At 41.6% G+C, this 56376-nt stretch overlaps 2 protein-coding genes and 1 long non-coding RNA gene across 3 annotated transcripts in view; 2 read left to right on the top strand and 1 right to left on the bottom strand.

The window, feature by feature from the left end:
- Positions 1 to 4498: 4498 nt before the first annotated feature.
- Positions 4499 to 9504, bottom strand: si:dkey-190g6.2 (coenzyme Q-binding protein COQ10 homolog A, mitochondrial). The gene is made up of 5 exons (XM_037771752.1): positions 8725 to 9504; positions 7148 to 7297; positions 6873 to 7065; positions 6522 to 6623; positions 4499 to 4979 (listed from the first exon to the last, which is right to left on the bottom strand). Exons 1-5 carry the CDS (start codon positions 8859 to 8861, stop codon positions 4812 to 4814), a joined length of 750 nt encoding a protein of 249 aa, XP_037627680.1. The 5' UTR covers positions 8862 to 9504; the 3' UTR covers positions 4499 to 4811.
- Positions 9505 to 10290: 786 nt separating this feature from the next.
- LOC119489406 (serine/threonine-protein phosphatase 6 regulatory ankyrin repeat subunit C-like) lies at positions 10291 to 34739 on the top strand. Its single transcript, XM_037771751.1, is given in 29 exon segments — positions 10291 to 10725; positions 11294 to 11377; positions 11505 to 11583; positions 11781 to 11851; positions 12066 to 12266; positions 12357 to 12444; positions 12722 to 12864; positions 13688 to 13741; positions 13743 to 13901; positions 14351 to 14429; positions 14536 to 14650; positions 16564 to 16646; positions 16760 to 16877; positions 16989 to 17057; positions 17173 to 17313; positions 17739 to 17801; positions 17979 to 18090; positions 18695 to 18766; positions 21335 to 21536; positions 21669 to 21756; positions 21887 to 22004; positions 23659 to 23878; positions 24160 to 24247; positions 24368 to 24451; positions 26301 to 26446; positions 26605 to 26687; positions 27040 to 27122; positions 27443 to 27534; positions 28900 to 34739. Coding segments are annotated over 29 exon segments (3234 nt in total). The 5' UTR covers positions 10291 to 10698; the 3' UTR covers positions 29172 to 34739.
- A 21602-nt stretch (positions 34740 to 56341) lies between these two features.
- LOC119489269 overlaps positions 56342 to 56376 on the top strand; it is a 1018-nt gene continuing 983 nt past the window's right edge. The window contains exon 1 of the long non-coding RNA XR_005207141.1: positions 56342 to 56376. This exon is cut by the window's right edge and continues 571 nt beyond it. This is a non-coding gene — a long non-coding RNA (uncharacterized LOC119489269).

Raw genomic sequence — 56376 nt, 5'->3', positions numbered from 1 at the left:
CAGCTAAAAACACCCAAGAATGGCTAAGAACAAAACATTGGACTATTCTGAAGTGGCCTTCTATGAGCCCTGATCTAAATCCTATTGAACATCTGTGGAAGGAGCTGAAACATGCATTCGGAGAAGGCACCCTTCAAACCTGAGACAGCTGGAGCAGTTTGCTCACGAGGAGTGGGCCAAAATACCTGTCGACAGGTGCAGAAGTCTCATTGAGAGTTACAGAAATCGCTTGACTGCAGTGATTGCCTCAAAAGGTTGTGCAACAAAATATTAAGTTAAGGGTACCATCATTTTTGTCCAGGCCAGTTTCATTAGTTTGTTTTTTAAAATGATTCTGTTGAACCATAATTCAAAAGCAATATCTGATTTTCATTAGTTCATTTTCAGTGAATTTTGATTTATTATTACTTTTGTCAGTTTCAAGTTATTTCAGTGACCATTGTGGGTTTTTCTTTCTTTAACGGAAGGGTACCAACAATTTTGCCTACGTGTGTATATTGTGGGTCTCAGAGGGTTAAGGAGACAATTCCAATTTCCATCTAAATGATGATTTGCATACACAACCACTTGAGAGCGAGGTCGGTGTCGTGCCCACCCGATTGAGGATTTCTTCCTCTTTTTTTTGATAGTCCCTGTCATGTCAGTAATATGAGGATGTCATTGCATTTACTCTATAAACCTTGAGCCACTCTTGTTGAGACATGTAACAACTGAATTTTGGAAACTGCTTTTGAATGCAATACCCAGAGACAAAATCAGTATTTCTGCTTCTCTCATTTATTCAGTTATGTATCTTCCTCTGTGACGAGATACGCTTGGTGAAGCCTGAGATTTATGTAATAAATACAATTTACATGATCAAGAAAGAAGATAGGTCCAGATACCCACCTCTTCTATGTGCTGTTATTAATAACTGGCCCACATACCATCACCCTGCTCTGGTTTCTTGTGCCGGTCAGCTGCCTTGTGGCAAGCTGTGTCCTCCCCCTCTGTCACTGTACCCATACTGGCGTCAATTTAAGCAATGCTAAGGAACCAGTCCAACAAGTCACTAAGCTTCATCTGAATGTCGACTCCAACCTTAAAGGGGAACACCACCTAAATTAAGAATTCCAATTTGTTATTTCCATGGCGGAGTAAAGTTCGATCAATATTTGGGAACATGAGCTGCTCTCTTTCAAAGCCAGAAACCAGAGAAGTAAGTCTCAAGCTTGTGATAACATCACAAGTTTGAGTTTTAGAACCCTAGTTTTTGGATTTGGGAGAAAGTTTTTCATGTTGACTAATATATTTTGGACTGTCTTTGAAAATAGGAATAACATGTATGAATTCTGAAAATGGGCGTAGTTCCCCTTTAAAGGTTGGTATTGTGTGTATTGACTGTTTAATTATTCTGAGAAATTTCCAACGGTTTAAAAACAGCATACAACGAAAACTTCCACCTGGTTTTTATTTAAATAACAATCTCTGAAATACACACTGTCTTTACAAAGATATATTTTTAGCTTACAACAGGAAAAAGTGATTGGACTGCAAAATGATGGTGATATATTGTAATGTAGCAACTCTTCAGCCAGTGATAGTAATGGGTCTGCGTCCTTAAATATACATACAAGACTACCACTGTAGGACCAAAGCTCTTCCATACACCTGCAGTTACTGTGGGGATCACATAACACTCCAAATATTTCTTCTGTTTATATTTAGCTATTTTAGTATTGGCACCTACATTGATCAAATTTGGCAAAAAAATCAATCTGTGCACAACACACTGAAAATAAAACATATCTAGCAAAAAAAAAACAACAACCTTGGAGTGAAGATCCATTCTAATGCATTGTAACATTACTGACAATATGAACGCCATTCCTGAATAGAATTTGCTATAATGGTTCATTACACGGCTTTGTTGAATTCTCAATTCTGATTGGTCAATCAAAGCATTCTGTTATTTCTTTATAGCAGACCGTTGCTATGGCCGCAGCTCTGATGTCAGACACTGGCGGACTGTTTTTGTGTCAAATTATTGATTAGTAAGTAGCCGTGTAATAAGCGAGATAATGTACAGCTAGCGAGTCATTGCTGTACATTATCCCTTACATAAAGTAGGCTTAATCTATATTAATCCATAAAGATATAACACTCCAAAATGGCATTTAACAGTCTTTTAATATGTTAGACTGACTTTTTTTAATTATTTTTTTATACACAACACTGATTCAGACGGATTTCAATTTAATAAACATTCTTCATGCATTGATGTTTAACTATCCCTCCATTCCCAATCAACTTAACAACAGAGAAAATAAATCCCATGAATTTAGAAGCCAAAATCCAGCTTTAAAAATACTCTGTTTTATTGGAGTATGAGACTTGGAGCATGTGGACATAATGAACTGCCTGTTATGAGGAAGGTCGAGCACTTTGACTTTTTCCACTGACCTTTTGCAACTTGAACACAGTCGTTTCTAAAAACGGCAAATACAATCAATGAACTTCAGGAGCCATTTATCATGGAATAGATACTTCTACAAATCCCAACTAAATGTAGTCATGCGCAAACAATGCAACATGTAAACTATATTTGCCACTTTGTTAGTTACATCCACGCATCATAATGTCTGTAAGTAAAAGCTAATCCTCCCCACCCCCCAAAAAATAAGCATGAAACCCACAGACAATGATAAATGATTGATAATGTTTTATTCTACAGCCCACTTGTAGAATGTATACCAACAATGTACATAACAGAGGATTACCACCCTCCTGATGATCTTCAGAAGATGGACTGTAAAAAGTAGAGTAGGGAAACTTTGACAGCATGCATTACAAACTGCTTGTTATCCCGGCAGTAATCAATTAGATCTATAACTTAGATTATCAATAAAATGTCCAGGATTTAAAGCAGATAATTCAATGATCATCTGAAAACTATATAAACTATATATTTATCAAATATAAAGATGCAGTTATCCTATATGACCTGTGACATTTTTGTTGTAATCCCATTTACAGTGTTTCACAGGACTCTCCGGCCTGTCAGGTCTTCTTGTTGCTGCAGTTAGATCAATCACCTAATAGTTACCTGTGCAGGGCTGTAAAATAAGACATTATTCAAATAGGCGGCCAAATCCCGATATCTGAAAACACAATTCTCACAGCACAACAGCCAAGTTAAAGCAAAATTTCCCAAACCTCAAAGTGAATTGAGCACACAGCTAACTAATGAACAAATGACCTGTTTTCCCTTTGCAAAATGTTGCATTGCAATGATATTGTCACAACACAGTGACAACACTCAACATCCCACACATGGCACATTTCATTTGAACCCCACTGATGAATGAATTAAAAAGGATGAAATGAATTATCATTTTGCACCAAGTTACCTACTATATTTTCAAACATGATATTAAAACTTAAATTTATAATAAATGTAAATAGTAAAAATAAGGGCAATTAATATGCTTTCATACAGTACAAGCAACTGAGGTTAACTAAAAACTGGACACACCTGACTTGATAGCGTGTCAGTTGCGTGGCGGCTGCGTGGCTTGGTGGCTGATTGATACACGCGTGTCGGCTGTGTGTCTGCTGCTGCTGTCAGCCCTTTCTTTCTACACAGAGTTTGCCTTTTAATGGTCATTTAACTTCATGATAAATGTAATTTATATTTATTTTAGACAGAGAAAGATTCAGAAACGTGTGGTAATTAGTAATAATAGTAATAATCCACAATTAAAACTCCATACTGTATTCATTCATGATGCTCTCCAAGTCACTCAATGTTCTAGAACACTGTCCAACACATATTTCAGAATAAAAGCCTTGTGTTAACAAATTAAGGAATTCTGTCCACAGAAAAAAACGCCTGAGGGCTTTTATTTGAAATGAAAGCAGGAAGTGTTGATTTAAAAATAAGTCTTTACTTTTTTTCCACTCCGTAACATATTCTACAGATAGACATCGAAACTGTGGTAAAGTCTTGCTGATATGATGTTAATATACAGTCAATTGATCACCTTCACTGTCTGTGACAGATTACTACAATGTCCATGTCTACACATCTGTAGAATTACAGATGTGTAGACATGGACATTGTAGTAATCTTGCTGGTATTATGATAATATACAGTCACTAGATCACTTTCCATGTCTTTTGCTGCTGTGAGACGCAGCTGAGACGTGCGCGGCTCGCGTCAAAAATAGGCGAGCCCTCTATTCTATAAAAGAGACGTGAGTTTGAGGCGCGTCTCATTTGCGTGAGACGTGCGTCTCATGAAGGCAGTGTGGCTGCTCTAACCTGTAAACATGCGCGCCGAAATAAAAAACAACACGCCACACAGCCGCCACGCGCTCCTGACGTTGGATGTGTGTCCACCACGTTAGACTTGATCCCTGTTGAGAGCAGAAGTCTGTGCCTTTTGTAATAAAATGAAAAAGAGTATTTTGTTCAGTGTCACTGTAGATTGTTTAAAATAATAGTCAACTCTCTACCATCGGTAACATGTTGTAATGATTTACTGTTGTGTTTCTATAAATACAGCTTGTAACTGGCATGGAGCGAGAGCAGTGGAGGGTTCCTTCTGCTAAACAGAGATACTTTAAGTGGAGGTAGACAGAAAGTGGACAGACTTAACACAAGGAGGAGGAAATGAATGCTTACAAGAGTCTGGATGTCTAACATCTTCAGGAGTTGTGATGGACACTTGATGTGATGGGCAAGTAAACAGCATCATGCAGGTTGGTGTGGATAAAGGGAATAAAGGTCGGTATGGTTTAAGGCCAGATGAGGACATACAGCTGCTGAGATCACGTCTGATGCACCTCGTGAAACATCAGCTCTCGTGGGATACGAGTCTCTGGGCCGTAGAGCTTGGCGGCTCGTCGCTCAAACGCAGCGACGTTCTGCTTTACAACCTCATCGAAGAACATGGTGGCTAACTGGGAGTGCAGCAAGGAGCGGAACTCAAAGGATATCTGTTTAAGATACAGTAAGTCATGAAATATGGCAACTACAGAAGGTGAACACAATAGTTTGATTAAAAATATTTCAACATTTTGGAAAATATGCTCATTTGCTTTCTTATTAAGGGTTAGATGAGAAGATCAATATCACTCATGTGAAGCTTCGACTAGCAGACAGTTAGCTTACCTTAGCATAGAGAGTGGAAACAGGGAGAAAACAGCTAGCCTGGCTCTGTCCGAAGTTAATAACAGTTAAGTATTTCTTGGTTAGGCGTAGGTGACTTCCTGGTGTCATGCAAGGCTTATTCAAAGATGCTGGTACCAGGTCTTGAGCTATGGGGTATGACTAGGGATGTTCATAATTAACCGTTCAACTATTAACCGACATTAAGCATTTTAACCGACTAACGCTATCGGTTAAAACGGTTAAAAGAAATATTTATAATTCATGAAAAAGCTGAGTGGCTTTTCACTTTAAGGAGAAAAGCTGGTCCACCTTAACAGCCCACCTTAAGAGGCGGAGCCGGAGTTGCAGGATACAGGAAGTCGGCTCCGGTTTCTCCGGCTCGCTTTAGCGGAGCGGAGGAGTTGTAGTTTCGTAGCATTTATTCAGCGACAGATAAACTGTACACACACTGCTACACCTACGTTCACAGCTAGAACGCCACCAACAACCTCACACTCACCACCAACACACACACATGGACACTCGTTAAAGTTACGTTGCGCTGACAGACCGCCGCCACACACATACCCCCGCCCACACACATGCCCCCTCCGGCAATGCTAGAGCTGCTAACGTAGTACAAATACACACACTGTTTATGTGCGGTGGAGACTTTTACTGGGAAAGTGGCTGCATGTCCGCGACACTACACGCAGCATCGTAGCTGCTAAGTTAACGCTCCCGGACGGTGAACTGGAGACTCAGTTGTCTGTTGTGATCAAACACTGCAGCTGGCGCGAGGCACAAATCTTGTCTGTTAACAGTTAATAATCGTTTAACGAGGGTCGGTTATCGGTTAAGAACATCTTTCAAACTGAGCATCCCTAGGTGTGACACGTGCAGTGTAACTGGAGCTGCGGTCGTGCGTTGCTATTGGCTCAATTTTGGCGAGTGCAGACCAGATTTTACTGCACGTGTTGTATCCCAATGATATGACGCGATGATGACCTGTGACATCTCCTCTTTTCAACCTCCTTGGTGTAACAGAGCAGAGACTCCAGGAAGTCATAGCTACAGGCAAAGAAATACTCCCACACATAACCACTCATAAAATCAAAACTTGTTTTTTTTACATTTGTTTTTTTTTTTGGTATGGATTAAACAAGATATAATGTGTTATTAGGCGAATTTTGTAAAATTAGAACAGAGGCAGGCTAGCTGTTTCCCCCCTTCATCCAGTCTTTATGCTAAGCTAGGCTAACTGTCTGAGGCTTCATATTTACCATACAGACATGAGAGTGGTATCGAGCTCCTCATCTTTCCATCAACTTTCGGCAAGAAAGCAAATTGGCATGTTCACCATAAGAATGAAGCTGCAGGCTACTTACAGAAAAGTCTACCGTGCAGGTGCGAGGGTAACCAGGAATGCCAGGACTAAAACGCCATATCGTCTCCAGGTGATTGAAGAGCTTTCCATCTGTACACACTGCCTAAAGCCACCCAAAAGAGAACAAATATGTGATTATAAATGAGACTTGTGAGCAATGGGTGCTTGTCGTTGGAATCACAAACATTATTAGCTTCAACTAAAAATTGTGTCTCTGTCGGCTTTGCTTTCAGGTAGCAATATTAGCAATATCAAATACAATTGCCAATGCCATCCATAGCTATCACATTAAACATCAGATATAGCGTCATTCACAAGGACTGGCAGACTCAGTGAAGCTACTGGCTCTTACTTTGACTAGATGAGGCCGGACACAAGTGATCATAGACGTGTATCTCTCCACCATTGGAGGGAATCCCACTTCCAGTTGGGCTTTGGAGTGGCCTGCTCTTTTCATGATGGTCTGGGACTTCTTACACCACGGCACAAAGTGCTTGTATTCGTCAACATTGGCTACCACATCATACATTTCGAGCATAGAAAACCTATGACAGAAAGAGTGCAAGATTAAGGAATTAAAAAAAAAACACTTAAGAGAATTATTACTAGCTCATACTGGATAATTACCCAAGTATCCTACGCTCGGAGTACTCCTTCCTTTTGTTGGTGAGACTGATGAAGTTTCTGCTTGGGGGAACAGTTGTCATTGTGTCCCAGTCGTGAAGGCAAAGCACTCTGGGAGTTCTAGTCATCAAAATGCCACATGACGACAAGTGTCTGAAAGGTAAGAGGAAATGTCCTGTAAGCCATATTCTGGAAAGACTGCAATTTGCCAGAGGCACAGTCCACAACAAAGAAGACCTACTACATTCCAGATACTAAAGTCAATGAGTACTCATAATACGCTGGACCTAATGGAAGGTCTCTGTGTTGTGTCTGTGCTGGTATTTTCTGAGTTGGGCCTCTTATGTGAATAGCAAAAAGCTATGTAATGTTTCACCCACTCGGGTTTGTTATACCACCCGCTGCTGTATATACAGACTCTGTGAGCGGTAATCAAATAACTATACCAATATGATCGTGAATGATATGATATAATGGCACACCCCTAAGTGGAGATGCACTCAATACACCAATATACTGTCCATATACTGTATTGGTCCAAAATGAATATGTTATTTCTTATGACTGGCTGACTCTGAACTTTTTGTGGGCTTTTAGTAGAAACAAGTAAGTATTACATCTGTCAAATTATAATGAAATTGTTGTGGTCTATTTATTGAGGGAAAAAGAATAAACCATCTTGTAGCAGTTATGTCCGGGTAGCATCTGTAACATTACTTTTACTTTTTAAATGTTTCAAAATGCATTATCAATATTGGCCAATAATGGTGAAACAGTACCGGATAGTGGTAATTGGATTTAGTAACATATTGGTCCATCCCATAGACTGTATTAGGGATGCACCGATACTGATACCGGATCGTATATCAGACTGATACTGACTCAAATCGCTGGATCGGGTGTCAGTGACAATGGGGCCAATCTATTCAATTCAATTCTATGTTTATATACTATATACATTATAGACTGTAATTTTACTTCCTGTTTAAGTTATGACCAATTTATTGCTACACTAAAAGGTTTACACCGTTAATTTTGAAGATTTTTTACGCAGTTGCCGGCGTATGATTTATTATTTGAATAATAAATAACACTTCAATAAGTTACATTTTGTTTTACAAAGTTAGGAAAGCCTTGTTCAAGTCAAGCCTGATGTTGCCTTACACACAAAAGGACCATCACAGTCACTTCCACGCAGTGAGGCATATAGCTGATTATTAAACACTGGTATCTGATAGATACTCAGTATCGGCCGACGCCCAAAGCCCAGGTATCGGGACTGAAAAAGTCAGATCGGTGCATCCCTAGTTTAGTTGTCTGCTACTTGAATACATATTGATTATGAATGATCAAGTGTAGACTGTGACATTAGCTGCCAGGGGATCAAAGTTGTTGCCCTGATGGAGAATCGTCACACTTTAGAGATAAGAAGAACATCAATAGAACTACTCTGATAAAGTGAGTTTGTCACCTTCCCACTCTGGAAGTTACCCTTCGACCCAAAGGAGACACAGTCTCGTGACTGTGGATTGAAGGACTCATTACAATAATAGACTCAAGTGTTTCCATGACAGGCTCACCTGATGTTCTGTCGCATGCATCCTCTTGGCACCGCTGTACGACACGAGCGAGTTGTGCCCACAGCGGCAATCTGGAGAAAGTCACTAAATGTCCGCACCCCCATGGGGAACCTCCGGGCACTGGCCGAGGCTGCCATCACACCAGCACCACACCGTCAGGTCAAGGAAGGAGATCCTGGGTGAGAGAAGCTGATCCCCCCCCCCCCCCCCCCCGGGGTCTGGTCAGTTCAAGGAAGGGGGATCCTCCACAGGGGTCTAGTCCAACAAGTAAGACTGGCCAGTGGGATTCAAGGTTCCCTGCTACAGTGCGACTATATTCATTCACACGTAGCGTTGAATGAATAACGAATAACGAGCATTCTCTGGCTAGTTGACTAGCGTCACTTCAACAACTTCTCCTGCCGCTGGAGCTAGCGGCGAAGCTAACGTTAGCTTAACGTTAGCTTAACGTTAGCTAACACGGTTTCCCGACCAGACGCGACGTACAGCGGGTTCCTTTGTTGTTTTCAGCAATACTCACAACACTCCACGTTTAGAGACACAAACTCGCTGTAAAGTGAAATGATTTAGATTCGTTTTGGTTTGAAGTCTCGTCAAATAGCGGCCAGCTGCGAACGACCTTCTGGGTCTAGAAGCTAAAAGCCGGTGGAACCAGGGAGGGGAGGAACCAGGGAGGGGAGGAATCATGGAGGGGAGGAACAAGCTGTTCCTTTCTTCTGTCGGTTGGTCGGTTGCTCTTCGGTGTAGCTGAACGTCCTGCGGTGCAGTGCTGCCCCCTACTGTGTTGGAGGTTAATAGCTGTAAAAACAAAAGAAAAAAAGTTTTTTATTTGTATTTTATCATTTTAGTATTGAAACATATACGCTCACAAAAGCATCATTTTATTTATTTGTATATTGAAATATATTCTGTTAAAATAACTTAGGCCTATATAACAAGAAGATGGTTCATATTTATTTTTCTAGAATTTAAAAAATAAGCATTAAAAAAAAAAGAAAAAAGTTTAGTCAGTCAGTCAGTTTATTCTTCATTTTACATGATGTAGCAACCTATTTCCTAAATGTAGGAACATTTAGAAACAATTTAACAAATAGAAAAGTTCTATTATTTAGTTTTATTATAATTGTATTATTATAGTATATTATTATATATTTTTATTATTATTATTAGTAGTAGTAGTAGTAGAATCATTATTATTATTATTATTATTATTCATGACAACAGAGCAAAGTCCATCTGCATTGTTCACAAAATAATGTCCTATTTTTTGTGGTACACAAAACAAACTTCATACACCTAAAGCTCTGTATTATCTTTTATTATTATTATTTTTATTTGTATTATTATTATTATTATTATTATTATTATTATTATTATTGTTGGTGATGACAGCAAAAAAAATATATATATTAGTGATGACGATTGGTCCATCTCCATGACAACAGAGCAAAGTCCATCTGCTGATGAAAACCGTGAGATGCAGTTGGAAATGTAACCATAAACAGCTAGTAAGTACAATTATTCTCTCAAGCTACAACACACTCTGCTCAATAACAACTAGGCCACGTTCTATCACTTTATTAACAGTTAAACGTTTCTCTTGACCTCGCAGACAGTAACTAACGGTAGAGCAGTGTCGTCACCTCCAGCCAGCGGAAATGCGTTACCGGCTTTTTCCACACGATGGCGCCACTTCACCCACGCAGGCGAGACCAGCCCGCCCCGCCTGTAGGCGAAGCAGCACCGTCGTAGCCTGGATCAACAGCCCGCCCCTCCTGTAGGCGGAGCAGCACCGTCGTAGCCTGGATCGTCAGAGCAGACGTTGATACAGACAACAACAGTGACAGATCAAGAGCGCATTTGTGTTTGCAACCTCCTCTGGGTGTAGTCTGAACAGTGGATCCAGTCACGCACCGCAATATACCTCGCAGTTGTATCCTGATGAAGGAGCTCCGTCCTGGCTGAGTTCGGGAGATGGGAGTCCTCAACATCGCAGACCAGGTACGCGGACAGACAGCGCTCCGTGGTGGTGCTGTGGCGCAGTCTATTTGCTGGGGAAGCCCTGCTCTTGTGCGCAACATACTACGTCTTCGTCGCGGAGCTAGTTGTCTCATTTAGAGCTCATTGGTGGTGCATGTTTAATTAAGTGCATATCTGAAACATAATAATACGATTCCATGTGAAAAGCGCTGTGGCATTCCTACATGAACAAATCGGTTGTTGGATGCTGCTCTAGTCTAGTCTAGTCTAGGCCCGGCTAGCACAATGAGCTAGCTAGAGCCGTGTGGCTAGCTGACGTCAGTAGTGAGACCAGGGCCTGTAGGCCTCAGTAATGGCTCAGTGTATTTGCTGGTAGGAAACAAGACTCTTACTGGGTACCTAACGCTACAGTAAACGCACCAAATCTAACATTTTAAAGCATGATAGCATATTTAACCATTTCACTTAATAAAGAATTGCTATAACCAGAATGTGAGCTGCTCTAATGTGATGGACGGATAGGAACCGTCGCTCCGGGTTCACGTCATTGGATACAACGTTAACTAACGCAGGGATCTCTGTGTTGCAGCCTCCTCTGGTCCAGGCCATCTTCAACCGTAATGCTGAAGAAGTTCAACTATTATTGCACAAAAAGGAGGATGTCAATGCACTGGTATGTACGATGTCATTTCAGTTACAACGGGTTCTATCATGAAGGACTTAGGCCCCGTCATTTGATCCGTTAAACATGAAGATGAAACGTCATATACTCGTTCATTGATAATTCGTTTATCCTATAGGACCAAGAGCGCCGTACGCCACTTCATGCTGCTGCCTGTGTTGGTGACGTCCATATAATGGACCTCCTCATTGAATCGGGTGAGTGAGCTGCTGGATGCATTGCTTATACTTGGCTTTGTGTTAATTTGGAGTCCTCTGTATTGGAGAAATGTGGTGCATCCTTTGTCACCAGTCCAACAAACATCATTGTCCCTACAGTGTGCAGTTGTTTTGTTTTTTTCTCTCTACAGCATCCGTGCTACCCCTTAAAATCTTTTTTATTGTTTCTCTGCCAGGTGCCACTGTAAATGCTAAAGACCATGTATGGTTGACCCCGTTGCACAGGGCGGCTGCTTCCAGGAACGAAGTAAGCAATAAACTCATATCCCTTTGCCATTTCGAGGAGTCTCATCATCTCTGTCGGATGACTTCATCCTCTAATTCCATTATGTATTCACCCACAGTTATTGTGGAACTCATTTAGATTCATGCACCGAAATATTGTGCTGACTGAAGGGAATGCGGCAAACTGCAGATATGATATATGCTTTAAACTCTCGTGATCACTTCCTTCTCCCCAGAGGGCAGTAGGTCTGCTGCTGAGGCGCGGAGCAGAGGCGAACGCACGAGACAAGTTCTGGCAGACGCCGCTGCATGTGGCCACTGCCAACCGAGCCACGCGCTGCGCAGAGGCCCTGCTGACCCAGCTGAGCAACCTGAACATGGCAGATCGCACTGGCAGAACTGCCCTGCACCATGCAGCTCAGAGTGGGTTCCAGGAAGTGAGTTATAGGCTTCCCTTTTTGAAATTTATTTTTTAAATAATGAGAACCTGAGTGTTTTTTCTACAATTGTATTTATTTGTCTCACAGATGGTGAAGCTGCTGCTGAACAAAGGGGCCAACCTGAGTGCCATCGATAAGAAGGAAAGACAGCCTATCCATTGTGCTGCTTACTTGGGTAAGCAAGTTTCACTCTCTTGCCAATGCTGCAGAGCACACATTTCCATTGTCAAATAGCAGTAAAAGCTCCTATTGTTCATGACAAGCTTCACTCAAATGATGAGCAATAACATTGCCAAGTACTCACGTCATAATCTGGGGGTAAAAGACACTACAATCACTGATTGTTGTGTCCCATTTACTTAAACCTCTCTTTTTGTGGCCATTGTTGCTCTGAATCCGTATTAGAGTTTATACTGAAATGTAACTTTTCTCCCTTTTTGTGATTTTTGTAGGGCATTCAGAGGTTGTGAAGTTGCTGGTGTCTCGCAGTGCAGACAAGAGCTGCAAGGATAAGCAAGGATACACACCTCTCCATGCTGCAGCTGCAAGTGGCCACCTCGAAATTGTAAAGTACCTACTGAGGATGGGGACAGAGGTGAGTGATTTTATTTGCTGTCTCTTTCAGCAGCTGAGCGGCTCTCGTTCTTCAGAGACAGACCATTAAATTAGCAAGATAAAATGACAAACATCAAAAACCATAAAACAACCAGTGATGTACTCAGCCAATTGCAGATGGCCTGTTTCATTAATGTTGTGCTCGACTCACTTTTGGTACCAGGTCCCTTTCTCTATGCCATGTTTCCACCGCAGATAGTACCCCCCTCAGTGTAGGTGGGATTCCCAGCTGATTGCCGTAGCGACGGCTTGTGAAACTGCCGTGATATCATCTTCAACAGGACACTCGCTGAATCCTCTCACAAACTGAGGAACGTCTTCATTTCGGCAGTTGTACGGCATAGTGTGTACAGCGTAGTATTGCGAGGTACCATTTTTTAAAATCTGGGTCGAGTGAATAAAAAATTGCGACCGCTATTGACGGTAGCTTGGCTATTTAAAAACAGTGGGTTTTTACAGGATGTCCCGTGTCGTGTTAGTGGACCAATCAGTGATCTGCAGTGTTTTAACTCCACCTTATAATATCGACTCAGCTCGCTTGGAATTTCGACCTCGAGTGGTTCTATTGGTACCATCCACAACTTTTGCTAATGGAAACGCAAAAATAACAGTTCTAATATGTAACAAACTGAGCTGAACTGGACTGCTTGGTGAAAACGTTCCATAAATGTCACAGCATATAATAACCAATAGTCTTTTATCAACTGCTGAAATCTAACACTTATTTTAAGATCTCCAGGTCTCCTTCCTTTCAGGCTTGAGGCACTGTCTGATCTTGTGTCACATTTGTGTTTTGCTGTCAGATTGATGAGCCCAATGGCTTTGGAAACACTGCGCTCCATGTGGCTTGCTACATGGGGGCAGGAGGCAGTGGCTACCGAGCTGGTGAACCATGGAGCTAATGTCAACCAGCCCAACAAGTGCGGCTACACCCCTCTGCACCTGGCCGCCGTCTCCACCAACGGTGCCCTCTGTCTGGAGTTGCTGGTCAACAATGGGGCAGATGTCAACCAGCAGGTAGGAAGTGCGCAGAAGAGTTTCAAATGACAATGATCAATAACGCAATAATAACGTGATAATAACGCGGTAATGCAAATCCGTTTCAACAGCACTAATTTCTTTAACGCATTAACGCAATCTCTCTTTAAGGTACATGTAGAACAGATAAAAATGTGCGATTGAGCCCGATTAAATATTTGAATCGATTAACAGCCCTTGTTATTAATCATCTTTTTATAGCTTACAAGACCGTATAAATTATGACGTTGCCTAATTTCAGTTACATTGTCACAGAAAAAACTAACATTGGTCAAGTTGGTGATAAGTTGTCAATCCAGCCTTGTTCACTGAGGTTGTAGCAGCTTTCTGAAGCTTCCTATAATACAAACTCACTAATCAGTGAATTGTAATGATCTCTGAACTACACTCGAGATGAAATGATATGATTTTATATTCTGTTTATTTAGAGCAAAGAAGGGAAGAGCCCCTTGCACATGGCAGCCATTCATGGACGCTTCACACGCTCTCAGATCCTCATCCAAAACGGTAACGATGACCGTGCTGTCTGACTGATCCGAGAAAATGTTTGTCCTGGCTTTTCTCTTCTTCAAATGGTTCTTTTATTCACTCCCTCCTCCCTACTTTCCATCAGGTGGGGAAATTGATTGCGTGGATAAATATGGCAATACTCCTCTCCACGTTGCTGCTAAGTACGGCCATGAACTGCTGATCAGCACTCTGATGACCAACGGAGCAGACACGGCCAGGTATCGGAAAAGCCTTAAGTGGTATTACTGATGTGTTTAATCGTGCCCTGAGGTTTTAAAAACACCGTAAAGCACAGCCCTTAATACAAGTAATGCCTAGTTCACACTACATAACCGTAGCCCCGATTTTCCACACGCCGATACTTTTTGGAGCTCCCGGACGAAAGCCCCACATCAGAGGCAAATCCGCCTTACAGCCACAGCCAATGAGAGCGCGAGACAAAGGGGTCGCCTGTAACAATAGGAACTCACTGTATGTGTTGCGTTTGCAACAGGGACCAAAGTTGTTGTTGCAACTACGGTGTTGGATGTTTGTATGAATTATGCTTCGGCGGTATCAAGGTATTGCGGTATACCAGGGTATTTAGAAATCTTGACCGTATGATTTTCAATACCGTGATAAATACAGACACTCCGCTTTCTATGATGCTGTATTAATGTGATGTATTGTAGTGCACAGGACGCGCCACCAGAGGTCGCTGTCCATGGTGTAATAGGCAGCTGAGCTCAGAAAGATGGCGATTGTTTTAGGTTTAGTCTTCTTCAAACTACAAAAGCCATTTATAGCCACATGGTTATATTCAACTGCCAGTCTGCCACCACCACCCGCATACCATCTCTGTTCAGCCCACTGTATTGTTACTGTCTGTACCCGCTGTGTGCCGCGTAACATTAGCAGGTGTGCGGTCGAGAGACAGAGAGAGGGAGCGATAGACTATGAAGTTATCAGTAACGTTATAACTACGGTGACCAGATGTCACGTTTTTTCCGGGACAGTGCCGGTTTCAAGCTGACGTGTCCCGAGTCCCGAGATATATCTGTAAAACACTCAAATGTCCCGGTTTTCATCATTCACTAACAAAATGTCCCGGTTTTCACCACAATTAAAATAATACTATTATACTTACATAGACGTTTATCATGTTCCTCTCATTAATTAATTATTGTGCACGAGATAAGTATACAGAGAGCCAGCACAGTGCACCGCTGCAGTCTTTATAGAGAGTGATGTTGCGCGCGGTCAAGCCACAATTATGCACGGACACAACAGATGGTAACCGCTGGTTACATTTAGTGCAGTTTTGATCCACAGAACCCTCCGTGCTTATGTGCACATCAAACGTGTCGTTTTGATTAATTATTCTACACAGTTCCTTCTGCACATCAACAGGCATTTCGCTCCTCTTATAACTCCCTCAGAACCGGCCGTTCCGTCTTTCACCCGGACGGTGTCTCCATCCTGGACAAAATGTCCTCTGAGCTCAACAATTTTAATTATAATAGGCTGAGATGAAACAAGTTGAAAAATAATGTACGTAGTCCCAGACAACAATACGTTTCCTCTGAGGGAAACTCTCTACAGGACTCCCAAACTGTCAGTGTGTCATGATGGGGACAGCCCTGTGATTAAAGGGGGAGAAAGAAGTGATTGTAATTCTAATGCCCCCCCCCCCCCCTCCCAATAATAATGCCTTCTTTGTGATCCCACTCCGTGCTCAACGTGCGCCAAGGTAGCGATCCTGATGAAAACGCCTATGGTGCGTGCCCATGCGTGTGTGGACGTGCGCGTGCATGAACGTGCGGTACACTTAGGTGTCCCGGTTTGGGGTTTGAAAATATGGTCACCCTAGTTATAACATTAGCTGTGAACATAGCAGTGCAGTGTAGGGTTGTTCAAATATCGCAATATTATGTTTTGTGATACTTGCTGTTGTAAATAAAATATTCCGATTTGTTTGTTGCCAGCGCATTAATTTAAAATGGTGGACAGACAGTTTCACTGTAACTACGTCGGTGTCCATTATCAGGAAATAATGGACATCCTGCAGCCAATCAGAATGGAGTATTCACTCAGACCATGATATAAATGCCTTAATGTGTATGTCTCATGTTGGTTGTTTTGTCATTTCCAGACGTGGGATCCATGGAATGTTCCCCTTGCACTTAGCTGTGCTGTACGGGTTTTCAGACTGTTGTCGCAAGTTACTCTCCTCAGGTTTGTCTTTGTTCCATAAAAGCGTGCACTCTGATTAACTAAATCTTCTACATCTATGTTTATATCTGTACACTTGGACATGGCCGTCAGCTTGTTTCTTCATTCCCTTACAGGTCAGCTCTATAGTATAGTTTCATCCATGAGTAAGGAGCATGTACTTTCGGCTGGGTTTGACATAAACACCCCTGACAACTTTGGGAGGACCTGTCTACACGCTGCTGCCTCTGGAGGGTAAGATACAGAATTGGTTTGTCACTGGCGTATTAAAATGACCCAAAAGGTTCTGGTATCACATGTCATCCGTAACTTAATTTCCTTACCATGATCATCTTCCTTTTACAGAAATGTTGAATGTCTGAACTTGCTCTTAAGTAGCGGTACCGATTTGAATAAGAGGGACATAATGGGAAGGTGAGTTTCCTCCTCATCTGTGTTGAATCTTTTAATTTGCTGTTACAGTGATTGAAGTGCCACCTAATACATAACTACATACATAAATACATAAATCCTTGCATCCTCCCTATAGGACACCGTTGCACTATGCGGCTGCTAATGGGAGGTACCAGTGCACTGTGACCCTGGTGAGCGCTGGCGCTGAGGTCAACGAGCCTGACCAGACGGGCTGTACTCCCCTGCACTACTCTGCCGCCTCCCAAGCCTTCAGCAGGTTGGGAAACTTGTCTCTCTCTCTCCTTCTATGTTCTCACTGAAACGCCAGAAGCAACACAGGCCACCAAATTCTGTCCAAGCCTGGCAGAAAGTCAAGGCTTGTTCCGGAACACTGATTGACTGCTGAAACTGTCAAATTGGCAGGTGGATTATGAAATTCAAACAGTGAACAAAAAAAACGTAGTTTCTTGACCTTATCTCTCTCAGCTTTTTGTGTTTTCTCTCTTACTCATTCAGTTCAAGAAATTGACTGAATATTTGGTTTCATAGTCAGATTGCATTCACCTTTTGAGCAACAGCAAGCTTTATTAGAGCAGTGTAACCATCTAAGCAACAAACAGAGGAATATGCATTTGCAATGATGTGTATGTTATCCCGACCTCAAGAAAGTTAATTTAATCGAAGCATTTCTTGTTCTTTCAGAGTTGATCGTCATTTTTCTGGAAACCATCAGAATGATGAGGATGAGGCGAAGGAGTCGTATTTGTGAGTCGTTTTTTCTTTTTGTCTTTCCTCTCATGCATCGAACCGTGACTAATGTGATCACGGCATCAAATTCAACAAACTGACACACAAGTTTGTTTTGTGGAAAATGTTTGTGCCTAAAGGCCCCTGAATGAAATGCATTCTATTCTTAATTCCCTCCCTACGTTTTAATAACAGCTGCTTGGAGCATCTATTGGACAATGGTGCTGATCCATCCATGGTCAACTCAAAGGGTTACAGTGCTGTTCACTATGCAGCTTACCATGGCAACAAACAGAACCTGGAGCTGGTGAGTTTTTCTGTTTTTAATCTGAAATCACAACTCAACTTGCCACAGGCATTAATCATATCAGTTGTATGTTACACACTCTCTTACACACATTCCACTCAACCTGATCTCCCAGATCTAGTTCATGGTAGACGCAAGAGTTTCTTAGGTCAACATGTAAGGGATAATGTACAGAGAGCTGATCATTGTTGTGAAATAGACCCAGACAGGGCGATGCAGCGTCGCGGAGGGGTCTTGCATCCCGCTAACTATACATTATGTTGATTATTATACGGCTACTTAAGAAATCAATAATTTGACACAAAAATGCCACCAGAGTCTGACATCAGAACCGCATCCATAGCAACGGTCTGCTACAAAGAAATGACAGACCATAGAACGCCGTGATTGACCAATCAGTATCGAGTATTCAACAAAGCTGTGTAATAAATGTATTTATTCTGTGCTCCCATTTAGCCAAAAGGATTAGTTAATAGGATTATTTCTGCAGGCTGTTCATAATGAAACATGTTCAGGTATAGCTTTTAATCGATATTAATATGTGTAGCATGTTATGTTTTACTTATATCCTCAGCAAATTAAATCCTTGTGGTTTATTTTTCAGCTCCTGGAGATGTCCTTTAATGCACTAGGAGACATAGAGAGCAGTATTCCAGTCAGTCCGCTGCATCTTGCTGTAAGTGTTTCACATTTAACCAACTCTCTGGGTCGTAACTAGAGCTGGGCAATATGACCATACATATCGTCAAAACAATATAAAAATGTCTATTGTATATATTTTTCTATATCATTTCTATTGCAATATATATATATATAATTTCACTTACAACTGTTGAGTTCATTTTACACTTAAGTTCTTAAAATGAGAAAATACTACTTTTCATTTGTCAAGTATTTAATTCACACAGGAGTATATAAAGTACCCTGTGGTTTACAGCGTGGCCACACATCCAACGTCAGGAGCGCGTGGCGGCTGCGTGGCGTGTTGTTTTTTATTTCGGCGTCCGTGTTAACAGGTTAGAGCAGCCACACTGCCCGCATGAGACGCGCCTCAGACGCGCGTCTCTTTTATAGAATAGAAGGCTCGCCTATTTTTCACGCGAGCCGCGCGCGTCTCAGCTGCATCTCAGCTGCGTCTCTCAGCAGCAACAGACAGTGAAGGTGATCTAGTGACAGTATATGAACATCATATCAGCTACATTTCCATGTCTAGACATCTGTAGAATATGTCACAGACAGTGAAGGTGATCTATTGACTGTATATTATCATACCAGCAAGACTTTACTACAGTTTCCATGTCTAGACATCTGTAGAATATGTCACAGACAGTGAAGGTGATCTATTGACTGTATATTATCATACCAGCAAGACCTTACTACAGTTTCCATGTCTAGACATCTGTAGAATATGTCACAGACAGTGAAAGTGATCTATTGACCGTATGTTAACTTCATACCAGCAAGACTTTACTACAGTTTCAAGGTCTATCTGTAGAATATGTTTCGGAGATGGAAAAAAGTAAAGACTTATTTTTAAATCAACACTTCCTGCTTTCATTTCAAAATAAAAGCCCTCAGGCATTTTTTCTATGGACCGAGTTCCTTCATTTGTTAACACAAGTATTTTATTCTGAAATATGAGCAGTCAGTGCTGGGGAACACACAGTCACTTGGAGAGCTCCAAGAATTGATAAAGTACGGGGTTTAAATCAACACTTCCTGTTTTAATTTTGAAATAAAAGCCCTCAAGTGTTTTTTCTGTGGACAGAATCCCTTCATTTGTAAACACGAGGCTTTTATTCTGAAATATGTGCCGGACAGTGTTCTAGAACATTGAGTGACTTGGAGAGCATCATGAATGAATACAGTACAGAGTTTTAATTGTGGATTATTACTACTATTTACTAATTTCCACACGTTTCTGAACCTTTCTCTGTCTAAAATTAATATAAATTACATTTATCATGAAGTTAAAAGACAAACTTTTCCTCCATCTGATAAAATATAACACCTTAATAATAACAAATGATACGGAAATTTCTCAACTTAAGTAAACATTTATCGAACAACACTTATGGTCTGTCTCTCCAATCTGCATTTTGTGTCTGCACTGCAGTGCACTTCTATTTATTTATTTAGTGCATGATGGTTAATAGTAGTAATAGTACAGGGCTCAAAACCTTTTAAGCACCTTTCCAAAACTGTCCTAAAGCATGTTTTTTTATTTCTGTTTGTTGACAGACACTGTTAAAAAGCTATAAGGCCATAATCTAAGTGATCACAAAAAAATAATAATAACTTAATTCACTGGTATTACACAGCCTGCTGCTCATATCTGCTAGGCTGCGGACTACACACGGGCCACTAGCTGTGATGTCATAGAGGCATGTAGGACACGTAGACCATAGACACGTTTAGTGAGGAAGTGAACTTTTTGCTATATGTTTAGAAAAATTGCTTGTGTTTCCTCCCTCACATGCAAACTTGCACTTATGACAAGCATTGTCAGCATCAACGCTAGTAAAGTGTAATCACGCTTTTGAAGTTTAGTTTTCTCCGCCATAGTTACTAAGAGCAGAAGCTGTGTGTGTCTGAACACGGCGCTGCAGCAGCGTGTATGAGAGCTGCTCCGCCCTGCATACAGCTAACGTTACCGGCGGAGAGAAATTCTCCGTTACCAAACACAGAATTGATAACGTCGGAGCTTATCAATACTACGATCTGTACTAATTTAGCCCGTTGCCGGGTTTCGGTACCCATCCCTACCTGTAAGGTAGCTGGTTGAAGGCTTGCTATCAATACAGTTCCAAAGTATTTTCTCTCTAAAAGTAACATTTCATATCTAACCAATTAAATATATAGAGGGCTTTGAAAGAGAAGAATTTAAGCCTTACCGGTTTCTCCCAGTTACGACGTTGTTCTTCTCACGCACTCTTGCAAAGGTTAGCATCTACTGAGGTCTGCCGGTAGAATGGCAATTGGATTGACACAAGGGGCGGTGTCACACGTGTACCACAGCAACAACAACACTGGGCTGCACGCAGATGTTTCTGCTTGCTAATCGGCTTAATATACTCAGGCATCGGCCGATGCCGATTTATGAAAACATGTCAAAAAATCGGTCGACCGATTAATGTGGTTATTACATATAGACTATTTGTTGTATTACCAGAAAACTGGTTGCCAACCTCTTAATGTTAAAGACATACAAGGTTGTGACTGCCTTCTCTCTCTGCTCCCTCAGGCTGATAAGGGCCACTGGCAGGCGCTGCGTGTGTTGACGGAGACTGCAGCCTATGTGGACATGCAGGACGCTGCAGGACGTTCTGTGCTCTACCTGGCTGCCCAGAAAGGCTATGCCCGCTGTGTGGAGGTGCTGTTGGCTCAGGGGGCCTCCTGTCTCCTCAATGACAACCGCCTCATGTGGACTCCAATTCATGTTGCAGGTATACTGCTCTCTGCTGGAAGATTTGATTGCATAGTATTGTTCTCACCCTTAATGGTGTCAATTTTATGTTACTGAGAATATACATATGTATTGTTTTTAATTCTTTCTCCTGTACTTTGTTTCGTACCAGCTTCCAATGGTCACTCAGACTGCCTGCGCATGATGATTGATTACGGGGAGGAGGGTGATCTCACCAACGTTGCAGACAAATTTGGCCAGTGAGTTTTTTTCTTTGAAAAGCATGGCTTCACTTATTACATTCAGTTTCAAAAGCAGTTTAATGCCTAAAGCTAATTAGACCAATGAGTATATAGTTAAAAAATCTATTGTCGCGTCTGTTCCCTTCAGGACCCCTTTGATGCTAGCTGTTCTGGGAGGTCACACTGACTGTGTCCACTTCCTGTTGGAGAAGGGTGCCTTGCCAGATGCCAAGGACAAGAGGGGCAGCACAGCTTTGCACAGAGGGGTAGGTCAAAAATAATACGATAGCAGAGCATACGCTACACCACAAAAACTCATACAAGACTAATTGGTGGTTAAAGTGCTAGTGTTACTAGTTAATACAATTAAGTATTAGTAAATTTAGTAATTGAAGTAGTATTGACAGTATTTCACCTTAATTCTCACTATCAAATATAGAGTGGTGCAGGGATGACGTAGTTTTGTAGGCCAACCCGGAAATTAGAATCTCACTGGTCCCCTTGACAAAAACCCAATGAGATTATTCCATTGGGTTTTGGATTATTGCAGAAAATAAGCTCTGTGGCAAACAACATTTATGATACTTAGACATTTTGTTCAGTGTGAATGCAATCGCCAGAAGTAGAAAGCTAACATTAGGCTATAAACGAACCAAACCACGGTCGCAAGAATGCGAGTATACACAACGAGGCTGTAAAGGCGTGTCGGTGTGATGACGTTTAGTAGTCTCATTTAGCCACTTGTTAGCGACCGCCTTTTTTAAGACACATAAAGGCTTCAATATTCACGAGTGGGATATTTAGTGACGTATTTTATATTCTAGAATAAAACGTTAAAATCTCTTAAGCTTGTGTCAACCACAGACCTTATTTCAACCATCTAACCAAAACCCATTCAAAAAACCCATTGACTTCGAGACAAAGGAACCGGAAGTGCTAAAATGCTAACTCATTTCCGGGTTTAAGGACTCATTCCTGCACCACTCTATAGTAGTTTATAGGGTTATGTATTGACAAGAAGCTGGCGATACGATACGTATGATACAGGTGTAATCATTCAATCAATATATTGTGATACTGTAAGCAAGGCCATATATTGCAATTTTTAAAAAAATCTAATTTTAGGAAAACTATCATAGTATAAAGAACACACCAGAAATACACCATTTTAGAATAAGTAAAAATAACACATTTGTACTGCATGCAAAAAAACTGCATGGTTTTTGCCCCAAACTGCATGTGATTATCATAAAGTGGGCAACTGTGTAAAGGGGAGACTCGTGGCTACCCATAGAACCCATTTACATTCACATATCTTGAGGTCAGAGGTCAAGGGACGATAAAAACCTCATGCCAGTTTTTCTCGCCAAAATTTAGCGTTACTGAGCGTTATCTAGCCTCCTTCGCGACAAGCTAGTATTCCTTAGGTTTTCTAGGTTCATATGATTCAAAAAATTATGATTTAAAAGTAGCCCTCTATAACCTCGGAAAGATCAAATAGCGTCTGAGCCCGATGGCGTGCTGTCGGATTTTTAAGAAGTTAATTAAAAATCAATACAGTATCACGACACATAATATCATGATACTCGTGTATCGATGATTTCTTACACCCTTTGTAGTTTAGATAATGGAGGTAAATGGGCACCTGCCTGATGATGGAGTTAAGTTGCATCCAGCAATGAATGTACAAAGAGTAAAATGTTAACTGAGAGGAATGAATAACATTCTTAATCTCAGAATAGGAAATCTTGTCAAGGAAAGTAGCCTAGATTTACTTAATGCTGCCGTGATCCTGTAGTAGAATACATAACAGAGAAATGTGAGGAGGAAATGATTTCTATCTATAGTAAGGAAAGAAGTTCTAATTGTAGTTTCTCTCAGAGGAGAATGTCTCATCAGCCCTTGCTGGTCTTTGTTCAGGCGGTGTTGGGTCATGACGACTGTGTGACAGCCCTGCTGGAGCACAAAGCTTCTGCACTGTGTCGGGACATTCAGGGTAGGACACCGCTGCACTACGCTGCATCCAGAGGCCACACGGAGATCCTGGCCAGTCTGGTGCAGGCCGCCATGGCAACAGACCCACAAGATAAACTGCTGGACAACAAACAATACACCCCATTGCACTGGGCTGCTTACAAAGGTTTGCTCAGTTTGATCGACTGGAAATGGCTAATTTCTAATTGCTAAAAATCTCAATTCTGCCTCGGAGAACACTTTAAAATACATACATAATAAATAGTAAGATAAGTTGTATTTTTCTCTTTATTGCACAGAGTTGGGAAGTGGTTTTCTATGCATATGTCTCTCAAACACTGGTCCTGGAGCAGTCGGGGGCTGAGTTTCTTTAGACATTGACAAGTATATCTGCCATTAATCACTGTAACATCTGTTGTCTATAACGCTGAGTGTGTTTGTTCTCAGGGCATGAAGACTGTTTGGAGGTTTTACTTGAATTTAAAACATTTATCCATGAAGAGGGAAACCCTTTCACCCCCCTGCACTGTGCTCTGTGAGTATTAACTTGGCATAAGCTTTTGTCTGTCTTACTGTGTCAAAACTAATTACTCAAAAAAAATGTTTAGGTTTAGATGAAATCATCATTTCATTAACTCGTCCGTCTTGCTTGTAGGATGAATGGCCACAGCGGTGCTGCAGAGAGGCTGCTGGAGTCTGCTGGGGTCCACATGATTAACACCAGAGATGCCAAAGGAAGGTGAGACTGTAGAACAAAAAAGAGAAACAGACAGGAGTACCACCACGGAGGCTAAGTATTGTACTGCTGTGGACGGGACCTGCAGCAAAACGTATTTTAAACACCTAAAAGAAAACAAAATCAACATCAGTCCAAAGCTGCAGTAGGCAGATTAGAGCAAATATGATTTAAAAAAATATATATATTTTTATAAAACGGTCGCTATATCGTGACAGTAGTACATGAAACAGGTAACCTGAAAAAAATCATGTGCCTCTGTGTCCTCCGGTGCTCCTAACGGCATCTGCAAGATTTCACAGACAACAAGCAGTAAGAGCTGATCTGAGGTCTGCTGTCCATCTGCCGTTTATGAGAGCCGGCTGTCAATCACTCGCGAACTCCAAACAAAATTTCTCTCCTCAGATGTCAGAATCATCTTGTAGTGCACGGTTTAGCTGTAAAATTAGAAAGTTTGTGATGTCGGCGCCATTGTAAAATCTGACCGGAGCACAGCCAATAGGAACGCTCTCTCATTGAAATGACCTGTGATTGGTCAAAGTCTCCCGTCACAAGCTCTATGTTCTAAAGTCTGAAAACAGAGCCGTGAGGAGGAGCATAAGTCTAGTTTTCTCTCAGAACACTTGAATTACAATATGCTGAAAGGTTATTATGGAATTTTTGCCCAATGATGCCAAAAATATACTGCCTACTGCCACAGTGTACGCTATGTTTAGAATAATTTCATCTCTTTACCTTGCCGTCAGACAAACACTTTGGGTTTCACACATTACCAGTAAAAGCACAGCTAGACATAATGGTTAAAGCTGCATGCTAACTCTGTCATAGACAGGAAACGTTATCATATTGCGTTAACGTGTGGTTAAGCCAGCCGTCACTCATCTCAGTGGTCAAATCAGCCGACGCTACAACTGTAGAGCACCCTTATCCTGACATTTCTGTTCTCTGCATTCAAACGGCCCCAATGGAGTTGACCATGGGTGGATAAAGAGAACGGAGCTGACAGGAGAGCTAGAGACAGACTTGCCGAAGTCAGCGGAGGTATACACGTGTGACTACATCCGGTTTTCAAAATAAGGTTTTAACAAAGGGAACTAAATATACAAAATTCATATATGAAAATAAGATCTGTTGGATTATATTCACCCGAAGTATAAAACATTACATGTCCCTTATACAGTAAAAGAAAATACCACTAATTTGAGAGGGAAATGTCTTTATTCTTTGATTTTTGGGTTGCTGCAAAAAATGTCCTAAATAATTCCTGACAATGACTGATATATTTGACTTCAGGACATCTCTGACTACATACATGCTAAAAATCTAAAATGTCTACTGTATTAATTTATATATTTTTATATATTTAAGTGTATGATTCAACTTTTTCCCATCGTCTAGTGTTAAAAAAAGTTAACAAATCGCAATTAATCATAATAAGGAATCGCAATACTTGAAAATCGGAATGCATATCGAACCGGCACCAGAGTATCATGAGAGTATTGAATCGGGAGATAGGTGTTTAGTCTCAGCCCTAGTAGGTAATACACTGACTATTGATAAGTACTTCATACAACCCCAATTAAAAAAAAATCTGAACTATCCCTTTAACTTGTTTAATTGGGTACAACTGTAATTCAGAAAGAAAGTGGATCCTAAAGAATCCTAAAGAAATAGTATTTAAGCTGATATGGAATGTATTCACACATGATAGTGTTAGTAGTGTTACCTAAACCTCTTCTTCCTTCTGTTTTATCAAGTAATTGGTGTGTGTTGTACTGCCACAGTCCGTGAAGCTGTGACACTGATCATACTGTAATTGGTTGGTATTGACTATCTCTGTCTGTGCCTGTAGGACCCCACTGCATGCTGCTGCATTTGCTGAGGATGTTGCGGGACTTCAGCTGGTGCTTCGCCATGGGACAGAGATCAATGCAGTTGACAACAGTGGATGCTCTGCTCTGATGGTAGCTGCTGACAAGGGACACAGTGGCACCGTGGGTAAGTCTTTGACCTGGTATTCTTGTGGGATTCTTAAGAATGCATAACTGTTTACCACACTCTTGGCTTGAATAGGCATCTCCTCTTGACTATAATTGTCGGATCAGGACATCTCTAATTGCAGGAAATAAATGTGTTTGTGTCTTGATGTCACCCAGCCATCCTCCTTCACCGGGCCAAAGCTGACCTGACACTGCTGGATGAGAACAAGAACACTGCCCTGCACCTGGCCTGCAGCAAGGTACACAAAGCTTCACTATGGTGTGCTGAGCGTTAACACCTGATGCCTCTACATTGTGTTTCCGGGTTGTCAGTCCATCTGTTTGTCCCATTCTCGTAAACATGATATCTCTGTAACGGCAGGAGATAATTTCATTACATCTGCCACAAATGTCCACTTATGACTTAAGGATGAACTGATTACAATTTGGTGGTCAAAGGACACTGTGACACTGTGACCTTTTGGTCATAAGTCAAGAGTTCATATGCTAATTAAGACAATTTCACACAAATGTCTAATAGGATAGAATGATGAAGTGATGACATTTTGGAGATATTGTATTTTTCACTTGTCTTTTTGTTCTGTCCCTCAGGCTCATGAGATGTGTGCCCTGCTGATTCTGGGAGAGATCCACAGTCCAACACTCATAAATGCCACCAACAGCGCTCTGCAAATGTGAGAAGCTAGTAACATTTTTATGCTATCAACAAGTACAGGGGCAAAGAACATGGTGTTTAGTGGGGTTGTCTGTAAATAATTGTGAACCTACATTTCTACAAAAGCACTTTTAGGCCAATAGCCTTACTGTATACTGTATACTGTATAGGCCATGTTTGTCCTGGTGTCATTTTTAGTATTTTAATGATTCCTCTGTTTTACATGTGGCCACTACTCTGAGGCTAGAACTTTTAGGTTATTCTTCACGTACTAATGTTAAAACTCGATAAATAGTAGTTCTTCCAGCTGTCTCACACTCTTCCCCCTTTCTCCTCCAGGCCCCTCCATCTTGCAGCACGTAATGGCCTGGCTACGGTGGTGCAGGCACTGCTGAGTAGAGGAGCCACTGTGCTGGCTGTGGATGAGGAAGGTGAGGCCTTTTCATGCTTTGTTAGCTATTTTAGCTCAGAAGTGCTGTTACATTGAAGTGAGTTAGAGTTTGGATTTTTAAAGAACCTTACAAAGTTTATAATTTTGTAGCTTATTTACTATAAATCATGTATGTTTTTTTTCTGACCGTTTTCCACAACACCATAGTTTTTGATTACCTACTTTGGGGCAGCGCTGTCAGCAGCCCAGCAGGAGAGACATGCCGTGGCGTGCTAGGATTTTATATCTACATATATCTAAATCACATGAACTCAGGCCCTGTTCAGACCTGGCATTAACATGCGTCGTGGGTGATCCGATCACAAGTGGACAGCTCTAAGTACAGGTGTGAACGCACTCAAGACGCATTGAGGTCTGATCGCTCAGACCACATTCAGAGGTGGGTTATGGCCACATTATTTTAGCAGTGTGTACGTAAATGTGTCCTGGGACACATTAAAGACAACCTGTGACGTCCTGCTGGGATCCGCGGGTCTCTGCGCTCCTCATGTGAATAGACAGGCAGATGCGAGCGCTTGTGGCATGGAAACGGCTTCTGTGCTCTACTGTATTCTGCCAGTATTACTGTCATGTATTAAAATATATCTTATCTTTGGTCTCCTTATCTACAGATTATCAGACTAGGCACGCAGTGCATTATTATACTGTCGGAGATGTGTCTGCATTTTTTCCAGTGCTTTGCACAGAGCTGACACCCGCCTGCCCGCCCGCCCGCTCGCTCTATTCCCCGGCTCTGGAGCTCGGTGTCGGCTGCACAGAGGTCCCCGGGGACCGCTGGGAGATAATAACCTTATATTTTTATGTTAATAAAATAAATGTACCCCAATTCACAAACATCTAGGATATTACTACTGACATTCCTGTAATATTACCTTGCAACGTCTGCTGTATTAGCCATGTGTTTACAATGTGTTTATTGGCGCATAGAGCGGTGAAGTGAGATCCGATCACAAGTGGTCTCTCGGGACACATGTGGAGATGCATTTTAATGCCAGGTGTGAACAGGGCCAAATAAAGTAAAAACCTGTGTTATTGCAGTTAAAACATGAGAGTAATGTAGGCTCCCAGGTAGAGTACAGTGGGCTTTTAGAGCTTTTTGCTGAACAGCTGCAGACACTGATGAGAGCAGTGAGAGTGGACCAAAACCGAAAAGTTGCCGGCCGTAAAAAACAAAACAATGAGTTGAAAGGGGCTAAAATGCTGCGTTGAACTGATGGGAGCTGCATGGGGATAGTTCTCTGTGGGTTCATCATTACTTGTGACACCTTTTTAAAGGTTTGCCTAATGTAATAAAACCATGAGATGTTCAAGATGTACTAATGTAAACTTGTTGTCTGTGAATCAGGCCACACCCCAGCCCTGGCCTGTGCTCCCAACAAGGACGTGGCAGACTGCCTGGCTCTGATCCTCTCTACCATGAAGCCTTTCCCCCAGCGGGACCCTTCCTCTTGCTCCTGCTCCCCTCCCACCGTCTCCCCCTCCCCGGGTCTCAACTTGCTGAAGCACTGCGGCATCACCGCCGCCTGCGCCCCCCTGCCCAGCAACGGCCTCCACAACGGCTACGTCAAAGACCGTCACGGTGCAACGGTTGGCCTGGACGGCTGTCTGTCTGAGTGAGGTCACGCGCCCCCCTCAGTCAGCTGCTATCACCATCATCACCACCAAGGGGGGGGACTCCCTTTAACATGGCCCAGAGGACCAGGAGAGCACCCACCCATATGTCTGTTCTCTGTGTATGTATGTGTTTGTGTGTCTGTGTGTGCGTGTGAGTGTTTGGTCTTCTCTTGAGGTGCAGTCAAACCTAATATGCAATTAGATCCCATTCCTCCATCTCCTAGTAGTGCTTAATGCGTAGAGGCGGATTGCTCTACAAGGTCACTCAGATGAAGTGTGGCATCCAAAACAAACACTAGCAATCTGGCCATCTCTAAATCATTTAACCCTTTAAAACCATGTCCACATAATTCTATAACTGACATCTAAGAGCATGGAAACCTCTATATCCTCGACTGTCTCTCTCCTCATATCACTCAATATAAAAGTCATATCATGTTTAATCACTTGTGGTGACCTTGTAGAGGAACATAGAGCCTTCCCAAAATAATGATCAAAGAGTTTCTTTGTTTGTTTTTGGATTATATTTTCTTTGTTTTTTTGTTTTTAATTGTCCGTTAGCCTAGATTTTTATGAAGGAACCACACAAGGGAAAAAAATCTAAATTTTTGCTTAAGAGTGCAATGCTTGTGTACTACAGTACGATCCGAAATTTGGAAAAGGGTCACAAAGATTCCATAGTGTACTTTAAATGTACGGCCTAGAATCATATTGGCATTTTAAGATAATTTGGTAGTGCTGCCGAATACATTAGCATGTCTCCTTCCAAAGGAGAGCCGTGCTCGGGTCAGCGTCGTAACATTGATTTGTTCTTAACGCTGACATCATGTTTTAAAGATGCTAAATAAGTGTTTGTTAAGCTAGAATGTTTCTAAGCATATAACTTATGACCAAAGTTGATCAACACTATTATGGCTATAAATTATTTATTTGAGATGAACTGTACTGTATAGAGAAAGACAATAGATCTCGATATACCTCGTCAACTCGTTTAGCAGCTGCTTCATCTTCACCCAGGGTCCGTAGGCCTAACGTTCTCTTTTTGTAGGACTGGAGAACTACTGTAGGATAGTGACTGACTGAGGCCTTGTTTATTTCTAGATGAAGGCTTTACTAGTAATATCTGCCAACAACACCTCATCAAAGCATCATATATCTGAGCACATAAATGAACAAGCCATTTCAATTTATTTCCCATCTCTTTAACAGTGTTCTTTTTTTTTGGAAAAAGATTTCAGAATTCAAACGGCCTAATTATCAAAAGAGAGCAATCAGTTTTGGTTTTTAGGCGCCAGTGACGTTTTCATTTTTGTGTTTTCTGAAGTTGAACCGGCCATCAGCTTTTTAATGCACTAAAGGGAGTATTTCTTGGAGCTGATGAACTAGTCTTAAAACATCTAATAGCTTCTATCTCAACTTCTCGGTGGTCGACTGATCAATTTGGACAGCTAAGGAGTAACGTCTGCTATTTTTATTGGGCAGTTTTCAAGCAATATTTTCTTTTGGCCTTTTTTTTGTTATTGAATAGACAATCACTGTCACAAGGGCTTTTGTTTCCCTGGAATGTGTTTTTTTTTTTTTATTATTATTATTTCATGAAAAATTAACCTAAAGACTAAACGAATGGCTCTGTGTGCTGGGCATTTTACTGTCAGTGTCAACACAAATGCACTGGATTGCCTTTTATGGCATCTCATGAAATGCCTTTTGACCCATGCCTTCCGTAACACATCGTTTCAGTTGGATTGTGTAATGGCAGCGTGTGACGAGCCCTGAGACTGATTAGCTTTCCACCCATTTGATAGCAACAGCATCGAACCACAGTTGCACCCATAGTATCTCATGGGGTGGGACAAAAATTGCCCGGCATATCTTGTTATGTCCCGGCGTTATCAATGACCAGGGAGCTGATATCCCTTACAGAGGCAAATAGGGCTAAGAGAAAACGGAGAGGGATCTTTGCTTAGGCCAATACCTGTTGTTTAGATTTCAGGAATAGCAGAAATCCAAATATGTGCTTTTTTTTTTTTTGGTGTTCATTTTGTTGTCTCCTCATCCCATTTCTGGTACTAAAGATGATTGTATCGGACCACTAGAGCTGTTTGTGACTTTTAGATGTTATATCTATGCTATTTTGTTGTTGTTTTTTAGACCATCTGCTGGTGGTTAAATTACACTGAGTCGGATTGTTTTCATCGGTGTGATAACTTCATATCCGCTGTTAATGAAGTGGCACAATTGCACACATTAGTTGACTGGATGAGAGATGAGGACCTAGACTAGGCGATGGCGTTAAATCCCCCCTGCGAAAAAGTTTTACTTGATTTACTAAAACGTCCATTTCAGAGCAGCGATGTCTCCGACCCTGTTCACACCTGGTATTAACATGCATCCTGAGTGATCGGATCACAGGTGGACAGCTTTAAGTACGTCTGTTCACACCTGGCATTAGAATGCGTCTCCAGTGACCGCTTGTGATCCGATCTCACTTCCCCGCTCTATATGCAAATAAACACGTAGTAAACACACGGCTAATGCACTGTAGCAGACGTGACGTAATATTACAGGAATGTCAGCAGGGATGTCCTACATATTCCTAAATTCGGGTACATTTTATTAACGTCAACATAAAAGGTTATTGTATGGGCGGTCCCCGCAGGGACCTCCTCGCCGCCAACACCGCTGCCTTTGCCAGTCAACAGCGGCGTACAGAGCTTCAGAGAGCCGGGGATGAGAGTGAGTGAGTGAGCGAGTGGGCGGGTGTCAACTCTCTGTGCAAAGCAGCGGAAAAATAATAATAATGCACTTCCTGTTCCTAGTCTGATAGTCTGTAGATATATAACCTATCGATTAGATATTTTTTAATAAAATACAGTTGTACCGACAGAATACAGTAGAGCACAGAAGCCGTTTCCATGCTGCGAGGCAGACGAGCGTTCGCGTCTGCCTGTCTATTCAGCTGAGCAGTGCAGAGAGACCCTGTCCATCCCAGCGGGACATCAGATAATAGGCGGTCCTTAATGTGGCCCAGGACCCATTCAGATACACACTGCTAAAAGAATGCCACCTCTGAATGTGGTCTGAGCAATCGGATCTCAATGCGTCCTGAGTGTGTTCAAACTAGTGCTTAGAGCTGTCTGCTGGTAATCCGATTACTGGGGACGCATGTTAATACCAGGTCTAAACAGGGCCTCATGTTAATACCAGGTCTAAACAGGGCCTCATGTTAATACCAGGTCTAAACAGGGCCTCATGTTAATACCAGATCTAAACAGGGCCTCATGTTAATACCAGGTCTAAACAGGGCCTCATGTTAATACCAGGTCTAAACAGGGCCTCCTAGTCAGCGTTGTAGATTCCAAGTTGGCATTTCAATTGACTGAAATGAAATGGAACTACTGTAATTGGTGATTCTCCCCCCTCCCCCCCGTCTTTGTTCTCTTGATCGATTTATAATTTTCACGAGAACAGTTAACATTAGGGACAGGTACATAATTCTTTTGTAATCTCAGGATCTGTGCTGAAGCAGCAGACAGAATTTATTAATCCAATCAGATCTCAGCGGGATGATTATGTCTACATATTTTTTTGGATGGGATGTTCCATAATTTTTAACCCTAAATCCCACAGCACTTAATTAGATAGTCAAGCACGCACTTTAGTACATTCAGGTTCTAAGTGTGCAAAATAGAGCAGATGTAATGTATGTACTTATGTTTACATGCATGTGTGTTGCTGCTGAATACAAGGAAGGTAGGGTTGCAAAAGACAAGCAGAGGCTGCAACGAAATTGTACTCTAATAATGCATTATTTTAAAAAAAAAGTACTTCGGGACAGTGTCCACTGCCCACTGACTTTTTTTTGTATTATCTATTTCTGGGCAACCGGCCCCAAAAAAGTGACAAGGTTGCGTTAGCCAGCCTACTGTTAATAACACAGACTCTGGTCACTTAAAGTCAGTCCAGTGATTCACCTCAGGCAGGCTCCTCAAAATACTCCACATACTCTCTCTGCCATCTGTAGGTGCTGTCAGACCGCTCTTTTCGGGCAGGGATTTTTTTTTCTCTTGTGATGTCCTTATCTGACCAGTAAATGGAGCCATCGCCCCGGCAACTATACAGGTTGTAACTGAATCCTTTTGTTGTATCACAGTATTCTTATACATGCTTTTTTTTATTTGTGTGAACCAGTGAGTGATTGTGCATGGAGCTAGACCACAATTTTTTTATATAGTACCGATTTAAGCAAAGTGGAGCATATACAATATATCCAAAACGGAAAGCAATGAAAGGTCCAATTGTAGCAATAGAGAGTGTGTGTAATAGTGTGCAGCACAAACATTGCACTGCCATTCATTTAGGCCAATTTCAGTAAATCATAAGCATAAATGCCAATGGAAGATTTAAAATGCGGGTCAGATATAAGTTCTAATCTTTGGTCACAAATAAGGCCTGTTGCCAAAATGTGTCGAGAGGGGGGAAAACCCCTCTCAGTAAAGCAGCAATGGATTTATGCATATGTTCAAGCAGTTTACAGTCTGACCATCAAATCTGAGCCATGATTTCTTTCTGACTGAAATGAATGTAGGGTCAGTTCAGAGCAGGACAATTTGCTTTCTCCCGACTTTAAACTGTTGCTCTTCATTTGTCTTGCGTAGATCTGAATATACAGGTAGCATGTAATTCTCTACATATTATACAGTATGTGTAGTAGTCTTCCTACATTGAGGGTCTGGATAGCTTGTTTTTGGCATTATTGTTGGAGAATAGGCCTGCTGTTGTGTAATATCGCTCTTTCTCTCTAGATAGATAGATAGATATGTGTGTGGAGTGTAGCCTACAAGGTAAACAAGGACAAGAGTTCAGATGAATTTAACATTCACGTTCATCCATTCCATTGAGATTGCCTTACAGTACAGTAAAACAAGAGGGACAAAAAGGTCTACAGTAGATATGATCACACATAAATAGCCTATATTTGACAAAAATGCACCTAAGCTACACCCATTTAGTGCCATAGAAACCTTTCTTTGCCTTTAGACATAAATCATACTTGGTCAGTAACTTATTCAGACATAGGCAGGGTTATTACAGTTTTGTGTTTGGAGCTGCATGTCTTTTCACCAATTATACTAGTAAAAAAAAACGATATAAATATTTGCATGGGATATTAGTACTTAAATGCAAGTATTTTGTTAAAATTAGGTGTTGGTAGAAGTCTATTGTATAATTGGACATTTTTGAAGAACATAGTTAGTCCCTTTGGTATTGGCAAAGCAATCCCTTGGTTATGCGTTTGTTTAACAAGGTGGTTTATAATGTGTGTGTGTGTGTTACCAGGAAAAAAAATGATGTCCAAAAAAAAGCATGGTATAGAATTGATTTGCCTCAACGGATGTCTCGGTTCTTACTTGAAGTAAATGGCAAATTTCAATTCAACTCTCTGATCCACTGTTGAGCCTTTTGCCTTAAAAGCTGAAAAAAAGGAAATGATACCTGACAGTACCTGATAAGTTGCATCGCCTGTAGAGTTATGCTACTTGGTTGGATTGCTAAAAAAAAAAGGCTAATTTTGGTCTCACAGACATCTTTGGGTGTCGAGAAGCACACAAATCAATTGAGGTAGCACATAGCTGGAGTTTGCCATGGTGCAGAGATTGTCGTGAGAGGTTAGGATATCGCCATATTTGCCACTGTGAATGAATGAATTCAGAATTCACTCGTAAACAATCAGCTTTTGGCTTCTCCGTCATCCAGAGCCAAATGACACTGGGGATAAAAGTGGTGTACCTCAAAAAATAGTCGGATGGACAAGAAATTCTAGTGAAAAAAAATGCTTGTACAGCTATTCTAACAAAGAGTTAAAATCTTGTGGTCCATCTTGTCGTGGGTAGTGTAATTCTGCTTTAACCAGCCTAAATCAGAGATGTATCTACGCGGATTTGTGTCGGCAGATGTCTCCTGTTTCCTACCTTACAGAGGGGCAGCCAACTGCACCTTGTACTTTTTATTGGACCTGCAGTTTTACCTCATCAGTGATCTTTTGTGTGACGACGCTGACATTTATCCTCTGTGATTTCTTCTAGTCTCTCCTGATGCCAGTCGTGTAGATTTCTCTCTTATCGTGTGTATGAGCGACTTTTCAATATATGCATGTCGAACCTAAACATGCGCCCCCCCCCTCCCCCCCCCCCCCCTTTTTTTTTTTTAAGAACAGAAAAGCATAGTTTCAACATGTTTCTCTTCATTACAACCAACAGATGAGTCTGTTATCTGGTGCAAGTCATTAAGGGAGAAGGGTACTGTCTAATTTAAGGTGGGAAATGAAGGTAGCTATAAAACTTTACCTCTGGAAGTCAAAACGATACAATAGGCTCGTTCGAGATGAACCAGGCCAGCGCAGAATCAATCGCCGGACAATGCGTGCCGGTTAGATATGTGTCATGCACACGTAGGCAACGGTAACCTCGCGAGATCAAGGTGACCGCAGTTGCTCTCCACCAACTGCAAGACCCAAGGCATGATGGGAAACGCCTGGCTGTCGACTGACCAAATAGCTGATTGGCTAGTTTTGACATTAAACACCACGTTTTGTAGAAAATCCTAATTATCTGTTTAATTGTAATATTTAATACTAGATTGTAGGCTATTAGTCACATATTGTGCAATGCAGGTTTAATCTGTTAACCATATCTTGTGTGGCTGATAATAATATGATAATAGAGGCTATTTATATAGCACTTATCAAACATATAACACATAAAAAGAACAAAGTGCAAATGCTAGGTACACACATTTCCACATATTTACACTAGGGCTGTCAATCAGTTAAAAATATTTAATCGTGATGAATCGCATGATTGTCCAGAGTTACTCGTAATTACTCGCACATTTTTATCTGTTCAAAATGTACCTTAAAGGGAAATTTGTCAAGTATTTATGCAAATGTATGTATATGTTTATTATTGGAAATCAATTAACAACACAAAACAATGACAGATATTGATCCAGAAACCCTCACAGGTACTGCATTTAGCAGAAAACAATATGCTCCAATCATAACATGGCAAACTGCAACCCAACAGGCAACAACAGCTGTCAGTGTGTCAGTGTGCTGACTTGACTATGACTTGCCCCAAACTGCATGTGATTATCATAAAGTGGGCATGTCTGTAAAGGGGAGACTCGTGGGTACCCATAGAACCCATTTACATTCACTGATCTGGAGGTCAGAGGTCAAGGGACCCCTTTGAAAATGGCCATGCCAGTTTGGAGCGTTATTTAACCTCCTTCACGACAAGCTAGTATGACATGGTTGGTACCGATGGTTTTTTTAGTTTCATATATGAAACTGATTCGCTACAACCTAAAAGTTGCAAGTTGTGTTAATGCGTTGAAGAAATTAGTGGCGTTTAAACAAATTTGCGTTAACACGTTATTGCGTTAAGTTTGACAGCCCATATATCTATCTATCTATATCTATATAGATATAGATAGATAGATATAGATATCTATATCTATATCTATATCTATATCTAGATATAGATATAGATATCTATATCTATCTATATATATATATATATATATATCGATATATATCTGAACGTGGTCTGTAAACTACGGGTAGCCTACAGATGGATCTAACAGGAAGTAAATATTCCTGTGACTTCCTGTCTTTGAAGGCTGCTGGAAATTGTCTGAATTGACCACAAGCTTTTTGTCGCTGCCCCCCCAGCTCATCTCCAACGAGCCTAATTTGACTGTATGACTAACGCTAGTTTGAACGCCTTCCCTGCCTGAACACTTGTTTATTATCCCCCCCCCCCCCCCCCCCCCCCCCACCAATAGGACCTGTGTAATATCGAGCACAGTGGTGGCATGGTGCCTTTTATTTGTTACTACCGAAAGGTACGGTCTTCCATTTCTATTTCCCAGAAGCCTTATAATGGGGAAAAAATAAATTCCAGTGAAAGTACACGACTACAGTGGATCGGCTCATTTTCCTTCTGAGTATGATCATTTCAACCCTATGTGATCTGAGAGGAAAAAAAACCTCAATAGCTCCTTCTGTGTTAGTCTGGATTTCAGCATTTCCAGTGATTTGAATGCTCCCTCTGGGTGGCAGAATAAATTGCACATTACTGATGCAATTTTAGGGCACATCAAACATTGAACGGATGGGGATCAATAGTACGAAAGCACAAATCCAAAGAAGGCACCTCGGGGCTCAGTTGGCTCTACCAACACCATGGAGGGAAAGAGCCCATAGACCAAATTTAGGCAAAGATGCGAGAAAAACCACTGGACTCCTCGGAGAACATGAGGTTTGATTGTCAGTAACACATTAACTGTAGAAAGACCACTGTCTGGAACTTCAGAGCTCCGTTCTGATTGTTTTTCTCAACTCTTCGGTATATTCATCGATGATTAGTAAACTTCACACCAGATTGTGAAACGATGCGGTACCTGCATTCAAGACCAAGTTTAGGCTGTTTGTTGTGACTGTGTTGCAAAATTGATTGTAGAGATTGTTTCGTGTTATTTTAGGGTAGACTGACTACAAGTAGGGTTGCAGTAGTAGCTGTGTGCAGTGTTAATAACGGTGTGATCATACTATAGAAGTGACGTAACATTTGTTGTCTTACCGCGACATTAAGGCATGAATCATCTTCTCTCAAAGCTGACCTCGTTTTGAAATAGACAAAAGATAAAAAGTGCAATAACCTTTTGTTTATCATTGCTTCCTCAGTTGAAAAAAAACTATTTAATATGCCCTTTTTTGTTCTAACACCAAAAGTCACTCATCTGTAGCAAATGAAGGATTTCCTTCTGTTTGTGTTCAGAGAGGTGGCGTTTGATCGTGTGTGTGTTTGATATTTCATTCTTAAAACTGTGATCCGACTTTAAAAGCTGCCTGCTCAGAGAAAGGACTGTGCACAAGTTGACTGATAGATTTGAGTAGGTGCATTTTTTAATTATTATTCCTAATGATGGACTTTTGATGGTATTGTAGTTTGGACTTCTGGTTTCTAGCCGGTAGACATGTTCATTTGCATGTGTAGATGTGTATATGCATCCTCTTCCTCCTTGAATGAAATGTTTTCTCAAAAATATTTAGACCTGCTGTCAGTGGCGTATGCGGATAAAAGGAAATATGAAATGCCTTATATTTGTTTTCAGTGTTAAGCATTAAGGGTTCTTGCGTGTCCCTCCCTTTTCAGCGTGTAGCCTAAAGCTTGTACAGTTAAGAAACTCATGAGATTTATATCTACTGTATAGCCTGTGTGTGTTTTGTTACTCGGAGGTCCTGTGATTGTGGTTTTATTAGAGAGACATTCCCCCTTTTTGAAAGTGCCGTTTGTTTTCACCAGCAGAGGATGTGTTCGGAATACTTTTCCAGTGTTTACTGTTGAACTGAATGACAAAAGTATTTGTGCAGGTGAAATAAGGCAGCGATCTTCCGATGGAGCACCTTATAGACTTGGAAATAGTCTCACACCGAGCTTGATCACTCTAACGCAGAGCCATATCAGAGAATTTGCCCATTAGGAGCCCCTTTGAATGTGCTATTAGGAATAGCCTACTGTAGGAAAGGATGTAATACTGCATGTTCTGTGACATTTTAGTAGCGGGTAGTCCCTTTTTCATGTTTTTATGTTTAGTCCGCTTCACTGTAGACGTTGCCAACTCATTGCAACTCACAAGCTATTAACAATCCATTCACAACTGGACTTAAAGCAGGCGTTGATCTGCTGCTGAGGCAGCCTTAATTCATTGCAATTTAAAAAAAGATAATGGGTTGCCTGGTTTTACTTTGAGTGGCTTATCTGGGGAAATACAAAGGAGCCCTTATCGCGAGGGAAGGACTCTGAATCAGGGCATGTGATGAGTTACAATCAAATAGTTTCACAGTGCACCTTCACTAAAATATGAAAAAGTTGGCTCGTCCACCCAACATTCCAAAGTTGATTTCATTTCCCAAGAGTCTTGTCCCGCTGATTGAGGAAATCTTTTTTTGCTTTTTGCTGGTGAATGAAGTGTGTGTCAATGACAGGGTTCCCTATTTAGCCTAACGCTGATTACCTCATTTACAAATCTGCAAATATACTACTCTACTGTGTGTAAAGGAGTCAATGCCATCACCAGCAGCGTGCGGTTTCAATGCGTGTGATGACAACAGGACCAATGAAGTTACTCTGTTGAAATTAGCCAATTTAGAATATCTGGAAATATAGGGTTAAGACACAATTTTAAAATTTTTGTAAGGCAGAATGGGCCTCTGAGATTTCTTCAGTTGGTAAATCACCACAGCTGCTACACCAGTCTGCATCTGGAGCTATCAGGAAAAAGCGACAATTTTTGTGTCTTAATTTGGTGGTGAAATCTAACATTACATTTGTTACACACCGCTCCTTAAACGCCGACTGGAGTAGCAACTAGCGTGGTTGAAGAAGTCGATCCAGAGCCCGGCGTATCTCGCGATTATTTAAGTGAACGATCATGTTAGCATCACTTGCTGTTTTTCAGTAGCATCTCTCCTACCTCCTTGTTTTGCAGCCTTGAGTATTGTTTGTCTCCACCTGTTCTGACTAAAAAATAAAAAAAAAGTATATTCACAGTATGGGAATACAGATTTATCATAAGCAATGGTAGTTATACAAAAAAAAAAGTGTGCTTGGTTGTGCTGTATGTGTATATGTCTATTTGACGTTGAAAAAAAAAATATTTATGAGAAGCATTTATACGACAAAATACCACTGGAATGTGAAGCCAGACAATGTTATGATGCAGATTATGATGATAGTCTATCCCCTTTAACATTCAGTGGCGAATGGTCAGAGGATTCATCTTTTTTTTTAAATTAAGTAAGCATGCATTGGCTTTTTTTTTTTAACTCCATCTATTTCTTTGGTTTCCTCTTGTGCGTATACTTCCCTGTCTAGCCCTATAGTATGCATTATTTCGACGTTTACAGCTTCATTCTGGGTCAGCCATCGATTGCCCTGCAGTTGTACTGATACCACAGGTTGTCACAAGGAAGGTAGTAAGGTGGATTTGTAATTCTGCACGGGGGCGAGTTTAGTTTGAGCCCCTCGAGCCGTATGCCTTTGAATTCATTTGTCCACTCCGAACCAAATTCTGCTACACAGGCGTCTGTCTCCACACTGCCCTGACATTTTCAGTTCACTTTGACTACCAGGGGTACAGGACAAGGTGAAAGGTTTGAGGTTTTCTGACCAGGGCCCCCTCCACCCATGCCTAATCCAGGACAGGTCCAGCCCCGCTCCACTCGTCACCCACCCACCGTCTCACCTAAACCTCAAGCCATTCATTTTTCTGATTTTTTGTTTTTTCGACAATGCAATCCTGAAAGCACTTTGCCTTGTTATTCCTTCGTGTGAACATGTGAATGATAATTTGTTACAAAAATGTTAAATATGTAAAAGATCATTCACTGTTTTGGAAAAACCTGCATCTGTCTTTCTGACGTTAAAAGAAAAAAACTATTTAGTGACATTAAACCTGAATCTATTTTATAAAATGTTTGCTGCAGCCAATTGGTCTTGTCATTCAGTATTGTGGCTTAGGGTTGTTTGTGTTCAATAAAGTGCTATTGCTAAATATTTCACGAGTTGGGAGTTATTTCTTGACAATGTCTCATATTCACATGATTTATCCTGAATAAAGTGCTCCAGGGATGAAATATTTTTGTAGTCCAACCAGGAAGTTAGTATCGCCCTAGTTCCCTCGACAAAATGACAACGGGATTTTTCCATTGGATTTTGGTTTATAACAAAAAAATAAGTTTGTGGCATATATGTATATATATATGTATATATAGGTATATATAGGTATATATAGGTATATATATATATATATATATATATATATATAGGTATATATAGGTATATATATATATGTATATGTATATATATATGTATATGTATATGTATGTATATATATATATATATGTGTATATGTATACATATATATATATGTATATGTATATGTATGTATATATATATATATATGTGTATATGTATACATATATATATATATATATATATATATGTATATATATGTATATATACATATATATATATGTATATATATATATATATATGTATATATATGTGTATATATATATATATATATATATGTATGTTCATTAAAATGTATATTGTCACAGCCTGGCTCAAGGCTGCGACAAAGAGGGAGACAGACACGAGGTGGCGGCAAAAGAACACATTTATTTTACAAAACACCAAAAGTAATTCCCCCCCCCCATAAAAATGAGGTTCCTACCAGGAATTCCAACAGACACCTTACAAAAACTATTCAAAAATAATATACCTCCATCGATTTTTTACAATTTCTGAATTTGCACCAATACTATTTACAAAGTTCTGCAACAATTAAACATGCCAGAATACTCACCCATTCTGTCATGACCCCCCAATCCCTGTCCCTCTCCGCCCTGCACCCAGCAACCCCGTCGCCTGGAGAAGCAATTTAAGAGTAACAGGAGGAGAAAGACAGGAGACCAGGATAACAAACAGACTAAGCATCTTAAGAGCTAGGCCCTCTCGACAATGCGTCCGCCACAATGTTTCCTGAACCTTTGCTGTGGCGAATGTCTAGACAGTATGACTGCAAGAACAAGAACCAACGCATCAATCGGTGGTTCGGGCAGAACAAGGAGTTCAGAAATGTTATGGGGTTATGATCTGTATAGACCACGAGAGGAACACTGGAGTCGACAAACTTCAAAATGTTGCAACGCCCGCATAAGTGCGAGAGTTTCCTTCTCTATGACAGAATAATTTAGCTGATGAGAGTTGAATTTCTTACGGAAAACTCACCGGACGTTCAACACCGTTACGGTCACGTTGAAACAACACAGTGCCTGCACCAACATCACTCGCGTCCCACCTGCAGCTCAAATGGAAGGTCCAAACAAGGAGCTACAAGGACAGGAGGAAAACACAAGACAGCTTTAACATTTTCAAAAGCTTGCTGACATGAGGCTGACCAGACAAACTTCACTCTTGCTTTCAACAAATCTGTTAGCGGTGCTATTACCGTTGAAAACTTCGTACAGAAACTGCGGTAGTACCCCACCAGACCTAGAAAGCGCATTAGCTCTTTCTTGGTTGTGGGGACTGGATACTGCTCGATCGCAGTCACCTTAGCCTGTACCGGCCATACCTGCCCTTGTCCTACTACCTTACCGAGTAAGGTGACAGTAGCCTTCGCGAACTCACACTTCGCTAGGTTAACTGTCGGGTGCGCGTCACGGAGACGATCAAACAGCTGACGGATACGGTGGACATGCTCTTGCCAGGTATCACTGTAGACCACAACATCGTTGAGGTACACCACACAACCATCCAGACACAACAAGATTCATCAACTGCTGAAAGGTCGCCGGTGCATTCCGCAGCCCAAAGCTCATCACTGAGTAGGAGAACAGACCAAAAGGAGTTATGAAAGCAGAAATCTATTTCGCTCTCTGTGACAATGGAACTTGCCAATACCCTTTGAGTAGGTCAAAGTTACTGACAAAGTTAGCCGAGCCTACCTGATCCACACAGTCCTCCATTCGAGGCAGTGGATAAGCGTCAGGTTTAGTCACGCCATTTACCTTACGATAATCCGTGCAAAATCTCAGACTCTTATCGGCTTTGTCCACAAGCAAACAGGGATACATTTGCATAAAGCAGCATATTTGTCCACTCCCATGTTAATAATTGCCTTTCAGCCAATCAGGAGGCTCGTAGCTGCAGGACAATAGAGTGAATTTAATGGATGTCACACAGAACAGGTGGGATGCTTCATCTTTCCATCAGAGAGGTCAGTGGTAAAATGTCTTCCCTGAGGTGGACAGGGGAATCTTTTGTTTTTTGTGATTCTTCGGCCTGGACACTGATTAGGATTGGACATAGTAGAAATCATTTAATGACACTAATCTAGGAATGTGAAATGAAAATAAAGAAATATATTACACTTTTTCCAGTTAAACCAAACAACACTGTAATGTCTCAATGGCATCAGCAAATACTCTCAGGCAACACAATTCTGATACACAAGATGGACAAATGTCCTGTCGAAAAGTGTCAGAACTGAACTGTTTTGTTTATTTTACATAAAAAAAATGTTTTTTTGAATAACCTCTGTGAATAAAACATTCATAAAACCCCAATGCCGTACACCGATCAGCCATAACATTCAGACCACTGACAGGCGAAGTGAATAACATGGATTATCTGGTTATCATGGCACCTGGCAGTGGGGGGGATATATTAGACCGCAAGTGAACATTTTGAACTTTAAATGTTGTGTTGGAAGCAGAAAAAATGGGCCAGCGTAAAAGGATGTGAGCGACTTTGACAAGGACCAGATAGTGCTGGCTAGATGACTGGGTCAGAGCATCTCCAGAACTGCAGTGGTCAGGACCTACCAAAAGTGGTCCAAGGAAGGAGAACCGGTGAACCGGCGACAGGGTCAGACCCGAGGCTCATTGATGCACGTAGGGAGCGAAGGCTGGCCCGTGTTGTCTGATCCAATAGAAGAGCTACTGGAGCTCAAACTGCTGAAAGAGTTAATGCTGGTTCTGATAGAAAGGTATCAGAACACACAGTGAGGAGCAGTTTGTTGCGTATGGGGTTGCGCAGCTGCAGACTGGTTAGGGTGCCCGCGCTGACCTAATGTTATGGCTGATCGGTGTAAATGTAGTGGAGTAAAAAAGTACAACATTTAGTAGAAGTATAAAGTAACATAAAATGGAAATATTCAAGTAAAGTACCTCAAAACTTTACAGTACTTGAGTAAATGTATTTGTTTTACATCCCACCATGTTCAGTGAACTGGCTGCCACTGAAACCTGTTATCACTTGTTTGTACATGATTAGTAATGATGTGCTAACAAACAGGTGAGTGAAGTATGATTTCCTGTTAGTAATTTGATTAATAGAAAAATGCTTAATAATAATAATAATAATAATAATAATAATAATAATAGTAATAGTAATTAGTAACAAAAATAAATAACTGATCATTAATATATCATTAACTTGCAATTTATAAGATGTATGTCACCCTAAAACTGTGGGGAAAAATAAAAACATAATTCATTGGTGTAGATTTCTCACAAGAAGTTTGTAAAACGTAGCAATTAACTTAAAGAAACCTCAGTAATACAACATTTCAGATCTTTGGTATCTTTTGAATTATGAAAATGGTCAAATTCTACTTTTAACTGAGTCAACCTGATCACCAAGGTCACCACCACATTGTGAGTCATTCAGCATCTCCAAGTATGAATTCAACTTGTGTGTATTAACTGTCTGGAACCAGTGAACGATGAGTGAAGATAGAGAGAATTATCTTCATAGTGAAACTATAAAGCAGGATTTTATTCTGGACTAGAAAGCAGAGTGTTTATGATGGGTGCATCAAGGCTCCTGAGGTTAGTAAAGCTGACCTGCTTTTGCACAAACAAGTACAAATTGTTTAACAGATGTTAGAGTTCCAGTCTCCTACAGTTTACACTGAACTACTGTAGCACCACTAGCCATGAGAAACATTATTTATCTGTAGTCTCAGTATTGCAGCCTGCAGGATGTTTACAAGCTGCATTTGCACTAATGCACCAGATGGGATAATTTATTCTGTGACATGAAGTTGCTTTTAAAAAAAGAAAATATCACTTCCATTATTGGCTGAGTTGGACCCCATAAAACATCTAATAAATGTCTGTATTGTTATCAACGATCTACTCTTTCAGTTTATTGCTGTCGTTTACTGTTCAGGATCTAGTCAGGAGCTCTGAGATAATATAATATATAATACGTCTCCTCAGCAAACAACTGACTGCACACTCAGAGATGCATAGTATAATACCTCAAGGCCCACTTTATATGAGGTTGTTCAATAACTTTTCTAAAGATTTAAGGAAATGCAGAGATACTTTAAAACATCTTCTGTTGTTTCAGCTTTACAATCGATTTAATCCTTCTATTTGAAGTGGAAAGATTCTTTTCTGACAGTGTCTCTGTTTACTGTGAGGGGATTCTTTGTTCAATATGATATTAGGACTTTTTCACAGCAGACATTTGGACTGGAAAAGCACAGGTGCCAGGATCCTGAAACCAAAAACAGTTCAATTGAATTCAGCATCATTCATTTAATTATTTAAACCTGTGCTTTTCCTTGACGTGTCAAAACGTCGTCTGTGAAAAAAAGCATATCCAGAGATTTGAATTTCAGCCAGCATCTCACAATTGCTGACAATGTACAGAAGACCATCCCACGATATAAAAAAATAGTTTTGGCCCTATTCTCCCATTTTTGTTCCATATGAGAAATAAAAAACAGGCTAATCAAAACAAAGTCACTTTACTTTATACAAAATATTTAGAAACAATAGAATAAGCAGTAAAATCCTATATGAAGAGGTGTGCCCAGTGTAGTGTTACATTTTGGTATTACATTTGAGTCACTGGGTCACATTACATGGAAGTGATTGAAAAATAATCATGAATTTTCCATAAAAATATGAATCCAAAATTTTAGAACTGTTAAAATTCCATATGATATCCTAGATGAAAAAAACAATAAACAATAAGTAAAACAAATTAAAACAAGTAAAACCAATCTGTTTTTAAAAGAGAACAATAAGACTGTATTACAGTGTTGGTACAAGTATGGACTGCAGCTGCTCACCAACAATCTCAAGATGTAACTTTTTAAAGTCATTTATTTGCTTTTTGTTGTTGACAAGTTAAAACTGATTGTTAAAAGTTTCTTAAATATAATAACAACACATATTATTCAATCAATCTCATTGTTTTCACTCAGCTCTGCTTTGGAGGCACCTCATTGGCTGATGGCTGTTGCATAGTCGTAAGCTGAAGCCCACGGTTAACCACCAACCACTCCACGTTTCTAACAGATATTCCCCACTCAGCGACACACCCGCTGAGAGACCAACTCTGGTTATCGGCAGCTCTATTTTGAGGAACGTGAAGTTAGCGAAGCCAGCTGCCATAGTTAACTGCATCATCTAAAGCTCTACTAGTAAATGATTTAATATCAGATAATCACATTGATTGATTTTGTCTTACTGAAACCTGGCTGTGTCAGGAAGAATATGTCAGCCTAAACGAATCCACTCCCCCGAGTCATATTAATACTCACATTCCTCGAGACACCGGCCGAGGAGGTGGAGTTGCAGCCATCTTCGACTCAAGCCTATTAATAAACCCTAAAACTAAACTAAATTATAACTCATTTGAAAGCCTTGTTCTTAGTCTTTCACACCCAACCTGGAAAACACTACAGCCAATTTTATTTGTTATAGTGTACCGCGCTACAGGCCCATATCCTGAATTTCTATCTGAATTCTCAGTTTCTATCAAGCTTAGTCCTGAAAACAGATAAAGTCATTATAGTAGGTGATTTTAATATTCATGTGGACGTTGATAATGATAGCCTCAGTACTGCTTTTATCTCTTTATTAGATTCAATTGGTTTCTCGCAGAACGTGCATAAACCCACTCACCGCTTTAACCACACCCTCGACCTTGTTATGTCATATGGCGTTGAAATTGAACATTTAATTGTTTTTCCACAGAACTCTCTTTTATCAGACCATTATTTAATCACTTTTGAATTCTTATTACTAGACTATACACCATCAGACAAAAGTGTGTACACTAGATGTCTATCTGATAGTGTTGTAGCTAAATTTAAGGAAGTGATTCCATCAGCATTAAATTCAATACCATGTCTCAATATAACAGAGGGCTCGTATGCTAACTTTAGCCCTACCCAAATTGATCATCTTGTAGATAGTGCTACAGACTCACTGCGAGTCACACTTGATTCTGTTGCCCCTCTAAAAAAGAAGTTAATAAAACAAAGGAAGTCAGCTCCATGGTATAACCCTCAAACACGCAAACTAAAGCAAGCATCGAGGAAACTGGAAAGGATATGGCGTTCCACCAAACAGGAAGAATCTCATTTAGTCTGGCAAGATAGTCTTAAAACATATAGGAAGGCTCTCCGTGATGCCAGAGCAGCCCATTACTCATCATTAATAGAGAAAAATAAGAACAACCCCAGGTTTCTATTCAGCACTGTAGCCAGGCTGACAGAGAGCCACAGCTCTATTGAGCCATGTATTCCTACAACCCTCAGTAGTAGTGACTTCATGAGTTTCTTTAATGATAAAATCATAACTATTAGAGACAAAATTAATCACCTCCTACTGTCAACTGGTACCGATTTATCCTCAAACTTAGGAACCTTAGAAACAGCTGTACAACCTGATATACATTTAGACTGCTTTTCTCCCATCGACCTCCACAAACTGACTTCACTCATCTCTTCATCTAAATCATCTACCTGTCTCCTAGACCCTATTCCAACTAGACTGCTTAAAGAAGTTTTACCTTTAGTTAGCACCTCTTTACTGGATATGATCAATGTGTCTTTACTAACAGGCTATGTACCACAGTCCTTTAAAGTAGCTGTAATTCAACCTCTTCTTAAAAAGCCCACTCTCGATCCAGAGGTCCTAGCCAACTATAGACCTATATCTAACCTTCCCTTTACCTCCAAAATCCTCGAGAAAGCAGTTGCCAGTCAGCTGTGTGACTTTCTACAGAACAATCATTTATTGGAGGATTATCAGTCAGGATTTAGAGTGCACCATAGCACAGAGACAGCACTAGTGAAAATTACAAATGACCTTCTAATGCATGGGTCTCAAACTCGCGGCCCATGGGCCAATTGCGGGCCGGAAGACGATATTTTGTGGCCCCCACCTTGATATGAAAGTTTAATGTTAGTGCGGCCCGCGAGTTTTATGTGAATGGCACTTTGCCGCGTTGTGTGTGGAAGGTCCCTTTGTTGCGCGAGCCCGAGCTGAACGAACCTACCAATCACAGTGGGGTATATGGCTCCCGGGGGCGAGCAATCGGCCGGGCTTGATGCAAGCAGAGAAACATTTCACAACAACTATGGCGGCACCCGTGTAACATCGCAAAAGCTTGATTAAAGCTTGATTTATACTTCTGCGTTGAATCGACGCCGTAGCCTGACATGCACCTCTCCAGAAATGTAACTACACGTCGCGGCGACGCAGACCGCAACAGCTGTGATTGGTCCAGTCTCTCAGCGATGCTGAGCGGCCAGGACCCCGGACAACCACAGAAAGTTCAACTTCTCTCTGCCTCGATCTTTTCAATGTTTGTTCACACAAATCGACTCAGATATATTTTCTCTTTTCGGCGTTCCAGTAATGTCAGTAAAAGTTCTGTGGTTCAACAGTTATTAGCTCCAACTCCGCTCAGTTTCTGTTTGTAGTACAAGAAGAAGAAGAAGAAGAAGGAAACTCATAGAGACGCCGCCGCCAACTAGCGGTTTGGTGGTGTAATTGCAGAGCAACACAAACACAGCAGGCACAACTTTATTGCGGAGTGACACCAAGTGGAATGAATATATATCTTGTCACACAGCCCCAATCATGTCTTTTTCAAAGCCTGCAGTGAAGAGAAAGGTTGGTGACGAGCACAGACAATTTCAGGAAAAGTGGGAGACGCAATAGAGGCCATGTTCAGAAGAACCGTTCATGTTCTTCAATGTTCCATTCATGTTCAGGACAGTTCATGTTCAGAAGAACCATTCATGTTCAGAAGAACCCATTCAAGTTAAAGAACTGTTAATAATGACGTTTGAGAAGATTGTTTTTTTTTTAACAAAGCTTTTTTGGTGGAATACCTGATGCGGCCCAGCCTCACCCAGACTCTGCCTCCAGCAGCCCCCAGGTAAATTGAGTTTGAGAAAACTGTTCTAATGGCATCGGACAAAGGACTTGTCTCTGTACTTGTCTTGTTAGATCTTAGTGCTGCTTTCGACACCATTGACCATCATATCCTATTACAGAGACTGGAACATTTAATTGGCATTAAAGGAACTGCACTAAGTTGGTTTAAGTCCTATTTATCAGATCGATCTCAGTTTGTACATGTTAACAATGAGTCCTCCATGCACCCCAAAGTTAGTCACGGAGTTCCACAGGGTTCTGTACTTGGACCAATTCTATTTACCTTACATATGCTTCCCTTAGGCAATGTTATTAGAAAACACTCCATAAACTTTCATTGTTATGCAGATGATACCCAATTATATCTATCGATCAAGCCAGATGAAACAAACCAGTTAACTAAACTTCAAGCATGCCTTAAGGACATAAAAACCTGGATGACCTGCAATTTCCTGATGTAAAACTCAGACAAAACTGAACTTATTGTACTTGGCCCTGAACACCTCCGAAACAAATTATCTAATGATATAGTTACTCTAGATGGCATTGCCCTGACCTCCAGCACCACCGTAAGGAATCTGGGAGTTATCTTTGATCAGGATATGTCCTTTAACTCCCACATAAAACAAACCTCAAAGACTGCCTTCTTTCATCTACGTAACATTGCAAAGATCAGACACATCCTGTGTCAAAATGATGCAGAAAAATTAGTCCATGCATTTGTTACCTCTAGACTCGATTACTGCAGCTCTTTATTATCAGGCTGCTCCAATAAGTCTCTTAAGACTCTCCAGTTGATCCAGAATGCTGCAGCACGTGTACTGACAAGAACTAGAAAAAGAGATCATATTACTCCTGTATTAGCTTCTCTGCACTGGCTCCCTGTAAAATCAAGAATAGAATTTAGAATCGTCCTCCTCACCTACAAAGCGCTAAACGGTCAGGCCCCATCATATCTTAAAGAGCTCATAGTATCCTATTACCCCACTAGAGCACTGCGCTCACAGAACGCAGGGTTACTTGAGGTTCCTAGAGTCTCCAAAAGTAGAATGGGAGCGAGATCCTTCAGCTATCAAGCTCCTCTTCTGTGGAACCAGCTCCCAGTTTCAGTCCGGGAGGCAGACACCTTCTCTACATTTAAGGGTAGGCTAAAGACTTTCCTATTTGATAACGTTTATAGTTAGGGCTGTCTTTGACCAGCCCCTAGTTAAGCTGCTATAGGCCTAGACTGCTGGGTGACTTCCAATGACACACTGAGTTCCTCTCTCCTTCTGTATATATTCATGTCCCATTCATTGTTACTAACTTCATTCCTTCCTGGGAGTCCTTGTGCCTCGTTGTCTCGCAGGTAACCATGGAGCGGGGTCACACTTGGAGCGAGGTTATACCTGGAACAGGGGTACACTTGGAGCGGGGTTTCACCTGGATCTGGATGTCACCTGGATTGTGGCTGCATCTGCTGCCGCGTCCGCTGCCTGCTTGACACCAACTGCTACCATCATTAATTAATTTCGTCTGTACGAGGGACCAAGGGGACAAAGTGGCAGCCTGGAGAATTAGACTTCTCGGTCACTGCCAAAGACATCAAGAACTCCCAGCAAGCATGCCGGTGCTGCGGGAACCAACGCACGGGCATCGATCATAGGGACGTCCCACACCAACACACATGGACGTACTGCGGAGAGATGCTGGACAGTGCTGGTGAGCTAGCCAGATGTATGGTGGACTGAGATAGCTGGAAGCTCCGCTTGAAAGCCCATCTGAAGACGAGCCAATGATATCAATTCCGATAGTCGTATTATCACTCTTCTACATCCACTACTATTGGTTTCGTGCTATTAGTCCTACTTGTATTACTTACGTATTACAGCTGCTGGGCTGTTATTGTGGCTGTTTCTCTCTCTCTCTCTCTCTCTCTCTCTCTCTCTCTCTCTCTCTCCTCCCCCAGCCGGTCTCGGCAGATGGCTGCCCACCCAGAGCCCGGTTCTGCTCCAGATTTCTTCCCACTAATCGGGGAGTTGTTCCTGGCCACAGCGTGCTTGGTGGATGTTGTTGGGTCTCTAAACTATGGTGTACGGTCTAAGACCTGCTCTATATATAAAGCGTCTTGAGATAACTTCTGTTGTGATTTGAAGCTATACAAATATCGATTGAATTGAATGACATCGCCGTAGCTTCTGCAGATGCTTCAGAGTGAAGCATTGTGGGATACATACAACAGTTGTGTCAAAGATGTTTTGAGCAGAAATAATCGATTTAAAGTTTCAGTGATTAAACGCCATAAAGATGAAGGTTGGTACCAGCGAATTCATTTAAAATGCCAGCAGTACTTCGGCTTTTACAATTGTGTGCAAAATGAAGATTCCTATGTTTTTAGTCTGTACTACTTTCATTACATTGCATTGATCTCTTGAATGCCTTTGATACAGTTAACCATCACATTTTATTGGAAAAGTTACATAAATGTGGTTTTCATAATGCTACGTACAAATGGTTAAAAAAGGATGTTTCCAACAGCAGACAGTTTGTTTGTGTTAAGGTTTGTTATTCCAACAAAGACTACTCTGTGGGGTCCCACAGGGGTCCATTCTTGTACCATTATTATTCCTTATTTATATCAATGATTTGTCAAATGTCTTAAATATCCTGTTTCCAATAATGTTTGCTAGTTCTCTCTCGATCTGATTTCAATTCATTGATTGAAGATGCTAATCTTGGTTTAAGTGCCTACGCCACATGGTTCAGATTAAATAAGATATCCTTGAATATCAAAAAATCCAACTACATTATTTTCAGTGGTAAAAAATCGTACTCTAAGGATTTATCTATAATTCAAATTGAGTCTGTTGAAATGCCTCGTGTCATCTACAAAATTCCTGAATTATTGTTGATGAGCACTTGAGTTGGAGAGAACAGATTGACTGTGTTAGTAGAAAAATAAATCAATCTATTGGTATAATAAGAAGAGTTAGTCCTCTTGTCACCACAAACTGTCTCCTTACTCTTTATTGTAGTCTAATTTATCCCTATCTTTCATATTGTAATATAGTTTGGGCGAGTACTTTTCCTACAAACCTTCATAAAATTTGAGTTCTCCAAAAATGTTTTGTGAGGATCAGAGTCACACATGTCCTCTGCTCCTCTATTTCACAAACTCCACATTCTTACTATTTATGATATCAATATTTCTCAAATATGTGTTTTTATTTATAAGATACTTTCTGGTGGAAATATTCCTGAGTAGTTCAAGACCTATTTTAAAACAAATTCTCAGGTCCATTCTTACTCAACCCGTCAATCTTTAGATCTTCATCCTTCTGAATGTCTCACTAGTAGAGGTCAACTTTTCACCATCTTGTCCATGTATCTGTTTTTTTAATCTTTTTTATTTATTTATTTATTTTTTTCCCACTCACAGTGTTATGTTTGGTTACGATTGCCCATAAGTCTTTAAAGATATTTAAATCAATATCCCCATCACAAACACTAACCATACACTTCCACGCACACACACACACACACACACACACTTGTCTTTTGTAAAATATATTTATTGTTATTGTTGTCATTATATATATCTTGTTCTAATGTTTGTTATCACTATTATGTAGTCATATTATTTCTTTATATTAATCTTGTCTCTAGGTAGAGGTTTCAGATAAGCCCAGTGTTTTTTTTTGCCTCTTCCTGCACTGTCCATTATTCATTTATGTTTTTGTTATGTTGTGTAGTCTTAAATTGTGCAAAATAAAAAAACAATAAAACAATTGAAAATGCATTTTACTGGACACCAGTTGTAGATAAATTGCTTTGTTATGCTTTGAACAAAACACATTTTTATAAGACAGTCAGAAACTGCCCAAACTTGAGTTATCTTTGAGCACTGAGGCTTGTTAACAGGCATCCAAAAAAGTGAGGAAAAGTTTGGACAGCTATGTGTTTAAGGGGCACTCCAGCAATTTAGTATTGCACTTGCACAAAGTTGGGGACCAAGAGAGGCTGTGATACCCCGACCCAGAGTTCCTAGTATGGATCAAACTCCAAAAACGCTGGATCAGAAACTTTACATAACACAATTTCTGTCTTTCATCAGATCTTTCCTGCAGGGTAAATGCCCACATCGTTCAGACTCCACACCCCCAGTTTGTAATGCAGGCTTTCTTTTCAAAATTTGCAGTCTCCAAGGCCAAACCAAGATTACACAAGTGATGTCATTTGAGTAGTTTTCTCCTCTCAAGACTCAGACTTGACAAAGTTCCTCGAGAACCACAGAAAATGATAAATAACTGCTGTCACCTGCTGAATAGCGCTCCTCATAACTGTTAAAGCTGCAGTGGGTAGAATCGGAGCAAATATGATGTTATTTTTATAAGAAGGTCACTATATCCTGTGGGCTCACCACCTGCGGGAAGAACCGCTGGGGTCGGGTGCGCTGCCACACGGGTGGCAGTGAAGGCCAGGGACCTCGACGGACCGGACCCGGGCGGCAGAGGCTGGCTCTGGGGACGTGGAACGTCACCTCTCTGTGGGGGAAGGAGCCGGAGCTTGTGCGTGAGGTGGAGCGTTATCAGTTAGATCTGGTAGGGCTTACCTCTACGCACAGCCTCGGTTCTGGAACCGTACTCCTGGATAGGGGTTGGACTCTATTCTTCTCTGGAGTTGCCCATGGTGTGAGGCGCCGGCGGGTGTGGGGATACGCACAAATCCCCGGCTGAGTGTCGCTACGTTGGAGTTTACCCCGGTGGACGAGAGGGTCGCCTCTCTACGCCTTCGGGTAATGGGTGGGAAAACTCTGACTGTTGTTTGTGCGTATGCACCGAACAGCAGTTCGGAGTATTCGGCTTTCTTGGAGACCCTGAATGGAGTCCTGTATGGGGCTCCAGTAGGGGACTCCATAGTTCTGCTGGGAGACTTCAACGCGCACGTGGGCAACGATGGAGACACCTGGAGTGGCGTGATTGGGAGGAACGGCCTCCCTGATCTAAACCCGAGTGGTCGTTTGTTATTGGACTTCTGTGCTAGTCATGGACTGTCCATAACGAACACCATGTTCGAACATAAGGATGCTCATAAGTGTACATGGTACCAGAGCACCCTAGGCCGAAGGTCGATGATCGATTGTGTAATCGTATCGTCTGATCTGAGGCCGCATGTTTTGGACACTCGGGTGAAGAGAGTGGCGGAGCTGTCAACTGATCACCATCTGGTGGTGAGTTGGGTCAGAGGGTGGGGGAAGACTCTGGACAGACCTGGTAAGCCCAAACGGGTAGTGCGGGTGAACTGGGAACGTCTGGAGGAGGCCCCTGTCTCAGAGATCTTCAACTCACACCTCCGGCGGAGCTTTTCTGGCATCTCTGTGGAGGTTGGGGGCATTGAACACGAGTGGGAGATGTTCAAAGCTTCCATTGCTGAAGCTGCGGTGGTGAGCTGTGGTCTTAAGGTCTTAGGTGCCTCAAGGGGCGGCAACCCTCGAACACCGTGGTGGACACCGGTGGTCAGGGAAGCCGTCCGACTGAAGGACGCCTTCCGGGATATGTTATCTCGGAAGACTCCGGAGGCAGTTGCAAGGTACCGACAGGCCCAAAGAGCAGCAGCCATGGCCGTAGCGGAGGCAAAGCAGCGGGTGTGGGAGGAGTTCGGAGCAGCCATGGAGAAGGACTTTCGGTCGGCACCAAAGTGCTTCTGGAAAACCATCCGGCACCTAAGGAGGGGGAAACGGGGAACCATCCAAGCTGTGTACAGTAAGGATGGGACACTGTTGACCTCAACTGAGGAGGTAATCGGGCGGTGGAAGGAGCACGTTGAGGAACTCCTCACCATCCTCTATTGTAGAGGCAGAGCTGGAAGCTGATGGGGGATCATCATCAATTTCCCTGGTGGAAGTCACTGAGGTAGTCAAACAACTCCACAGTGGCAAAGCCCCAGGGATTGATGAGATCCGTCCAGAAATGCTCAAGGCTCTGGGTGTGGAGGGGCTGTTTTGGATGACACGTCTCTTCAACATTGCGTGGAAGTCGGTGACAGTGCCTAAGGAGTGGCAGACCGGGGTGGTGGTTCCCCTGTTCAAAAAGGGGGACCAGAGAGTGTGTGCCAATTACAGGACAATTACACTACTCAGCCTCCCTGGTAAAGTCTACTCCAAGGTGCTGGAAAGGAGGGTTCGGCCGAGGAACAATGCGGATTCCGTCCTGGCCGTGGAACAACGGACCAGCTCTTCACTCGCGCAAGGATCCTGGGAGTATGCCTATTCAGTCTACATGTGTTTTGTGGACTTGGAGAAGGCGTATGACCGGGTCGCCCGGGAGATACTGTGGGGGGTGCTGCGGGAGTATGGGGTGAGGGGGTCACTTCTCAGGGCCATCCAATCCCTGTACGCCCAAAGCGAGAGCTGTGTTCGGGTTCTCGGCAATAAGTCAGACTCGTTTCCGGTGGGGGTTGGCCTCTGCCAGGGCTGCGCTTTGTCACCAATCCTGTTTGTGATATTCATGGACAGGATATCGAGGCATAGTCGGGGGCAGGTGGGTTTGCAGTTCGGTGTGCCGAGGATCTCATCGCTGCTTTTTGCAGATGATGTGGTCTTGTTGGCATCATCGACCTGCGACCTCCAGCACTCACTGGATCGGTTCGCAGTCGAGTGTGAAGCGGCCGGGATTAGGATCAGTACCTCTAAATCTGAGGCCATGGTTCTCAGCAGGAAACCGATGGATTGCCTACTCCGGGTAGGGAATGAGTCCTTACCCCAAGTGAAGGAGTTAAAGTACCTCGGGGTCTTGTTCGCGAGTGAGGGGACTATGGAACGTGAGATCGGAGCAGCGGGGGCGGTATCCGCACCGTTGTGACGGAAAGAGAGCTGAGTCGGAAGGCAAAGCTCTCGATCTACCGGTCAATCTTCGTTCCTACTCTCACCTATGGTCATGAGGGCTGGGTCATGACCAAAAGAACTAGATCGCGGGTACAAGCGGCCGAAATGGGTTGCCTCAGGAGGGTGGCTGGCGTCTCCCTTCCGTGGGAAGCTCAGTCATCCGTGAGGGACTCGGAGTATAGCCGCTGCTCCTCCAGCCGGAGCAAACTTTCTCATTTTACAGCTAAATAGTACACTACAAGATGTTTCTGAACACATTTTACGTGAGAAATAGGCATTACAGTAACAGAAAATGTATTCATATTTGATCAGCGCTGCCTGGTTTGACCGCTTGATCGGAGTTCGTGAGTGATTGACAGCTACCTCCGTTGAATGAACAGCCAATAAGAACACTCTCTCTCTCTGAAATAACCTGTGATTGGCCAAAGTCTCCCGTTATGGGCTAGATTTTCTAAAGCCTGAAAACAGAGCCATGAGGAGAAGTCTAGTTTTCTCTCAGAATACTTCAATGACAA

Source organism: Sebastes umbrosus, chromosome 6 (assembly GCF_015220745.1).
Source record: "Sebastes umbrosus isolate fSebUmb1 chromosome 6, fSebUmb1.pri, whole genome shotgun sequence".
NCBI classification, from domain to species: Eukaryota; Metazoa; Chordata; class Actinopteri; order Perciformes; family Sebastidae; genus Sebastes; species Sebastes umbrosus.
The sequence above is the reverse complement of the archived record's forward strand: the minus strand, read 5'-3'. Positions and strand labels throughout refer to the sequence as shown.

What these genes read in the sequence shown, in the direction of transcription:
- si:dkey-190g6.2 (XM_037771752.1), bottom strand. Translation starts at nt 8,861, where the DNA reads ATGGCAGCCTCGGCCAGTGCCCGGAGGTTCCCCATGGGGGTGCGGACA. An exon ending in TCCGGCCTCATCTAGTCAAA is followed by an intron (nt 6,624 to 6,872) that starts GTAAGAGCCAGT and finishes GGGTGGCTTTAG; the next exon opens with GCAGTGTGTACAGATGGAAA. An exon ending in CCTGCACGGTAGACTTTTCT is followed by an intron (nt 4,980 to 6,521) that starts GTAAGTAGCCTG and finishes TATCTTAAACAG; the next exon opens with ATATCCTTTGAGTTCCGCTC.